This window comes from Equus caballus, chromosome 1 (genome assembly GCF_041296265.1).
Source record: "Equus caballus isolate H_3958 breed thoroughbred chromosome 1, TB-T2T, whole genome shotgun sequence".
Lineage (NCBI taxonomy): Eukaryota > Metazoa > Chordata > Mammalia > Perissodactyla > Equidae > Equus > Equus caballus.
In genome coordinates this window covers 167,875,861-167,947,949 of record NC_091684.1, presented here as the reverse complement: position 1 = coordinate 167,947,949, position 72,089 = coordinate 167,875,861, and the positions used below count along the sequence as shown (strand labels likewise).

Genomic DNA, 72,089 nt, shown 5'->3' with positions numbered 1-72,089 from the left:
ATATCCAGCATTAAGTCCCTAGATATGTGAAGGAGGCCATCTTAAAACCTCCAACCCCAGTCCAACTGCGAGATAACTGATGCCTCATGGGAAAGCCCAGGTGAGACTGCGGAAGGCCTCCCCAGCAGAGCTTAGCCCTAATTGCAGACTTATGAGCAAGTAAAATGTTATTGATTTAAGCTACTTTGTTATATAGCAATGGATAACTGATGTAGAGTACTCTTTATGATCATAGTTCATCAGTGGCCCTTTCACTGACTCTCTGCATAATTTGATGTAAAGATATAAAATATAAAGAGAGCACATTTTCTGTTGTGTTGATGCTTCTTTTTAAGAAGCTGACCTATAAGAGATTGAACTATTAGTGATTTACTTCATCCTAGCTCCACTAGCATTTTTAGTTGATCCTCTCTCTCTTGTTGCTGTTATAACATCCTCTTCATCTCTCCACATCACACACATAAAAAGAACTAACTAACTGTTGATAGACCATCTGTATATCCTATTACCTCTAATTTAGTTATCCTTTTTAATGGGACATGAATCACATTCTAGTGCCACAATGGAGGCCTGTTTTTCTTCCTCTTTCTCTCCCTCTCTTCCTTCCTATGGAGAAAATAAGCATTATTATCACTTGTTTGAAGGTATATACTTTTATTCTTATGGAGTTTCTTCCTTCACAAATAATGAAAACAAGCAGGTAATAACATAAAAATCTGTAATTTTCAAAAAAATCCATAGTCTCCCTTCCTCCTTCCTCTCTAGTGACCCATTAAGAGCATTTTCCTTTTCTTGTTGTGACCTGATTTCTGTGGTCCTAGGAAACAATTCCCTTGGCTAAACGCACTCAGGATGGCGATCTCAGGTCTCTACAGCAGCATTTAAGTAGCTTTTTAGTGCTGCTAATTAGCTTCTTTTCCTGCTATGGAGGTGTTATGTATGGCACTTTTTTCCCAGGCATTGATAACATTTCAATGACAGAGCTCTGTATTCTGTGGTTCTCTAACTCACGATCATTTGGGTGTTGGTCCAGGTAGGTTAAATGAATGGAAATGGTCTTTGATGCAGATCAGAACTTCAAGTGGAGACTTACACGGGGCTGGGGGGGGGGGGGTGCGGTGGGGGCGGTGTGGAATCTAATTAACCAGAAGAAATGACTCAATTCTGTTATCCAACAGGGAGATTGCAACAGATAAAATCACAACCAAAATACAGAAGACAGTAAGATGAGTGAAGTCAAATCATGACTTCATGTTCCATATTGGAGAAGTTATTCTGGTGACTTTTGCACAGACGGCTTAAGCATTGATCTCCAGGCAAAGAATAAAGTAGGAGCAGAAGATCTGAGTCCAATGGGAGTAAAACATAAGGAATTTTGGGCAGTGCTGAAGAAAGTAGCTTTGATATCTTAAGATTTCCTGGGCCACAGACCAGAGGCAAATGTTAGACCACCACAGTAACAAAAGTGTGGTGTAGTGGAAATAACCTAGATTTCCTGGAAGCCAAGGGTCAAATATATTAATTCTAAATTTGCTAGCAACCTGTTCCTTAGCTTCAGCAAAGTTGTTTATCCTCTCTGTACCTTGATCTCCTTAACTCCAAAAGAAGAGGATTTTACAGTCAGTAGCAAATTTTCGTTCAAGTCCTGGCAAAACAACCTTCTACAAGGCTTGCTTCATTGATAGCAGTAACCACCATTTTGGGCACAAGTAGCTCCAGTGCCCATTCTTGTACATCTTTTTGTAATTCTGAATAGTGTCATCGGCTCCTTCTACCCATCTCAAGAAGAGTCAACTAGTGGAGAAACCTCTAGGATGATCCGATTGAGATTTTTTGCCAACTTTATTATTTCCCAGTAATTCTAATTTAAACTAAACCTTGTTAGTAATTTGAGATTAAGGTTAGGAAAGAGAGGAGTACAAATCTTTATCTGAGTGACTCCAAATAATGATCTACTTTAAAAAATACTTCGGAGTTGTCAGCCTTGCTTGAATTGGTGGTAAGTCCATAGTATTTATACTTTGTTTCCTATTGTGTAGCCAGCACAAGGATCAACAGACCTGAGCAGGGAAGAGAGTCAACTGGTCACTAGATGATCTCTAAGGAACCTCTGATTTCTTCTATTTTAGTGGAGAGTGTGAGCGGAAGTGAGTGCTCTGTGTGAAAGAAAATCATGGGATTCAGGACACTACAAAGGCACACTGGGCTTCAGTTGCTGATCGCTATTGATAAGCTGCTTTCCTTTTGCAGAAGTGAGTTAAGCGGACAGCTTCACCCTGTCTTCACTGGGAAGATCAGATTTAAACTATTATTCTGCCCTTGTTTAAAAGGGAAGATATTTGGTAGAGACACATACAAAGTATGGCACCTAGAGACCTCAAGTTTTCAGTGTAGACAGAAGATGGAAGACTGCTAGGAAGCAGTGCCACCAATGAATGCATAACCCTCTTCTCCAACTTATTACCAATACTAGGAATTATCTAAATTTTAATCTTTGCTAATTTGATATTTAAAAATATGATCCATTTTTTGTAAGATAAATAAAGTCTTATGTAAAAATTAAAAAGTGTTTGGACATGATTGGGAATTGGAAGAATTGGTAGAATAACTTTCAGGTTTCAGGTGAGTAATTTAGAATTCAATTATTTGCTTGATGCATTGCATCATTGGGGAGGTTACTGATGATAATCCCTGTGAAAAGAACCAAACTGATTCCAAACTAAATTACTTTTATGAATATGAATATCATTTATATCATTATCAAGAAAATGTATAAGAAAGACATTTTAAAATCATATTTAAATGACTTTAAGTGATAGAAAATTAAAATAGTGGTCTTTGTTAGACCACTAATATAACACTATTATTATTAGTGTTTTGGGTTTTGTTACTACAATTTAGGAAAAATGTATCTTTACCTAACGCATGTAAAAGTAAAAGTATAAAGAGGATGTCATGGAGGGAGCTTTGCAGAGTGGGCTGTTGGAGAATGGGAAGAATCAGAGAAACGTAATGAAGGCAAGGGCATTGCAGGCCGAGTGAAGAATGTGGAGGGAAGCCAAACCGTGAGCTGGGATATTTGAGTGTGTGTCTGAGGGAGGGTAGCTACCGCTTGAGTATGCCTCCAGGGAAGAGGAAGTAGTTTAGCTTAGGCTGCGGGGTATGGGGAGGAGTGGAGTAACACGGTTAATTCTGAATATCTTAGGAGTAGCTTTGATCCTTGTTTTAATTTTGAAACACAACACATTATGATTCTATCTTTGGAAGCTTTAAATCTCTGAGGATAAAAATTGTGTAAATTTTCCACATTCACATACAATGACCTTCTTGTAAAAGTGAAATAAATATATGTTTACTGCAAAAATTTAAGATAGTAGGTAAGAGCACAAAGTGAAAAGTGAAAGATCCCTTCTCCTGCATCATTTTATCAAGTCCACTTCTTAGAGACAATTATTGTTAACAGGTTTTTGGTGTGTATCCACCTAGGCATTTTCTATCCAGTTATTGTTTCATTATGTCATTTTACATACGTAATTTATTTATATAATTTTTTAAAAGCCCGATGGGATAAGATGAATGCAAAGTGCTCCCTCCCCCTTCTTACTGTCTACCCTATGTATGTATATTTAGGTCTACCTTAGCATTTTAAATGGCTTCATAGTATTCCATGGGAAGGATCTAAGAGAAATTGTTTAACTAGTCTCCTATTTCTACACATTTAAGATTTCTTCATATTTTTGCTCTTAGAGGCAACAATGCTTCACTAAACATCTCTGTATCTTTTCTTTGTCTGCTTTGTTCCTATGCACACATACATATATCCAGAGATTTTTTTCTAGAAGTAGAATAGATGAATCAAAGTGTATGAGCAAATAAAATTGGAAGGTATTGCCAAGTTGGTAAATGTTTTACCAGCTTACTCTCCCACCACCAGTTAAGAGACTACCTGTTTCCATCTTTCCCCTCAAGCCCTGAATTTTGTCAAATGTGTACGTCTCTGCCAATCTCATAAGACAAAACTAGTGTCTTGCTATTTTAGTATGCATTTATTTAATCGTGAATGAGGCTAAGTATTTTTATATGTAAGTAAACAGAGCCATGTGTAAAGCCTCTGATATTTTCACTCTTACTCTTTCACTTCTGCTTGGGATTTGTGACTCATCGTTGTCATTCTGGTTCCACATTCTTTCCTCTCTGAACCCCTAGTCAGAATCTCCTCCACAGAGCACATAATTGGGTCACTTTCTCTCACTTATCCTCCCCTTCTGGGATGGTGAGTGCCTTATTCTGACATAGTCTATGCCTACCTTTCCCTCACTCTTCTAAATAACTCATCTTGTCTTCCTAATTTACAGGGAAGAGAAATTTACATCTCAGGTCTTAAAAAATGCTCAAAAGGATTTTGAAAGAATTTGCCAATGTGATCATAGCTATGGTATCAATATACTGAGAGATGTCCAAATTTGGAAATCTACTCAATTAATTATTTCACATAGTTACTTATAAAATCCTTTTACTTTATAGTCATATATGAGATATGACTATGAAACAATGACAGTTAAAAACACAACAGAACTACCCATTCGAACAAGTAAAAGGATCCTTATTCTATGTAACATATTTTGGTAATGAAATATACGACAGAGGAATATATGTATATTGCTTTGTGATTAAAATGGTCTCCAAAAGCGTACATCGGCCTTTGCCTAGTTTTCTGACAACTGTTGAACTTCCCAAGATTAAGATTGGTGCCATTTCTTTTACATCAGCTTCTCCTTACTCTGTTCTTTCAGGTGGCATGAGAGTCACTGCTGGCAGAGGTAATGGATGAAGCCAATCTCTCTGTTGTGTCTGAGTTTGTGTTCGTGGGACTCTCCAACTCCTGGGAGATCCAGCTCTTCCTCTTCCTCTTTTCCTCTGTGTTCTATGTGGCAAGCCTGATGGGAAACCTCCTCATTGTGCTAACTGTGACCTCCGACCCTCATTTACAGACCCCCATGTACTTCCTGCTGGCCAACCTTTCCATCATGGATTTGATATTTTGCTCTTCCACGCCTCCCAAGATGATTTATGATCTTTTAAGGAAGCACAAAACCATCTCTTTTTGGGGCTGTATAGTTCAGATATTCTTTACCCACACAAGTGGGGGCACTGAGATGGTGCTGCTCATCACCATGGCCTTTGACAGATACATTGCCATATGTAAGCCTCTTCACTACCTGACCATCATGAGCCCACGAAGGTGCATTATATTTTTAGTCACTTCCTGGGTTATTGGTCTTATTCATTCAGTGACTCAATTGGTTTTTGTTGTAGACTTGCCTTTCTGTGGCCCTAATGAACTAGACAGCTTTGTTTGTGACCTTCCTCGATTTGTGAAACTTGCTTGCACAGAAACATACACACTGGAATTCATGGTTACTGCCAATAGTGGCCTTATTTCTGTGGCCTCCTTTTTAATTCTGATCATCTCTTATATCTTTATTTTGGCTACTGTTCAGAAAAAATCTTCAGGTGGTATATCCAAAGCCCTCTCCACTCTGTCAGCTCATGTCACTGTGGTTGTTTTGTTCTTTGGGCCATTAATCTTTTTCTATGTGTGGCCATTTCCCACATCACATTTGGATAAATTCCTTGCCATCTTTAATTCAGTTATCACTCCTTTTCTAAATCCAGTCATCTACACTTTTAGGAATAAAGAGATGAAAGTGGCAATGAGAAAACTATGCACTCAGGTCATCAATTACAGTAAAATCTCTTAGATATACAGAGGATGTATAAAAAAGAAAAAGTATACCAGAATTTCAGATGGATATGTACTGAATAAGGTAGTTAAATTTAACCAGAATGTCACTATATACTAATATTTGTTGTATCCTATTTTTTTTCCCTCTTCTAATTGAATTGTGATATCAATCTCTGGACTCTGCTTATAGAAGAGACTTAAAGACTAAAGGTCGTGGCTTTCTTATCTCACCAGTGGTCTTACATCAATACAGTGCCAAATAGAACTGGTATAAATGTTAAACGACCCCTTTTGAATATCAATATGTGCCTTATTATCTATTTTCTATTTTTCCTATGTTGAATAAACTATCTTACTTTAAAAATAGTGTTAAATTTTATTTCATCTGATTTGTCTTACCATACAGCTGATTTGTTTTCTATCTTTTCAGCTCATTATCTGTTAGCTTCCCTCATTGTTTTATTCCTAATCTGGCTTTTTCAGGGGCCAGTAAGGAGACAGAAACCATACAGTTTTTCTGAACAGAGAAAATTTGATATAAAGAATTGTTAACTAAATATAAAGTTGTTAACTAGTTATTTAAAAAAAGAACAAACTCTAAGATGTCACAGACATAGCATTTTAGGAAGCAGCTTTCACCCTTAGAGATGGAAAATAAAGAAAGAAGTTAGACTTACTACAACTTTAAACAAAAAAATTTTTCAAAGCTTGAGGGAAGGACCTGTGGACTTGAATCTCAAATATTTGAGGAGGGGATGCTGCTTGGCTGGTGCTAGACTCTCTGAGCTTAGAGGAGGGCCTGTGGGGCGGGGACACAACCCCTGAGGAAGAGGTGCTGCTGGGTAACACAGGTGTCCCTGAGGAGAGTGTGATGAGACGAGTTCCTCCAGTGCTGGAAAAACGGTAACTGGATTCAGCTCCTGCTTTGAAAAGAAACCAAGGTTGCTGAAGTGAAGAGCGTGGCTGTGTAATGCTCACAGGCTCAGTGAGCAGAGAGAAAGCCCAATGAGCAAGTCCCCTTTTCCTCCTCCAGACTTGCAATCTCCCTCTAGTGCCCTCTAATGGTAGAGCTGGCAAAAAAGAAATGTAGTTGCAGAGCCCCAGTCCCTGCATCACACAGCGTCATAGACAGGTACTTTAGAGCTGAAAGACAATATAGCACATGTACTTGCAAAGCTTATACAGCATATGTGTTATACAGCTTATACAGCACATGTAGTTGCTTAGAAAATTATTAATATTTAATTAAGATCATCCAGTTTTTGAATGTTAAATTATAAATCATCTCACAGAGTTTCTCTATTTTAGAAACACTCAGCTACTGGAAAATTAACTACTTAGCTCAAGATCATAAAACAAATATATGGAAGATCCAAATCTAGGTTAACAGACTTAGTCATTTGCTGTCTTCTGTCATTTTAGATCTTATTCCCTCAGTTGCTGAGTGTCATGTCTCCTTTGGACTGTTAATTTTTCACTGACGTGCATCATTATATTACGCCCTTTGTACCTTGAATGTCCATTTGTCAAATAGAGTTTCAACAAATATTTGTAAGTGATTTTCACTTAATAAATCTATTCAATCCTAGTTTAAATTTGTTTTTATCATCTTATTTTTTTAATGAAGCTTTTATTTTGGAATAATTTTAGATTTGCAGAGAAGTTGCAAAGATAGTCCAGAGAGTTCCTATATACCCCTCACCCAGTTTTAGTTTCAGTTTCCTCTAATGTTATCATCTTATGTTTCCAAAACTGAGAAATCGACACTGGTATGTAATTATTAACTAAACGCTAGACTTTAATTAGATTTCACCAGTTTTTCCATTCTGTTCTTTTTCTGTTTCAGAGTGGATCCAGGATACCACATTACATTATTTATTATGTCTCCTTAGTCTCCTATGGTTTGTGAGTTTCCCCGTCTTACCTTGTTTGTCATGGCGGTGATGGCTATGAGGAGTATTGGTCAGGCATTTTCTAAAATGTCTCTCGATTTGGCTTTGTTGAGTTTTTCCTCATAATTAGACTGGCATTCTGGGTTTTTGTAATGAATACCACAGAGGTGAAGTGGCTATTTTTTTGTTCCACTTATCAGGAGTACATAATATTCACATGTCATTGTAAATGATGTTAAATTTGGTCAGTTGTTTTATTATCTGATCCTAACAAAAGAGACGGGACTTATTAGATGCTACTTCTGCCATTTGCATTCTTTCTTCCTACTTGAGTACTCGATCCCTTACCCCAAGTTATCTATGGGCTTGACGATGGTTTGTTATGATTTTTGCGTATGTAATATATATTTCTTGGGAGTCTAAGCAGGAGTTAATTTCAACCCCATCCCGCCTTGGCTGGACTATAAAGGCAAGCTGTGTACACAATTGCTTATGTCCTCTTCCCTTATTCCTTCTTTGATTCAGTTTCTTTTTGCTTCTATCCATACAGAATTCTTGATCGCTCTCTTTTTGAGTTTCCAGATATTATGCCTTTAGAATGGATATTTGTATCTCAAACCTCTGTCCATCATCTGTTTTCCTCAGAATTTCTCATTGGAATGTTTTTTGTAGTGTAATTGCCTTAGCCAGTTCCTGGTGCCCCAACATTTTATCCAAACTCTCTAGTCTAATTCTACTTGAGTGAGCATTTAAATATTTTGCCATGAATCTTTGACGCGTAACTGTGACCACAGCAACACAGGTGAATTAATGACCCTCAGCTGTACCCTCAGCTGGGGTTCAAGGCAGTGCAGAGGAAAATTGTCTTTTTCCTCCCGGATATTTTTCTAGGGCTGGAGCTTACTCCCTATTTAGATCATCCATTTGCTTTATTGGTATTATTTTTTCTATGCCATAAAGAGTGATTAATAAAATAGCGATTTCTAGTTCAAAAGTCACTGCTTCTTAAGGCATCAAGAGACATGATCATGGGCACGCCTCAACTTTAGGGAGACAAATATTACGGTGGTCGTTCTAGTGCTGATTTTAGCACAGGGAAAGATTCCAAATGTGAAATAACTATGGTTTAAGCACTGATCCATCAGAGCAGATGCTTACCACAGAGTTGGAGCAGGGTCCTGCAGACCCCCGCTTTCATAGGCATTAACTTTTACTAGCTGATTCATAAAGAATTCTGGAGAAAGAACTTGGGTGTCAAGTGGAACCTCAAGGGACTTGTGACAGTGGCTATATTCTAACCAGTGTGCACATAGTTTAGAATTTGAACAACCAGTTTTATCACATGCTGTGTGTGTTCCAGCTGAATATTCACATTATTGGGATAGGGAGTCGAAGTTGAAGAGTAATCCAATACTTGTACAGTCATATGCGGTGGCCCTGAAAAACTTGGAGAAAATCTGAATGTCAGCCCTTAAGTGATCAGACAGGAAAAAAGTAGTGCATACCCACTATGGATTACTATGAAGCACATGGAAATAATAGACTAGCTGTACAGGTAGCAACATGGGATAATTGAAAAAAAAAGAATAGAAATGATATGTTAATAATATTTTATGTGTATATGCACACAAAATAATATACATGTTTTATGTTAAAACATACAACACCAGGATACATTTTAAAAACACTAGAATGATTGTCTCTGAGGGAAAGAAACAGGAAATGGAGACTGGAGATTAAAGGAAATAAACCAGTAAATAAGAGAGAGGCCCTCTGTAAACCAATACAGATAATGTACCGTGGACTGAGGAATATGGTCACCTCGGGCTTCTGCACCTGAGGCTACAAATGACAGAGGCAAACAAATCCTGTTACTCCCTCTCAATGTTTTGAAGTGAACCTCCTTATTCATATTATTTCTACCTCCAAATGATAGGCACAGTAAGGGACAATGGAATTATTTCAATGGATTCTTTTGTTAAGTTCAACAAATAAATATTAGGCCCCCTTGATTGCAGGAAACTATCCAAGTTGTTTTGGAAGAAATAAATATAAGTCAAACAAAGTCTGTATCTTCAAAGTACTTAATACAATGTGGTAGATTTATTATTTATAAAAGTCACATTATAAGCTATTTTTTAAATTAATTTTTTGTAGCTTATTCTTTCACCTGCTTAGTTTATTTATGTGTAGTGAAAACTGATGTTTATAAAGCTCTTCCATAAAATTGATATGAATCTCTTAGAAAGTGAATATCAAATTATCCAGGATGGGGCCAGCCCCAGGGCCCAGTGGTTAAGTTCACTTGCTCCGCTTCAGCAGCCCAGGGTTTCACCGGTTCAGATCCTGGGCGGGGACCTAGCACCGTTCATGAAGCCATGATGAGGTGGCATCCCACATGGCAAAACTGAAAGGGTCCACAACCAGAATATACGACCATGTTCTGGGGGGTTTGGGGGAGAAGAAACATTACCCAGGCATGCTTTCATTCATCATGATACAGTTTAACTAGGCAAAGAAAATGACAAATAGGGTTGTTCTTAAAGATTCCAGTGTCATTCCTCCATCCTGTACTCATTATCAACATTTTCTCCTTGTTGCTTCGATCATAATGAATATATTTTTAGAAGACAATTTGCTTGACCAATTCACTTTAGTTTTACAGTCCTCCATCACTATAGCATTTATTTGGTCACTATCCTCCAGGGTAATTAATTAGTTACTTTTTCTCTTTATAGACATATATACCTCTGTGTGCTTAGCTGTGAATAGGTACAAGGGAAGGCTGGGGTAAGTTGACAACAGGAGGAAGATATTAAACTAGATAAACCTTAGCGACAAGGAGAACACACATAATGATTTGCTTTTTGTATATATCAATTAAGCTTCATCCTGGAGGCAGGAGGAAACAGGTTGTCGTGGTGAGATCATGAGCACACAGGAGAATAAACATGTGTGGTTGTGGATATGGAGAACAAGCATTAACCTTAATTTTTAACTAGAACGTGGAAATGACTTGGAGAGCCAAAGGTGCAACTGTAGATACTTTGCAGAGTCTGGAGTCCACACTGCGGTCAAGACTAGGAAGCAGATTGAGTTGTCAACTGTACCTAGGGATTTTTGGGGAAATTTATTAGCACTAAAAGTAAAGACAAATATATGTACTGTCCTCATAACAAGCTTGCTGTCAGCTTTACTTCCATGTTTAGAGAACTAAGATATAAAGAGGAGAAAGTACGTTAGGTACTAGTGATAAGTGAAGTTTTAAAAAATAAAACCCTTAATTACATAGAATAAAGATGGAGAAAGGATGATTGAAAACTTGCTTCAAAGAAAAATCTCTAGGGATCGAACTCACCATAAACGAAAATAAGATAATGTCAGTTAAAATTAGGTGATGGAAGAATGAAGAAAAAATGTAAGAAACTAAATACATAATGTTTGAAAACTAACAATCACCCCTCCTATTTTTGTTTATGTTTTTTTAAGCATTTATTATTTATTAGAATTTTTTTCTATGTCACAACAGTGAGATGTTTAGTGGTGAAATGGGGGTAGTTAGACAGAGTGACAAAGATAAAGGGATAGAAAATGGAGCTATGAGAAAAGGCTGAATTGACATGATTAAAACTAGAGAGTACAGATGAGTTATCATATTTGCTTTTACTAAATTGACGGATATTAAACATTCATCTGAAAGAGTTGCTGACAACTTCTTTATATTCACAGAGTAAGATTTATGTGGACATTGGCTTAAGAGAAAGGATGAGAAATTTTCTTTTTGTAAAGAAGAACCTTTGGAATATTATATTAATAAAAAGCAGGAAATCAAGGAGGAAAATGAATTTCAAACTTTGTAAACTGCAGAACTAAGGCCTAGCAGGGTACAAGGCACTTTATAGAGGCTGCATAAATATTTGTTGAATGAATGAGTGACTAAACCAAGAAATCCTCCAAGCATCATTTTTGAGCTGCTTTACAGTCATATATGAAGCCTTCCCCAAGTGTCAGATAATATATTTGAGAAGGAAAAAACCCATGCATATTTATTAGAAAACCACTGAAAAAAATTAGTGTGATAAAAATTATAGATGTAAAACTTCAGATAAAGGAAGAAGTCAGAATAGCGGGAAGAGACTTCCTGAAGGTGGAAACTCAGCTAGAAGCAAGCACAGTGTTTGACACTCCCCAGGGATTTGATGACTATAGCATTTTTTCAAGTATTCTTATCTTTTCTGGAGAAGGAAGATCTGTATGTAACAGACAAAAATTGCATTTTCCATTATCAATATCAACTCCATAAAGGCAGGAATTCTTGTGACTGCTGTACCTCAATGCCTGGAATGGTGCCTGGCATTCTGGGCACTCAACAATATTTGTTGTATTGATGAACAAAAAACATTCAGAGAACCACTCAGGAGTCAATTGTATACCTACTTGTCCAAGAACATATTGGGTGGCTGATTATCATAGGTTCCCTATCATCAGTGGACATTAGTTGTTCAGACCTGTTCTTCAATATAGCTGGAGTCAGAAGTCGTGTAGTTTCAGGGGACAAGTCAGGATGCACTATCTATCCTTCCTCCTTCAATACCTCTTCTGTCTTCCTAACAGGCTATCTGAAATGCCCTCTGTCAGATTCATTGCTTAGTTTTAAGATTTTCCTTTTTCTCCCAAAATATTTTTTCTCATGTAAGAAAGTTGTGGTACACAGAATAATGGCCCCCAAAGATGTCCATGTCTTAATCTCTAGACCTGTGAATATGTTACCTTACATGGCAAAAGGGACTTTGCAGATATGATTAAGAATTTTGAGATGAGAAAATTATCCTGGCTTATCTGGGTGAGCCCAATGTAATCACAGAGGTCCTTAAAAGAGGAAGGCAGGAAGGTCAGAGTCAGAGAGATGTGACGACGCAGGTAGAATTTGGACTGATGTACTTTGAAAAGGGACGAAGGAGTCGTGAACCAAAGAATCCAGACAACCTCGGAAAGGCAAGGAAACAGATTCTCTCCTAGATCCTCCAGTAGGAATGCAGCTCTGCTCATGCTTTGATTTTAGCTCAGAAGACACATTTCAGCTTTCTCTTCTCCAGAGCCGTGAGATAATATATTTGAGTTTTTTCAAGCCACTAAGTTTCTAATTTGTTACAGCTGAAAATAGGAAACTAATACAAAGTCTATTTAATGCAAAGAACTTTCAGTGAGAGCCAGAGGTTGGTTCTTGGTCCTAGTGTAAACTCTCCCACCAGTTACCTTTGTGATAAAGGGCAGGTCACTTCCTATATCTCTTTCTATATAAATTATGTCACTGGTAAAGCATGGATGTTGTGCTAAATCAGGAACCCCCCCATGAGACAGTGGACCCCTGGCTTATCTCTGGCAACTTTTTATCCCTGAGGAATTGCAGTTTTGTCTTTACTTCCCCATGCTGGGATCTCTCTACTGTCTTTTTGTTCTTTTTCTGGACTTTATAACTCAATCATCAGTCTTTCTCAGTTACAGACAAAGACACTGTCTGGCTCTTTTTACCCAGCATTTTATTTCTGTCACTCTTTTAACCATTCCAAATGTATTTTGAAAAAGAAAAGAAACTGCTTTTATGTGGCAGAGTTATTATCTTTGGAGATCCAATGAATGTGTGTGTGTATATTTATATATATATACACACACATATATATATGTACATATACGTACTAGAGGAGGACATTATTTGTCTCAGCTCATCACATATTTTATGTTAGGAATTGAAGTTTTGGGGGAAAAGTGAGCATCATTTATGAAATAAATTTTTTTTCATTTTGAAATATATCAAAGGCCTTTTATTGATTATTTTAATAATTGATACTCCACATTTTTTTAGGACAGAATTTTCCTGTGCAAATTGTACTTTGTGTAGTTAAACCACTGTGGGAATGAGTCTTGGGGTCCTCTGATAACTCCTAGTTGGCAACACAAAACGTACTATTAATTTGAACCTTACTGAGTTATGATGTACTGTCTTGACTCCAGGGTCATTCTTCGATCTCATTAATTTCATCCTTCATTCAACAAGTGTGAAGCACTCATTAAGTAACTGGTTGTGTTAGTCACTATTGCTGATTGTGATGGAGGGGAAGCTACTCATATGAACTGGACATGATTCTTAAACCGAAGAAGTTACATTTTAATTGAAAATATGTAAATTTATATAGTTATCAGATGCAGAGTAAAATAAATGCTAACAGTGCAGAGGGAGTATAGAGACTTGGGCAGGTTTGGAAGATTTCACAAATGAGGAAGTACCTGAGCTGAGATGTTTAGAATTGGGTTTTGTGAATTGAAGAATTGAATGAGAGAAATTCTGAAAGTTGAAAGAAAGAAAATTTGAAAATTTAATTGAGCAATACAAATAACAGAACATGGACTTTGAAAACTGTATGCTGTGTATGTGGAATTATTACATGGCTCAAATAATGGCTGAAATCATATCCATTCATAAGAAATCAAAGCCAAAAGTGTTTAAAGATGACCTTACATGTTATGAAGTTGAACACTCCAAGCAGGAAAAAATAGGAAATACGCATGTAATACTAGAAGAAAGCAGAAGGAAAATAGGTCCAGAGAAGTAATTAATTTAGTAACAGTAATTTTGTGAATGATAATGCCACTTGGGAATCAGCTGATTCCTCTAAGTAGAAGTCAGATATGCATGAGATGAAGATTATTTGGCTGTTTGAGATGTTAATATGATAATTGTTTTCATGGACTGGAGGCTTTCTTTCATGGACACTAATACTTGTCTAGGCAATTCCTATCCATTTTCATTGCCTTTTAGGTAAGATGAAAACTGATCCTGGTGTGTGGAGGATGGAAGGAATCACTCCATAGTGTCAGAGTTTGTGTTCCTGGGACTCACCAGTTCATGAGAGATGCAGTTTCTCCTTTTTGTTCTACTTTGCAAGAACAATGGGAAACCTTGTCATTGTGGTCACTGAAACCCTGGATGCTCATCTGCACTCCCCGTTGTATTTCCTCCCGGCCAAGCTGTCAGTCGTTGATATGTTATTTTGCTCAGTCACAGACCCTAAAATGATTTGCGATGTTTTCAAGAAGGAAAAAGCCATCTCCTTTTATGGCTATATTACCTGGATCTTCTTTGGTTGTGCTGTTGGGGGCACTGAGATGGTGCTGCTCATAGCCATGGCCTTTGACAGACATGTGGCCATATGTAAGCCTTTCCACTACCTGACCATCATGAGTCCAAGAATGTGTCTATGCTTTTTAGTCACTTCCTGGATCATTGGCCTTATCCATTCATTGGTTCAATTAGTTTTTGTGGTAGATTTGCCTTTTTGTGGCCCTAATGTGACGACTTTCCCCAGCTCCTCAGACTTGCTTGAACAAACAGCCAAGAACTAGAGTGCATGGTCACTGGCAATAGTGGGCTTATTTCTGTGGGCTCCTTTGTCTTTCTGGTCGTTTCCTACATCTTCATTCTGTTCACTGTTTGGAAACATTCTTCTGGTGGTTCATCCAAGGCCCTATCCACTTTGTCAGCTCATACCATGGTGGTGGTTTTGTTCTTTGGGACAGTCATGTTTTTCTACACATGTCATTCTCCAATAACACCTGGATAAATATCTTGCTATTTGTGATGTTTGGGATTTGGGGGGGAGTTTTTCTTTTTTTGCTTTTTTGATGACGAAGATTGGCCCTGAGCTAACATCTGTTGCCAATATTCCTCTTTTTTTTTCCTTCCCAGACCCCCAGTGCATAGTTGTATATCCCAGTTGTAAGTCCTTCTAGTTCTTCTAAGTGGGATGAGGCCACATCATGGCTTGATGAGCGGTGTGCAGGTCCACACACAGAATCGGAACCAGCAAACCCCATCCCCAAAGCAGAGTCCATGAACTTAACCACTGTGCCACTAGGTGGGCTCTATTTTTGATGTACTTATCACTCTTTTTCTGGATCCGGTCATCGATATATTCAGCAACAAACAGATGAAAGTGGCAATGGGCAGATTGTGTGGTCATCTTGCGCATTACAAGAAGATTTGGTAAACAGATCGCTGTGAAGACATGGAACTATAGATTCTCCCTTATGCTAGCTGCAGAAAAGACATGCATTTTCAGAGAAATACTCAAGATTAGGCAGTGTTATATGCCTAGGAATCTACTCTTTATTAATTTATCATGTCTATTTCACCATTAAATTAAAAGTGATGTTATCCTTTAATACTTTGTACATCAAAGTGTTTAAAACCAAATCAATATGTTCTTTGTGACCTGCACAGTCTAGGAGATGGCCATGTCATTGAACAACTCATAATATTTTATCTTTTTCCTATGTTAGATTATTCTATTGATAGACAAACTACGTACCTGTATTATCTTTCATCTACTTATTACCTAACTATCTTGATTTTAATTCTCTTTGTTCCAACTCTGTTTGCTTCTTATTTCCCCAGTTTCGACATGTTTTGCCTCCTTGGTAGGCTCTTCTATCTGGCAATCTGGGAAATTGTTAATCCTATGTTAGAATTTTAGCATTTAAAGCTAGGATGGATTATGTACACCACTTGTTCTAGTCACTCAGTTGCACATGCTAAAACCCAGGGATTGAGGGGTGACTGTAATTTGCCCAAGGGCACGCAACGAGAAATCACCAGAGAAAGCCAGGCATCAGAAACCATGCCTCTGATTTCCAGGTGAGTGCCCTTTCACTTTCAAATCAGGTTTGTATTTAGATTTCTGCTCATATTCTACTCTGTTAGATCTTCCCTGTAGGTTTGTTTCAAGAGAGAGCTTTGCACTTCTTATTCGTATTCCTTCTTCCTAGTAAATTGTCATTAGCATTTAGCACTTCTTTATCATTTCTAAATTCTTTCCTAATTTCTACTTCTACTACACATTTCTTTTTTATATTTTGATTTATTTTATTGGGGTTACTCTATAACATTATATAAGTTTCAGTTAAACATCATTATGTTTCAACATAAGTATAGACGACATCATGTTCACCACTAAAAATCTAGTTGCTGTCTGTTGTCATACACATGTACCCTTTTACCACTTTTGCACCCCTCCCTCCCCCTTCCACTCTGGTAACCACCAATCTGTTCTCCATACTGAAGTGTGTGTTTGTTTATATTTCACATATGAGTGAAATCACGTGGTGATCGTCTTTCTCCCTCTGACTTATTTCGCTTAGCATAATACCCTCAAGTTCCATCCATGTTGTCACAAATGACCGGATTTCATCATTTCTTATGGGTGAGTAGTATTCTTGTATATACACCACATCTTCTTTATCCATTCATCCATTGCTGGACACTTAGGTTGCTTCCAAGTCTTGGCTGCTATGAATATTGCTGCAATGAACATAGGGGTACACATATTTCTTTGAATTAGTGTTTTCACGTTCTTTGGTTAAATACCCAGAGGTGGAATAGCTGGATCAAATGGAATTTCTATTTTTAATTTTTTGAGAAATCTCCAAACTGTTTTCCATAGTGACTGTACCAGTTTACATTCCCACCAGCAGTGTTCAAGAGTTCTTCTTTCTCCACATCCTCTCCAACACTGTTTTTTCTTGTCTTTTTAATAACAGCCATTCTGATGGGTGTGAGGTGATATCTCATTGTAGTTTTGATTTGCATTTCCCTAATAATTAGTGATGTTGAACATTTTTTCATGTGCCTGTTGGCCACCTGTTCTTCTTTGGCAAAACATCTGTTCATATCCTCTGCTCTTTTTTTGATTGAGTTTTTTTGTTGTTGTTGAGTTGTGTGAGTTCTTTATATATTTGGTATATTAACCCCTTATCAGACATATGATCTGAAAACATTTTCTCCCAGTTGGTGGGTTGACTTTTTGTTCTGTTCGTAGTTTCCTTTGCTTTGCAGAAGACTTTTAGTTTGATGTAGTCCCATTTGTTTATTTTTACTTTTGTTTCCCTTGTCTGAGGAGACATGATATTCAAAGAGATCCTGCTAAGACCAATGTCAAAGAGCATACTGCCTATATTTTCTTCTAGAATTTTTATAGTTTCAGGCCTTACATCCAATTCTTTAATCCTCTTGAGTTAATCTTTGTGTATGGTGTTGGATAATGGTCTAGTTTCATTCTTTTGTACATGGTTTTCCAGTTTTCCCAATACCATTTATTGAAGTTTCCTTTCTTTATTGTATGTTCTTGATTCCTTTGCCAAAAATTAGCTGTCCATAGATAAGTGGTTTTATTTCTTGGGTCTCAGTTCTGTTCCATTGATCTGTGTGTCTGTTTTTCTGTCAGTGCCATGCTGTTTTACTACTATCGCTTTGTAGTATATTTTGAAATCGGAGAGTGTGGTACCTCCAGCTTTGTTCTATTTTCTCAGAAATGCTTTGGCTGTTTGGAGTCTTTTGTTGTTCCATATAAATTTTAGGATTTTTTTGCTCTATTTCCATGGAAAATGTCATTAGAATTCTCATTGAGATTGCAGTGAATCTGTAGATTACTTTAGATAACATGGACATTTGTCTATGTTAATTCTTCCAGTCAATGAGCATGGAATATCTTTCCATTTCTTTGTATCTTATTCAATTTCTTTCAACACCGTCTCAGAGCTTTCAATGTACAAGTCTTCCCCTCCACCCCTTGGTTAAATTTATTCTTAGGCATTTTATTCTTTTTATTGCTACTGTAAGTAGGATTATAGTCTTGATGTCTCTTTCTGCTAGTTCATTGTTAGTGTACAGAAATGCAACTGATTTTTGTATGTTGATTTTGTTTCTTGCAACTTTATTCATTACTTATTTCACAGGCGCCTCCACCACAACGTGACTTGTGCGGCCTGCAGGCGCTGCTGCTATGGGTATGAGGGCTGAAGTCGTGAGTGCCTCTGCTGCTGGGAGCACCTGGGTTGTGGGCTCTGCTGCTGCTGTTGCCATGCTCTCCATGCACTCGGGTGCTGCTGCCAGGTGCACCAGCTGGGCTACTGCTCCCAGGTTATTTGGAGTTGCTGGCAACACCACAGTGTGGGGCACTGGCTTCACAGGTTTCACTGCCTCTGCTGATCCCTGGTTCGTATGCAGCCCACGCTGCTGGCAGGGCCAGTGTGGGACTGCTGCCACTGGGAGCTGGGTAGCAGGCAACTCTACAGCTCCTGAAGCCCCAGTCACAGGTGCTACCTGCCACTGCTTGGGGGGGGGAGGGACTGAGCTGTGAGTGCTGCTCCTGCAGCCTCTAGTCTCAGGCATCAGTACACTTTTTGGAAACTCAGAGCATGAGCATCACCATTGCTGGGGGGTATCCACATCTACATTAGAAGTTGGAATTTGAGGAAAAGTGAGTTTAAAGGAGAAGGAGCTAAAATATGGAACCTAATAGAACAACACTGAGTGTTCTTCAGTTACCCTGGAATGAGTAATGGAAAAAAACAGTTAGAGGTCAAAAATAAATTTTCCCTAGATGTACTAAAAAGAAGCGAAGTACACAACCAAATATCAGAGAATATACAAACTCACAGTTTGATGCTTGGAACTCACACATCAGAGTTAAATCCACTTGAGGAATAGACAGGATCCAATTTTCCACCCTGAGCAATAGCCATAGGTAGGATTCTAGATGGAGACCTCAGGATATGATGCTTATTCACCTAGAAGTCATCAAATACCTGCAATCTGTCTCCTAGTTGATTAGGTTCTGAAACCACCTTCTCTTATAGATTAGTTCTACTCAAAAGAGAAAGTTTTTAAATTGTTTTTCTCAAACACATTAATTTTAACCATTTGTTTTAACTAATTAAATATCTTTGATGTAAATGAAAAAGCCTAGAGGCCAGCCCATGGTGTAATGGTTAGGTTTGCATGTTCCGCTTGGGTGCCCAGGGTTTGTGGATTTGGATCCAGGCTCAGACCTACACATTGTTCATCAAGCCATGCTGCAGTGGCATCCCACATACAAAAAAAATAGAGGAAGATTGGCACAGATGTTAGCTCAGGGACAATCTTCCTCACAAAAAAAGAAAGAAAGAAAAAGTCTAGCTCTTTGCCTTTTATTGTAATTAATCCTTTTTCTTAATCAATCTTCCAGAAACAGATTCTTAGACATTTAATGCTTTACAGATGAAGGAAATATTGGTAGTTGGGATTCCAAGTAGCAGAATTATCAAGCTGCAGGGGGACTACAGACAGCTCCTAGGGTTGAAAATCGAAACGTTTATATAAATTTCCTTTTCAATCTAAAAATATTGAGAGCTTAGAGCCTTCCTGGCTAAAATATCCTACATTTTATCTTGCAACTTTGTCATAAAATCCTTCTTCATACCTGAGTAAAAGTCTGCCTCCCCTAATTTAAGACCATTTCTTTACTTTTTATAATTGCATACAATATAAATAATTTTCAGTGTCCCTTTCAATTAACTTTATTTGTACATAAACTCAACAAACTAAGTCACTCCTTAGCTTTCTGCTTCTGAGACTCAAAAACTCAATCCCTTTTATACTTCCTCTTAGGATCTCTTTCTCATCTACCCCTCCCACCAAAAAATCACATTTGTCAATTTTCTCTAAACCTTCTGCATTTTACCTAAAGTTTAGAGATAAAATTATCTCAAGGTATTCTAAAATTTTAAAGCACATAAGAGAGCAGGAGAATTACTTTGATCTCCTAGTCATTTTCATTTTGTTTGTAAATTTTCCACATCCTATTTTAAGATGACATTTACATTGGAAATAATTTATTCAGCTTTGGGTCTTTGGGTGTCTCTCTATTCGCATATCTGTAAGACTATTTTCCATCTTGAAAATTTCACAAGTACCTAATAAATGCCTGCCTTTTCACAAAGGATAATCAGTTTACACTTCATCTCTTTTGACAAGCTAATGGAGAATTCAATAACCCTTGCTTTCTTTGTTTCATGTGTTATCAATTTTTCTTACCTGTTTATTAAATTGCAGAGGATGAGAGTTATTCATATAATCATCACCGGCAACAGAGTGCTGAATTCCAAACATTATAAAGCCATTGGACTTTTTCTAATGTCTTTCACTGTGTGATCCCAGTTAAAAGTCAAGGTCTGTTAACCTTCTCCAACATGTCAATACCCTTTCTACAATTGTTCTCCACTACTAGTTAACTTGTCTGACACTAACTACTCTCATTATTGTTAAGTTTATTGCCGTTCTTTCATTTTACCTATATAAAGAAAAGGGCATTTTCACAGAGTCTGGGATATTCCTGTGTTCTATAACACAAAATGCCATAACATCTTGCCATATATAGAAAGGAAGCTAATTAACAGTCTAGAGGACAGTGATCAAGTGATACTGCAAACACAGGCATGTAGAAGGAACTCTTACATCAAGGGACTTTACCCTTGGGGACTATTTAGTTTAACCAAAAAAACTACAGGTCCTAGAAACTCATAATAAGACACTAGAGAAGCAGAGGAAACAACATATATTTATCAACATGGAAGGATAAAACATACTGTACTCAACATTTTCTTACCTTGATTTCTAACTTTCAAATATTTCAGCATATGGCTTATGGGCTTCCATTTTTACTCTTGCGCTAGTCGCTACAAACATCACAGGGAAACACATTTTCATAAGTTGGTTCAGTGGCATAAGGAGCCCAAAGTGAGAAGCCAGTCTCAGCTGTGTTCACTTTAGAAACATTCTTCCTTGGGGCACTAGGACCTCTGAGCCTACTAAATCAAAGTTCATATGAAAATGAAACATCAATCTTTCTAGGAAGCGTAAATCTTCCTAGTAAATGATTTGGTCTTATTGTTAAGGCGCCCTTTTCCACCTTGGCTTTATACATTCTGAGTACAGGACAGAGGGCAATATATATTGACCACTGGTTTAAGATAGGTACTGCATCAAATAGACAACATCCTAAACTTGCAAGATGTTCACCTCCCAGTTGGGACAAAAGCCAAGCATTCAGTAAGTCATTCCAGCACTCTACCAGTGAGTTGTTTCTGGGTTATGGAACATAAGTAAGTCTAGTGAATTCTATGGGTGTAAGCCTGTTGTCACACTTCATTTTCTAAAAAGTTGTATCCAGAGCTGATGTTGAATGGAACACCGTAGGAATAGATAAGGCAGGAAAGGACTCTGTAAGTCCATGAATTGTAGTGGTAGTAGAAGAACCATGGGTGGAAAAGAAAAATCAGTACCCAAGATAAAGTCATATTGCTGTGAAGACAAATCTCTAGTACTTCCGGAAAAGGTTGGCATTGAGTCCTCTGAGAGTATGGTGAGGTATGCTACCATAGAAGGTGTTGAGGCTTTCCTTTTGAGATAACAGGTTGGGCACTCAATCATGATGGTAGCTTGATTGCCCTTAGTGAGGGGGAATTCGTGTTGTTGAGTCTATGCAGAGACTTCAAATATGCTGCCATGGCCACTGTTTAGTACCAATTAAGAATGAATTTGAGGAAGATGGGCATGGATGTTATCTCAGGGCCAGTCTTCCTCAGCAAAAAGAGGAGGACTGGAAGCAGTTAGTCCAGGGCTAATCTTCCTTAAAAAAAAAAAAAAGAATAAATTAGGTACTTAATTAACACATGGTACCAATGAAGCAGTACTAGAAGAGCTGGAAGAAGAGACTCATTTACATCACAGAGGCAGGTCATCTTGTTCCTTCTATAGGGAATAATCTCTAATAGGCTTTTCCACGGGGATTCTCTCTGCCCTGTCTGAAAAGTCCATGCATATACCTCTCTCTAGACTGCATTACAAGAAATTTGTACTTTTGTTCTTTCTTAGACCTTAAACAACAAACAAACAAACCATTAGGCCTGCCCACAACTCAGTAAGTTCTGTACCACAGGCCATCTTTCATTCCAAGGGAAGTGTCAACTAAAGATATTCCCTGAGGTTCTTCCCATTAGAAGTGTTTTCCTTCATCACGATCTTTGGGGCAATTTCTGAGTAGGATTTAATACAGCGGCCATCATTTCTAGGTAGTGCCAGTATAACATGTACATCCATCCATAAACAAAGCTCATGTTTTCTCTTCTATTGTTAATTGATTATAGAGAATACTCCATGTGGGAAGAGAGTGATATGGTGAAAAAACAGGAGACCATGGGAGTCTGATCATCCTGCTCATACAGGCTACTTTTTCCTTCCAGACTATCTACAGAGCCTTTTTTTGGCACTAGAACTACCTCAAACCTGGGAGTCTTATAAACTTCCCAATGAATAGGTTGGAGCGACACAGTCAAGTATGGCATATGTTACCTCCAAAACACAAAGAAATTCAGCAAGGATTGATCCCCTTTCCCTGGTGGGTATTGCAGTGTGCAGCAACTTAAGCAGAAATATCATGACATGTTCCAGAATACATGGATATGTTGCTGATGTGGAAGGTCGCTGAAATTTTGATTTTACTAAGACACACATGTGTCTTACTACTTCTAGTTCACAAGGTCTAATTAGCATGATGCCATTAGAGTAATGTGCAAATATATTATTCCATATGATACAAAAACCTTCAAGCACCCTCTCTGACAATAAAGTGAGAAGGATCTGGGAAATTGTGTCAAAAGTCGGGTTCCCAGAGAAGCAGAGTCTGAGATGAAGATCAGCACATGGGAAGTTTGTTTGGCAGCACTATCAGGATCAATTCTATTTGGATGTAGGAAATTAAGCCAGATGTGGCATAGGCAGAAGTTTGACAACAGTACAGCTACAACAAGGCCTCAGTCAATCTTTCAAGGAGCTCTGAACCTGGCATGACCTTTCAGAATTGTCCTAAGTGGACTGTTAGTCATTGGAGGCAAACTAACAACGAAAGGAGGCAGGCCTTCAGTATTTCGACTCTCTTTAGCCTGAGACATCCCAAAGAGAGAAGAATGATGAGATACGTCAGACAACAAAACTCCCAACAGCTGGAGAAATACATTTTTCTGCCCAGAAGAGATGATTTGAATGGCAGACCATAGCACACATGACATCCACCCCTAATACTTGCATATTCTTGATTTATTTGAGTTCTAGGAGCAGCTCCTTCAGGACTTTGGTGAACCTCTTATTCTGCTGGCATTTTATAAGAGGAAAGTTAATGGGATGAATTACACAACCTGCTCCTGAAGTGGGTAGTGAGACCACAACTTGTACTCATATCCCTCTTCTACTATATAGTCCAGATTCCTTAGTTGCAACTCTTCTGGCCTAGATGGCTCAGCTGATAAGGTGACCTAAGCCCTGATGCACAACCCAAGCACATGTTTATTATGCACTTCTTAAGCCATGGCTGCTTCATTTGTCCATTTACCATCAAAATTGTTTGAGAGTTTTAAAAGTCATCTATATGGATCAACTGGCGCCAAACTATATCCTTCCTACTCTCACTGTGTAACAGTAGACTTACTTCTTCTTAATGATCAATTATCCCTGCCAGGATAGTGAATCCTTTTCTTTTCTGTTTGTTCTTTCTGCAAGAAGCCTGAATTTGCTGGGCCATGGCCATAGACCAAAATATAATGCAACTTGTACTATGTCCCTGATGGAAATGTTTCCTTTTTTTATTGAAACCAGGACTTCTAAACCCATAGTGCCCAGAGTTCCAAGGATGAGAAGCTCAAATTTCCCAACCATATCCTGGTCCTGGGCCCATGTATGCCACTTAACAGGGACACAGCGCCAAATATATAGAACACTATACATACACACACACACACACACACGCACACACACACATACATATGTATAAAATAAGTCTATATATAATAAGTCCATATACAATAAGTCTAGAACATAAATATAGTGTTCTAGAGAATGCCACTGCATTCTCAAAATATAATCTCCAAGCTAGTGGTTCACCTGCAAATGCAGCAAGCCATTTCATTGCTCTTTTATGCTGGCAGATTCTGGGTGGTGCTCTATGATAGAGGCTGTAGGTCCAATGGTCACGTGCCAACTCCCACACCTTCTTTTCTTTAATGTAGATCCTGGATATTCTATGATGTTTATGGGATGCCATGTCTGTATGTGAATTGCTCTGTAATTCTAGGAAAATGGTTGCTCTAAAACTGTAGCAATCTGCATTGTGATTATCCCATTGATGCTTGCTATGAACTTTACATCTTATCTCTTCTCACCAACAATTTTTCTAATTCCGTTGTAGACCAGGTAGTATTGCCTGAGCAGTAGGGTCCTTTGCACAGAGCCTGGATCTGCTGTAGAAGAACCTTTTCCAGATCTGGGCTCCACTCAAAGCTAACAGACATTCATGTCATCTGGTATGTGGGTTGGGGAGGTATTCCTGGATATAAACTGTGTTTCCCCCAGAAAAGGAAGAAGCCATGCTGTTTTCCATAGTGGCTGCAGCATGTTAGATTTCCATCAACAGTGTGCAAGGATTCCAATTTCTCCACGTCTTCACTAACAATTATTATCTTTTGGGTATTTGCTAATAGCTTTCCCAAAAGGTATAGAGCGGTATTTCATCTTGGTTTTGACTTGCATTTCCCTGATAATTAGTGATATTGATCATCTTTTCATATACCTGTTGGCCATTTGTATGTCTTCTTTGGAGAAATTTCTATTCAAGTCCTTTGCCCATTTTTGCTTTTTTCTTCTGAGTTGTTTGAGTTCCTTATTTATTTTGGATATTAATCCCTTATTAGATATATGGTTTATAAATATTTGCTCCAATTCTATAGATTGGCTTTTGACTCTGTGATTGTTTGTTGCTGTGCAGAAGTTTGTTTAGTTTGATTTAGTCCCACTTTTCTAATTTTGCGTGTGTTGCCTGTGCTTTTGGTATCATATGAGAGAAATCAATGCCAAATCCAATAACATAAAGCCTTTCTCCTATATGTATTTTATGAGCTTTACTTCTCCAGCTCGTACTTTTAAGTCTTCAATCCACTTTAAGTTGATTTTTATCTGTGGTGTAAGATAAGGATCCAAATTCATTCTTTTGCTTGTGGATATCCAGTTTTCCCAGCACCATTTGTTGAAGAGACTATCCTTTCCCCATTATGTATTCTTGGCACCCTTGTCAAAGATTAGTTAACTGTGTATATGTGGGTTTATTACTGGCTCTATTGTCTGTTCCATCGGTCTAAATGTCTGTCTTTATGCCAGTACTACACTGTTTTAACTACCTCATATTTGTAAAATATTTTATCAGGAAATATGAAGCCTTCAGCTTTGTTCTTCTTTCTCAATATTACTTTGGTTATCAGGGTCATTTGCAGTTTCATACGAACTTTAGGATTTTTTTTGTAGTTCTCTAAAAAATGCCATTGAAATTTCGGTTGTGATTGCATTGACTCTGTGGATCACATTGGGTAATATGGACAATATAACAATACAAAGTCTTTCAATCCATTATAATGGTATGTCTTTCCATTTATTTGTGTCTGCATTAATTTCTTTCATCAGTAATTTGTAATTTTTAGTGTACAAGTCTTTTACCTCCTTGGTTAAACTTATCCCTAAGTATTTTATTCATTTTGATGCTATTATAACTGTGACTGTTTTCTTAATTTCCGTATCAAATAGTTCACAGCTAGTGTATAGAAACACATTAGAATTACCATATGATCCAGTAAACCCACTTCATAGTATATATTCAAAAGAATTGTAATCAGGATCTCGAAGAGATATATGCACACCCATGTTCTTTGCAGCATTATTCCCAATAGTCAAGATATGGGAATAACCTAAACATCCATCAACAGATGAATGGATGAAGAAAATATGGTGTGTATATATATATATACAGTGGAATATTATTCAGTCTTTAAAAAAAAGGAAATCGTATCATATGTGACAATATGGATGAACCTTGTGTACATTATGCTAAGTAAAATAAGCCAGTTACATAAAGATGAATACTGCATAATTCTTCTTATATGAGGATCTAAAATAGTCAAATTGGTAGAAACAAAGAGTAGAATGGTGGTTTCTGGAGGCTTGGGATTAGAAGAGAATGGGAACTTATTAGTCAAAGGGTACAAAGTCTTGGGTCTACAATATGATAAGTCCTAGAGATCAGAGCCTATAGTTAACAATACTATATCGTATACTTAAAAATTTGATAAGAAGGTAGATCTTTTGTTAAGTGTTCTTATCACAAAAAGTAATAATAATAAAAATAAAGAGGGAGGGAGGAGCCTTTTGGAAGTTATGGATACCTTTATAGCATAGATTGTGGTGACAGTTTCATAAGTGTACACCTAACTCCTAACTCATCAAGCTGTATATATTAAGAATGTTTAGCTTTTTATATGTCAATAAAGTGGTTTAACTATATATGATTTTTAAGTATACAAGTAAAATACAATTTTAAGTATACAAGTAAACCCTCTAGAAATGATGAGTTAAGGTATCCATGACTTTTGTCTTTAACTCTCTTATGGAAGTGGAGTCTACAGAATGATATTATGATTCAGTTTTAGTGGGTGAGGAGATAAGGAAACAGATCAATTTTGGGGGTCATTTAGATAAAAATTTGTTACCTTCTACTTCCTAAACCTAGTCTGGAGTTACTAACAAATGATGAGTTTAACTTGGAATTACTTGGAAATAATAAAATTTGCAGAGAAGTATTAGAATCTGACCATCCTAGAAGTTTCTCCACTAGTTTGTTCTTCCTGAGATGAGTAGAAAGAGCTCAGGACACTATTCAGAATAGCGGAAAGATGTAAGAATGGGCACTGGAAATGTATGCTCCCAAAATGATTATTTTTACTGCTATCGACACAGCGAGCCTTGTAGAAGACTGTTGTTGCTAGAACCTGAATGAAACTTTGCTAGTGACTGTAAAACATTTTCTTTTGGAGTTAAGGAAACCAAGGTACAGAGAGGATAAATAGATTCCCTGAAGCTAAGGAAGAAGTTGGTGGCAAATCCAGAAATAATATGCTTGACCTTTGGCTTCCAGGCAATCCAGGTTATTTCCACTACACCATGCTTCTTTTGCTGTGATGGTCCAGTCTTTGTGCAAGAAATCATAATATACCAAAGCTACTATCCTCAACATTATCCAAAATTCTTCAGATTTTGCTCCCACTAAACACAAATCTTCTGCTCCTGCTTAGTTCTTTGCCTGGAGACCAACACTCAAGCCATCTGTGCAAATGTCACTAGATAACTTCTCCAATGTGGAATGTGAAGTCGTGATTTGACTCCACTCATCCTACTGTCTTCTATATTTTAGTTGTCAGTTTATCTGATTCAATGTCCCTATTGAATAATAGAATTGATTCATTTATGGTTTGATTAGAATCTTCTCTCCCTGCTCTGTTTCTCCATCAAAGACAGTTTCAATCCATCTAACCTAACTGGACCAATATGCAAATCATGATGGAATCATATGACCACAGAATTCAGAGCTCTTACTTTTAGAATATTATTATCATCTGTCATAAAAAAAAAAAAGCACATAGAAAACCTGCATAGTGGAAAAGGCAGTGATCAGCAGTACTGAAATATTGTATGCACAGTTTCGCTTTTAGTATATACTGCTAAATAGTCCTGTATGGAAGTCTCATGATCAGACTGTTTATTTGAAAGAATGCATTCTGATATTTACTCATATGAGATACTTACTTATTAGAGCAAAGGGTAAATTACATTACTAAATGGACACAGCTCATTGATGCCTTCTTTCCTGCTAGACTCAGGACCATAAGGAGAGGTACTACCACAATATAGGAGCACTGTGTGTATCATTCTAGGACTCATAACCCTTATGAACCCAGAAACACCTCATCAACATCTTAGCCAATAAACCCACGCCCTAACTGCCACATCACTTGGACCTTTTTTCCAGGTTCCAAGAATGGATCTCTCACTATGCCAAAGAGTTGAGGAATTTTCCAACCCAAGTCTTTAAAACAACGCATTTTCCATTCAGCATATGGACTTTTCAGCCAAGAGACTGCTTTTAATTTGGATTTCCCTGATTAATAGTGAAGCTGAGCATTACTCATAGTGACTGCTTATTTTAATCTTAAACGTCTTCTATATTTTAAAAGTCTCAAAAATGTCTAATGAATATTTCCTCATTTAACTCTCAACTCTCTAGGCTCTTAGATCAGTGGGAGAGCATTTTTGGAAATAAGAGGTAATCTAATATTTTTCCCCCCGGATTTGACTCTTAAAATTCTAAGTGATCACTGTGCTTTAGCCCAATTATGGCACAGGTCAAAATAATGGAATTGGTGAAATAGCAGGTATGAAGAGTACTTACAGGGAGATTCATTCAGAATTAGAAACTGATTCCATCAAGACTTGATTGAAACAAGCTTATCTTCTCACTTATTCTCTCATTAATGAGTTAAATAAATACTTCATATGTGGTCACATATGAGTCATGTTTTTCACTTTTTAAAATTATTCTTTGACCATTTTGGAGACCCATCAAGATATCCAAGTGGACTCACCTTCAGGAGCCTATAAACCATATTTTCTAAGCAATACACTTCGTGATGCATTTACACTCAGGCATGTCTCTTCTTGGTTCCCATAGTGAATTCCAAGCAGCAGTAAAATTTTACTTTCACTGACACTCTGATCTCTGTTTTGCTTTGCACTTTGGTGGGTTTTTTTTATTTCTTGGTTTGTGTTTCTGGTTCTGGCGAGGTTTGGTTCCAATCCTGGTTTGCTGATAGGTGATACCTCATTGGTGGCAACAGAGATTGTGAATTTGGTTTCATGATCTGATCATTTGGTAATTTCTATTGAGATGGTGAGGATCTGTCTTGGGCTGAGTTGTATCCCCCCAAAATTCGTATGTTGAAGTGCTCACCCCCTGTACTTTAGAATGTGAACTTATTTGGAAGTAAGATCATTGCAGATGTCATGAGGTAAACTAAGATGAGGTCATTAGGGTGAGCCCTAATCCAATATGACTGGTGTCTAATTAAAAAGGAGGAAATTTGAGCAGGGAGACAGACACACATACAGGGAAGACAATGTGAAGAGACACAGAGAGAAGACAGCCTTCTACAAGTCAAAGAAAGACATCTGGAACTGACTTTTCCCTCACAGCCCTCAGAAGGAACCAATCCTGACAACACCTCAATTTTGAATTTCTAGGCTCCAGAACTGAGGTAATATTTCCTGTTGTTTAAGCCACTCAGAATTCGATACTTCATTACAGCAGCCCTAGAAAACTCGTACCAGATCTAGTGTCTATCAGATGAGGAATTATGGAGAATTTGGTTTGTTAGTTAGGTTTTTTTTTTAATCTCTTTTTCAGTTTTTGTAAGAATATGTCTGGTTTCCACTGGAAGTAGAAAAGTTCTTTGAGATCCAGTGTCCGTATGTGTCTCCACTTTTGATGTCTTGATAAACCTGACTCTACTTTTGACCTGTAGATGAGGTTGCAAAACCAAACCTCACAGCTTTATGTGTGGTTGTGTTTCTCTAATTGAGAAACCTTTTACTCTCATTGTGTGAATGTGAAATATTTTCCTTCAAAGAGATATTAATAACTTTCATTCAAAGCCTCTAAAAATAAAGAGGACCTGTAAGAATTGTTTTATAGAGATTAAGTGCTGACATGAATCTGATACACCCTAAACTCAAAAAAAAATTTGAAAACTGAGCTTCTACTATTTTAAAAGTGCTAGATTTTTCAGAAAAAAAATTTTCATAGAATTTTTATATGAGAATCCAAATTCACATAATCAAAATAAATTCTTGGATAATTCAGACCGATTTGATAACATTTGTTATAAAACAGCTGTAAGTTTTCTCCCTGACCTTACCAGAATAAAACAAGCATTTAAAATAAGAAAACATGTAAAATTATGTGTTCAATCAATTTGAGTTATACTTCTGACAGTTCTGTAGTGCATCTAGTTAAACATAATGTCTGATATTCTAAGCAATTTTAAGACCTTGGTTTAGGGGCCGGCTCCACGGCCGAGTGGTTAAGTTCGCGCGCTCCACTGCGGCAGCCCGTGGTTCAGATCCTGGGCGCAGACATGGCACCGCTCCTCAGACCACGTTGAGGCGGCGTCCCACATCCCACAACTAGAAGGACATGCAACTAAGATATACAACTGTGTACAGGGGGGGTTGGGTAAATAAAGCAGGAAGAAAAAAAAAAAGGTTGGCAGCAGTTGTTAGCCCAGGTGCCAATCCTTAAAAAAAAAAAAAAAAAAAAAAAGACCTTGGTTTAGTGTTAAGCACAGCAATTAGTAGATATTCTTTGGATGCTTTTAAAATAAGATTGAATATTGAAACACTGGGGACCGTGTGTGTGCACATGTCTGTGTCTGTGACTTTACTTATATCTATAATGTAACTGTATCTTTTGATCAAACTAGTGAATGCATTTATTTTTGCTACTTTAAGGGTAACATTCACCACCTGAAGAAGTCATAAGTAGTGGCTGTTGGGGTTATATTTAGGGTGCTCATGAGCTCTGCTGGTTTACTAAAATGATTGTATATGACAAACAATTCTCAATTACCTTCATGAACTCTCAGTGAAATAGGAATTAGTTATGTTGGACAAAAGTTATAATTAATATGGGTGACTGAGGCTATACTAGAAGTAACATGACCAAAAAAATATTTCTGACTATGCAAGTAATAGGATCTGATTTTGTTTATCAAAGAAAAAAGGGTACATGTATCTTAAAATAAAATGTTATTCCAGAATATGAAAGAGGATAGTAAAAAACAAAGCTGAATGGATATAGAAAGCTGTAGATGGTTTTCAGGAAGCGTATTCTATTTGCTTTGATGATATATATAACTTCAAATAATGAGTCTGAAAAGAAACAACAACATATGTTAAAATCTTGGCCAAGTTTGCACAGCTGAGTTTGATAGGCTTATTTAAATAAACTTAGAAATGCTTTACTATCAAATATGATATTAAATCAAGACTAGAATTTAGTTTTCTCTGTTAGAATGGCATAAATTTATCTTGGTGTGTTCATTCTGTTCTTAACTAGAAGCAGTACATGCAATTCTCTAGCTTCTGTGTAATTTTCTTGGTAAACAGAGATGCTGTAGCCCACAAATTGGATTGTAAACAGATATTCTTAATAGAAGAGAAGCGAAAAGGAAAGAAAAATATTTTCAAAAAAAATAATATTGTTACATGAAACTTTGATTCAGTCATTTATGGGGATGGCAGGGTAAATACAGCAAAGCATCTTGTATTCCTTTCTGTGGTCACTGTCAAAAAGTGTGAAAAACCACCTCTCTAAGTGACACTACCCTTGCCATTTAGCTATTCTCCTGTCACTCACACTCCACAGCTAAGCTCCTGTGTCCAAAACAAGTTCTTCAAGACATGAAACCTGTGGAGGAGGCAATTTATAATAATTATAATAGATCAATTTAAAAGGGACATTAGTAATGTATGGTGATGGATGTTAGTTAGACTTATTGTGGTGATCATTTTGCAATATATCCAAATATTGCATCATCATGTTGTACACCTGAACCTAACATAATGTTATATAACATATACAAAAAATAAAATTTTAAAAGAGAAAAAAAATAAATGATTAAAAGGGATGACAGTCAGGGAAGTTAGGAGACAGAACAGCAAGTGAAGGGAAGTGGGAAAGGAAGGAAGAATGATGGGACAGAAGAGGATAAGGATGGAAGTCTGAACAAGGGAGAAAGGAGGAGGACAGCTCCCTAGCCTAGAGAACATAAGCGGCTTAGGAAAGCAAAGAAGAAGAAAAAGGGGAAAGACAGTTTAATAGATTTGTGTAGCATAATGGTAATCAGGGAGAAAACTCTTGTAGTTTTCCCAGTTCTTTGTGTTCCAAGAAGAGTTCACATGGATTCTACCCAGGGATGTGCACCCATTGGGCTCCAGTATGTGTGTTCTCAAAGATTCTGTGTGTATGTTCTCAAAGATTCTGCCCTAGTTACATAGTCCTGGCAGAGACCCAAAGGAGCGGTAGAATGTGAGCAAGCCGCAACATGCAATCTGAACACTCAGTTCAATCCTCCCTTAGCAAATCCCCACTGAGTGTGGGAACCCATGTCTGTGAGACAGATGCCTGTTAAAAAGTGAAAGAGAGTTCTCCCTGTTCTGAAGGCCTTACAAAAGCCTGCCGTCTTTTGTATTTCTAATAATTACATCATATACATATTATTTCATAGGAATTGAGGCTCAAGATTATTAAAATCTTTGATTAGAAATACAGCATATGTAACTCCATCTCTCTTTTCAGAAGCGAATGTCCCTCCTTCCTGAGAGAAAGACAAAATAGACTCAATATTAGTGTGTAAATCAAATCAAGGTGGGACAAAGAAGTTTCTAAATGAGTTTGACTATCAATAATGAACATCAATAACCAATAAGGACTCTTCACAATATAGGCATCACTTAAGATATCTTCCTGTAAATCACTAACTGTCTGCATACTCTCCTCATTGCCACCTTCATTTCTTGATTCCTGAATGTGTAAATGAGAGGATTCAGGAAAGGAGTGAGGACTGCATAAAAGATGGCCAGAAACTTATCCAGATGTACAGAGGGAGATGGCCAGGTATAGACAAGTATCAAAGGACCAAAGAACAGCACTACCACAGTGATGTGAGCTGACAGTGTGGACAGAGCCTTGGAAGAACCAGCTGAATAGCGTTTCTGAACAGTGAGAATGATAATGATGTAGGAAATTATCAGTATGAAGAAGGAGCCAACAGAGATGAACCCACTGTTGGCTGTGACCATGAACTCCAGTCGGGCAGTGTCTATGCAAGCAAGTTTGATGAATTGAGGAAGATCACAGAAAAAGCTGTCCAACACATTAGGACCACAGAAGGGTAAGTTTACCACAAAAGCCAATTGAACCATGGAGTGGATAAAGCCAGTCATCCAGGCAGCCACTAAAAAGATGATGCACATTCTTGGGCTCATGATGGTCAAATAGTGGAGAGGCTTACATATGGCAACATATCTGTCAAAGGCCATGGATATGAGCAGCACCATCTCCACACCACCAACAAAATGGATGAAGAACATTTGAGTAATGCAGCCGCTAAAGGAAATGACTTTACGCTTTCTGAAAAGGTCATACATCATCTTGGGACAACTGACAGAAGAAACTCCCAGGTCAATGAAGGAGAGGTTGGCCAAGAGAAAGTACATAGGGGAGTGTAAGTGAGGGTCAGAGGTCACAGTGAGCATAATGAGGGAGTTTCCTGTCATGCTTGCCACATAAAAGGTGGAGGAGAACACAAGGAGGAGAAGTTGGATCTCCCAGGAATTGGTGAGTCCCAGGAACACAAACTCTGACACTACAGAGCGATTCACTCCATCCATTGGCTTTGTTGGCGTTGCTACCTGAAAGAGGATAATAGGAGAAAATGTAAATTAAGATAATTATGTTAATAAATTAGAATAAGAAAGGTCAAAGTTATGAGAGCCCATTTCTACTTTAACATTAAAACTGACAATATATTCATGGCCTCTGAAATGGAATCAAAAAGAAATTGGTGGCTGTCACGTGGAGCTGTTCTCTCCCACCAAGTGGTCCCTACATTTAATACTCTCTTCTTCCTCCCAGAGTTGGTGGTCTGATACTACTCATGAGAAACACGGTAGTCAACATGAGTAACAGAATTTAACCCCAAACCTTTTCATTTTTGATTCAAAGCTAATAGAATCTGGCCCCAGCCTCATAGAATTAATCACTATTAAATCCCTTCCAAGCCTATAAACCTTCATCATAGAGACAGACGCTTGTTCTCTTCCTTCCCAGGCCCATCTCTAGTAACATATTCATCTTAAATATTTCTTAAATGTTTACCACATCTATGAAGTCTTAGTTTATTAACACTCTCATTTATTACTACCAGTATAACCCTCAAACTTTCTCTGCATTTAATATCCTTTTGCTTCCTCCTAGGGTAGATGCTATGATGCTCTTCAGGAGATACAAGACTGGTCAAGATGAGTAATAGGAATTCAACCCCAAATTCTTTTGATTTTTGGTTCAATATTAATATAGCCTGGATCCAGTCACACAAAATTCTTCACCACTCCTTGACTATTCCATCCACTTCCAAGACCAGAAGCTTTATTCTGGCAAATAGGCCCTTCCTCCTGACTCTCCACCTCTGGAGATTTATCATCAAGTTTTATCAAATTTTAACCGTATCTGTGAGGTCTTGATTTACATTACTAGCATTTATTTTAAAATCTCTTGTATTTTAGTAAACAGTACATTTCTAACTCACCAAGTAGACTGTAAGCTTCTTGAAGGCAGAGATTATGACCTTCATATCTGGACTCCCTGAAGCAATAAAAAAGTGGTCCACACAGAGCTTCAGGTCCATGAATTGCCTGTTACCACTTTGCATCACATTAAGTGCAGAAATGGAGAGTGTTTAGAAACTTCTCTAGTAATTTTACATCACCACAAAACCCAAGTGTATGAGTTTGTATTTACTAAATTATCAGTCCATGAAGGATTGGGGAAAAAATGGTTCTTGACCAAAGAAAATTTGAGAAGCACTATGCTAGAGTACTTAACACATGCTCTGAAGAGCATAATACTATGAAAGACATCACGGTGTAGTGAAAAGTATTTTCTTCAAATCTCTGTGTAAAGACTCATCACATTATCTTGTAATTTTAGTTTTATTTGGATACAGTTCAGCTACTGACAACTTGATATTGATCAAGTTACTTAAATTAGTGAACTTCAGTTTATCTATGAAATTGTAATTAATAATACTAACTTCTCAGAGTTAGTCCAAGGGATAAAATAATTAAAGTTTTGTAATTGTGTATTCATTGTATAAGTATTAATATTAAATATTCAATAAATATTAATTTTACTTCCCTTCTTTTCACTTGTCCATAATAGTGGTCAATACATGAGATAAATGAATGAATGAGAATATAAAATGGTAGCAACCAGCAGATAGCATTAAATTTATGTCTAAAAGATATTTCAATAATATGATTATCTCCTTGTACATAATAATAGACAATTATAATATTCATACCCTCTTAGTGATCAAAATAAAAACAATTTTGTCTAGACTGAATATATTTACTCTCAAAAAACACTGTATTTCTTTGTAGTGTTTACTGCAAAGGTAATTCATTGATTTTGTTTGTTTGTTCTCCTTCCTGATGAGACTGGAACTCTCATAAAGTTAAGAGCTATGTCTGTCTTGTTATCCAGTGCATCCCAAAGCTTAGAATTACACCAAGTACATAATAGGGATATACAAATATTTCAAGAAATAGTATTTGCTGAAAGATAGAAGAGGATGTATTTGAATGATTAAAAATACATGGAAGTGTGCCTAATTATATAATTAAAGAATATGGGTAAAAAGACTGTGCACAGTTCCTAAGCTACAGAGAAAAATAGAAAATAAGGGATCATAAAAGTGAAGAAGAATTAGACAAAAAGAAGAGATGAATGAGATTAAAAGAAAAATCTAAGAAAGACAATGAAATCATGAAAATATGTAAATGATGACCAAAAAAAGAGGAAAGCTTACTTTAAGTAAGGGTAGTTTACAAGGTATGATTTGCACAACTTTCTGGACCAACTCTTCAGGAATTTTATAATTATAAACAAATTATAGTATTATATTTCCAGGTGTCCTTTAGTGCTAAGGCTCTTGAGAGAGTTTCTTAATAAGCCTTTATCAGCTATGCACATAAACTGTGAATTTATTTAGCCTTTTGGCTCTCCAATCCCCATCAACTAGGTGAGAATTGGGAATTTTAGGAAAAGCAAGTTTAAAACAGAACTAGGTATAAATATGGAACCTAGATGTACTAAAAAGATGAGAACATATCCATTCATGCATCGGGGAAAACAGAAACTTGAAAAGTTTGGGTCATCACAGTTTTAAAGTCACTTGAGACAGAGTCAGCATTCAAATCAATCCAGAGCAAAAGTCATAGAGAGGTTTCTAAATGGGCGCACAAGGATATGATGTTTATTCACCTAAAAGTCATCAAAGACCCATAGGGAAAACTCCTGAGTGATGGTGTTCTGAAATCATCTTCTCTTACAGGTTGGCTGTGGGTTTTTTTGGGTTTTTTTTTTTCTAAAGATTTTATTTTTCTTTTTTCTCCTCAAAGCTCCCTAGTACATAGCTGTGTATTTTTTTTTTTCAGTTGTGGGTCCTTCCAGTTGTGGCATGCAGGATGCCGCCTCAGCACAGCCTGATGAGCGGTGCCACTTCTGAGCCCAGGATCTGAACCGGCAAAACCATGGGCCAGCGAAGCAGATTGCGCAAACTTAACCACTCAGCCACGGGGCTGGACCCCAGATTGGCTGTTTTAAAATAACTTTTCTTAAACATATTAATTATACTCAATTTTTTAACTAATTAAATATCCATGATGAGGAACGAGGCCTAACTCTTAGCCTTCTGTGGTGATTCATCTTTTTTCTTGATCCATATAGAACTGATTAATCCTTCAAACAGATTCCCACACATTTATTCCTTTAAAGATGAAGGAAATATTGGTAACTGAGGCTCCAGATAATAGAGTCAACAATTTGAAAGAGGTCTACAGAGAGTTGTAAGGTTTGGAAAAGGTACTAATTAAACTCACCGTCCATGCAAATGTCCTCCTCAATTTAAAAATATTGAGAGTTTAACATCTCTCTCAGCTCAAACCTTCTGCATTTTTATCTTTCAAATGGTCACAAAACCTTCTTTATACCCAAGTAAAATCCTGCCTCCTCTAACTTAAGACTTCTACTTTTACTTTGTACAACTGTAGGAAATATTAAAAATCGTGTCCTTTTCAAATAACATTTTATGTACATAAATGCAACAAATTAAGTCACCTCTTAGCTTTCTGTTTGCAGCATTCAACAGACTCCATACCTTTTATATTTCCTCTTAGGATCTCTTTCTCATTTACTCCCTTCCATCCAAAAAAATTCTCATTTGTCAGCCTTCTCTGAGCTTTTTTTTTCTTCATGCTACTCACAGCTTAAAGATAAAATTAATACAAAACACTAATTCTAAATGATATAAGAGATCAGGAAAACTAGTTCAATCTCATGGTTGTTTTATCTATTTTTTTTATTTTTCCACATCATACTTTAAAACGACATTACATTGGAAATTATTTATTCAGTTTTGGATTTTTTGGTCTCCATGTCTTTGGTTTCTATCAGGATATCCATAAAGTCCTTTTCCATCTTGTAAATTGACAAGTACCTAATAAATTTGCTTCCCTTTTCGCAGAACATAATCAGTTTATACTCATCTCTTTTGAAAAGCTAATGGAGAGAAAAATATAATTCTCTTTTTTATATATATTTTCGTGTGTCATCAATTTTTCTTGCCCGTCTATCAAGTGGCAGAGGGTGAGAATCATTCACTTAATCAGCATTAGGAACAGAGTGATTAATTGCAATCTATGCTGAATCCAAAATATTACAAAGCCATTTGACTTTTTCTAATGTCTTTTACATTACCCTAGGAACAATGTAATTCTAGCTGAAAGTCAAGTCAACCTTTTCCAATTTGTCAATAAACTTTTTCACAATTATTCTTCTGTACTATTCAATTCCTTATCCTGGGTGTTATCTACTTCCCTTTAGGATAACACTCACGCACTTGAGGATATGACTCATAATCGTAGAAATTCCAACAACAAAATCATATCTGAAACTAAACTCATTCTTTCAGTTGTTAAATTTGTTTTCACCTTTCCATTTTACCTGTATAAAGAGAACAACTTCTTCAGGAAGCCTGAGGTTTTCCTGTGTTCTCCAACACAAAGTGCCGTATAAAATCCTGCCCTAGGAAGAAATGAAGCTAATTAAAGCTCAAGAGGACAGTGACCAAGTGATTCTGCAAAAACATGATAGTTGAGGAGGAGCTCATGGATCAGGGGACTTTGCCCCTAGAGAACTATTTGGTTTGACCAGAGCAAACAAAGGACCTAAAAACTCATAATAAGACACTAGAGAGGAAGAGGAACACAAGAGTGGAAATTTTTAATATTTTTGTGCTATTTTGTTGGAAATTTTATAAATATTGGTAATTACACAAAATTTGTTTCTTAAAATAGGTAAATATTAACTCAAAAAATTAACTATAATCAACTTGGTCATCTCAAAAAAAGCCAATGTGCTTAATTTTTTAGTATAGTTTAAATAGTACAAGAACGTACTCAAGTCTTCATTTTTATACAATCATATATTGAGTAACTGTGCATGTGTACAGAGATTTAGTTATATAGAAATTTATTCCAGCAAATGGAGCTTAAAAATGAAGGAAACAACTGAAACATATATCAATTGATGATAAATTAAAGAAATTATAATACATCCATACACTCGAATTTCTCTGAAGCCATTGAAAATCAAGTTCAAACTCTATATAAAGACAATCATAACATACTGTTAAATGAAATTCTGAGCAGCAGAAGGACGTGCATAGTCTGTCACTGTGCATTCAGTAGTCCCCCCTCATCTGTAGGGGATAGTGCCAAGACCCCCGGTGGATTCCTGAAACAGCAGATAGTACTGAACCCTATATATGTATGTATATATATGTATACTAGGTTTTTCCATACATACACACCCATGATAAAGTTTAATTTATAAATTAGATGCAGTAAGAGTTTAACCATAACTAACAATAAAATAGCACAATTATAACAATATGATGTAATAAAAGTTAGACCTTAGCAACCTCAGCATATGATTTTCTCTCTTATTAAGTCAAGAACTTTCACCTTTTCACTTAAATGAAGCACTTTAAGGCTTCTCTTTGGCATATCCAAATTGCCAGCAGCAGTACTCTTGCATTTTGGGGCCGTTGTTAAGTAAAATAAGCTTTACTTGAACACAAGCACTGAGATACCATTACAGTCAATAGACATCTATTAAGTGACTAAACGGGCAGGTGGCCTTTACAACGTGGACAAGCTGGACTAAAGGATGATTCACCTCCCAGGCAAGATGGAGCAGGATGGCTGAGATTTCATCATGCTCTTCAGAATGGTGCATAATTTAAAACTTATGAATTGTTTATTTCTGGAATTTTCCATTTAATATTTTCAGACCACAGTTGACCACTGGCAACTGAAACCATGGAAAACGAAACTACAGATAAGGAGGGACTACTGTATAAATATACATGCATATTTGAGCAAATAGACAATAACATTTTTTCAATAAGTGCTTCAGGACAGTGGGATAGTTGGGTGAGAAAACAGGGATTTTGACTTTTAATTTTGTAAACTTGTATCAGTCAAGACCCCGCGGTGACAAAAAAATGGCACACTCAAATTAAGCAACAGGAAAAGAGCTTAATAAGGCATAAAGTCAGCTGGAAAAGGGTTGAGTGAAACTGGAGTGACAAATGGAAGCCATCCTTTTACTCTGCATCCATGTTTGTCCTTTATCCAAGGAACAAAGAGGGCAAGAAAGGTACTATCAGGACAGGAGAAATTGAGCATCACAGAAGAATAATTAGCTATTATTTTATTGCAAAGTGATCTAAACCCAAAGTGTTAGCCTCTACCAGTGTACTTCATATGAATTGTGTAAGGAAAAAAGGGGAAAAATAAGATAATTAATATAAAGCATAGCTATCAAAAGCCCAGTTTGTATAGCTGGATATGAGGCCTATTTTGATAACAATTTCTCTCATTTCATCTCATCTTCCATTGGTATCTAGGCTTGACAGGGTACTCTACCAGGTTGTGTTTTCTCCTCCATTCTTAATTGGTCATAGAGATTTTCCAATGCCCTAAGAGAGAGATGTAGTGCAAGAATAGGAGACTATGGGAGTCTCAACCTCCTGCTCACATAGGTTACTTTGCCTTCCAGACTGTCTACAGAGCCTTTTCTTGCCCCAGCCACAATTAAAACTGGCAGCCTTATAAATTACTCAATAAATTGATTGAAGCAACACACTGAAGTCTAGTATGTTGTCTCTAAAATGCAAAGGATTGGACTTCTTTCTCTGGTGAATATTGCAAGGTGCATAAACTTTAGAAGAGATGCCCTGGAATGCTCCAACCACTTGAAGATGCCACTGATGTGGAAGATCCATAAATTTTCATGGATTCTTCTCATCACCCTGCACACATGTATCTTACTACTTCTAGCTGAAAAAGTGTAATTAGCATGATGTCATTAGAGTAATAGACAAACATAATATTCCATATGATACCAAAACTTTCAAGTACCCTCTCTGACAGTAATATGAGAAGGATCATAAAAATTGTGTCAAAGTTTGAGTTCCCAGAGAATCAGATTCTGAGATGAAGATCAGCACACAGGAAACTTGTTAGGGAGCACTATCAGAATCAATTCTGATGTGAAGTTCGAAAATTGTCCCAAGTGGATTGATAACCAATCATTGGATGCAAATTGACATAGAAAGTGAGTATGGCTTTGAGTATGTCAGCTTTCTTTAGACAAGGGCATTCCAAAAAGAGCAGATTGATGAGAAATGTCAAACAGCAACACTCCCAACAGCTGGGGGTTAAATCTTGCTGTTCTGAATAAAACTTTCCTTCCTGAACGGGGGTGTATGGGTGGTAGACATAGCGTACTTGACATCCACCCCTAAGCTACTCATATCTCCTTGATTCATATGAGTTCTAGAAACAGCTTCTTGAGGGCTTTGGTTAACCTCTTATCCTATGGGCATCTTACAAGAGGAAAGTTAATGGAGTGAATTACAGCACCTGCTATTGAAGTGGATAGTGAGACCACACTGGTGCTCATATCCCTGCTCTACTGTATAGTCTAGATTCCTTAGTTGCCGACTCTGCTGGCCTAGTTGCCTCCCCTGATCAGGTGACCTAGAGTCTCATCATGAGGACTCCAATTCCCTGTTTACCATGTTCTTCTCAAGCCATGGCTGTTGCATTTGTCCATTTACCATCAAAATTGGTTAAGGGGGTTCTCAAAGTCACCTATGTGGATCAACTGTTGCCAAACTGTGTCCTCCCTTCTCTCATTGTGTAACAGCAGCCTTTCTTATTGCTAATGATCAATTACCCCTGACAGGATGGTGATTCCTCCTCTTCTCTATTTGTTTCTGGTGCAAGAAGCCCTAATTCCCTGGACAATAGCAATAGACCAAAATTTAATGGAACTCTTCTGTGTCTCTGGGGGGAATAGTTCCTCTTGTTATTGAAACCAGGACTTCTAAACCCATAGTGCTCAGAGTTTCAGGGAGGGGAGGCTCAAATTCCCCAACTGTACCTTGAATCCTGGACCCATATATGCTACCTAATGGGGACACAGCATCAAGTGATATGTATTTTACATATATAACTCAAAATATTATCTCCAAGCTGGTGCTTCTGCTGCACCTGAGGTAAGCCATTCCATTGCTCTATTAGATCAGCAGATTCTCACTGGTACAGAATGTGATAGGGCCAGTAGATGCAATGGTCATGTGCCAACTCGCACATCTCCTTTTCTTTAATATGGATCCATGGTATGATGTGATGTTTTGTGGCATCCCATGTCTGTATGTTAATCGCTCTGTAACCCTTAGGAAATTGTTGATCCAGAACCCAAGGTTTGTGTTGTGATTATCCAACTGGTGGTGCTTGTTATAAGTTTCACATCTTTTCTCTTCTCACTACCAATTTTTCTAATACCACAAGGTATGCTACATCCCCAAAAGACTGAATTCAAAAATTTTTCCAACTCTTGGGCTAGCCCAGTGGCACAGCGGTTAAGTTCTCACATTCCACTTCTCGGCAGCCTGGGGTTTGCCAGTTCGGATCCTGGGTGCAGACAGGGCACTGAACTGCTTGGCAAAAGCCATGCTGTGGTAGGCATCCCACGTATAAAGTAGAGGAAGATGGGCATGGATGTTAGCTCAGGGCCGGTCTTCCTCAGCAAAAAGAGGAGGATTGGCAATAGTTAGCTCAGGGCTAATCTTCCTCAAAAAAAAACATTCCAACTTTATTGAGGAATAATTGACAAAGATAATTGTATAATATATATGTATACATAATATATATAGGAATGATTACCAAGATCAAGAAAATTAACACATCCATCACATCACATAGCTAATTGTATGTGTGTGTGTGTGCGCGCGCGCACTGAGACTGCTTAAGAGTTACTCTCAGCATCTTTCAAGTGTACAATAGCATATTATTAACTGTATTGACCACACTGTATATTAGATCATCTGAACTTCTTCTTACAACTGAAAGTTTTTACCTTTTGACCTATATTTCCTCATTTCCTGCTCCCCCACCCCAGCCCCTGGCAACCACTATTCTATTCTCTGTTTCTATAAAATAAGCTTTTTTTCCCTTAGATTCCACATATAAGTGATACCATACAGTATTTGTCTTTCTCTGTCTGTCTTATTTCACTTAGCATAATGCCCTCCAGACTCATCCATGTTGTTGCAAATGGCAGGATTTCCATTTTTATGGTTGAATAATATTCCATTGTGTGTATATATACACATTATATAGGTGTGTTTTTGTGTGTGTGTGTGTGTGTGTGTATCTCACATTTTCTTTATTCATTCAACTGGTTAAGGACATTTACATTGTTTCCATATCTTAGCTACTATGAATAATGCTACAAGGGAGATGGGTGTGCAGATCACTCTTCAAGGTACTGATTTCATTTCCTTCAAATTTATACCCAGAAGTGGGATTGCTGGATCACACGGTAGGTCTAGTTTTAATTTTGGAGGGAAACTCCATACTGTTTTCCATAGTGGCTCTATCAGTTTGAATTCCTACCAACAGTGCACAAGGGTTCTCTTTTCTCCATATCCTTGCCAGAATTTTTTATCTCTTGTGTTTTTAATTATAGCAATTCTAACAGGTGTGAGATGATATCTCATTGTGGCTTTGATTTGAATTTCCCAGATGACTAGTGATGTTGAGCACCTTTTCATATATCTATTGGCCATTTGTATGTCTTCTTTGGAAAAATGTCTATTTAGTTTCTTTGCCCACTTTTTAATTGGATTAATTGGTTTTTTGCTATTTAATTGTACGATTTCCTTCTATAACTTGGATATAACCCTTTATCAGCTATATGGTGTACAAAACAACTCCTCCCTTTCTATAGTTTGCCTTTGCAATTTATTGATTGCTTCCTTTGCTGTACAGAAGCTCTTTAGTTTGATGTAGTCCCACTTGTTTATTTTAGCTTTTGTTACCTGTGCTTTGGGTGTCTTATTCAAGAAATCATTGCAAAAGACCAATGTCAAGGAGCTTTTTCTGTTTTCTTCTAGGAGTTTTATAGTTTCAGGTCTTAGATTTAAGCCTTTGATCCATTTTGTGAACCTGTAAAATTTTAATGATGTGGCAATTTCCTCATTCTTCATAGAATTTATTCCCCCCCTTGAGAGCACATGTATATTACCAAAACATCCAATATGCTTACCATTTTTCCCTATCTTGTTTGATAGTATGATGTCTTTAATATAATGGACAATTATGATGATCTGTAAAATACACAGAAGCTCCAGATCACTTCAGACTATATTATTTAAAAAGATAAAACTGTAAATGTATACTGTTGTCCATTCCATTTAAATACTCTCCCTATTTCTCCTCTGAAAGAGATGGAAAAGAAAATTTATGAGATCAGTGTTAACATACAATATACCCAAGGCTATGTTAATCTACTCTGGCAAAGATACCGCCTTTGGTACAGCATTATCCAATTAATGTTAATACTCAGTTATTTACAATAATCCATTGTCATTCTCCAGAATCTATCCGGCTTTGGTAGGGGCCACAGTGGTGAATTAAATGGAGATGTGACGCAGATGACTTTTCCTGTATCCTTTGGGTATCTTTTTGCCACAACTACTCCTGCAGAATGCAATATAATTTGAAATGCTGTCTTGGCCTGGGGATAGGACTGTTTCAGTACCTTCCCTTCTGCAATAACTGTAACCCACAGAGCAAGGAAACAATGTGGGAGTTGTACCAAATACCAGTATATACATTCAAATTATACATTCAGGAAATGGTGTAATGATGACTGGGGAGTTGTCATCCAGTGAACCTGCTATGCACCAGATCTAGACCAGGACTCCATGTATGCCTAATACCAACACACCTCCATTCAAACAGAAGGACCACAATAACCGTTAAGGATATGGGTGTATATACCAGCTCAGGTCTGTGTCCACCAATCCTCAAAAATGCGGTGACATTCCTTTTTTTCTTGATGTATGATTATACAAATAAATGGTCACTGTTACTTTTGGAAAAAGTACTGGGAGAATCATTACCACACATCTTTATGGAGCTGTTGCACAGTCCTTTCTCCTGGCATTTTTATTAAAGCAGGCTTCATGATGCCCTGTCCCTCAGCCCCTCCCAGAAGAATAGAGTTAGGGGTTATATATGTAGGGTACACATATTAGATCCACTTAAATATCTTCCTAAGCCTTTAGACTCCTTCATCTACAGTGCATCAGGCAAATTCTGGCATTTCCATTTCCTTGATAGTAGTGAGTGCCTAGAACAAAATGCCTAGTTGGTCTTACATATACAATCAATCTTTGTAAATTCATTATCTCCATAAATGCTGGGTTGTAGAGGTGAGGGGGTAACCAGAGGAGGGCCCACAAGTAGGAACTGTTTTTTAGGTAAAGGGGTTATTCTGATATCTTTTATTACCAGAGATGCATTATAATACAGGAGTGGTTTCAAACTGCCAGACTTTGTGTCCAGGCTTATTACTTAATAGATCTTGAGGACATTTAACATCTTTGTGCCTCAGACCCCTCCTCTGTAAAACAGGGATAATGAGACTATCTGCTTCATAAGGTTCACCGTAAAGTGCTTAGAACAATACCTAGACTGCAAAAATCACTATTTGAACTACTTCCATTATTACTGCCCCTAGGACAGAAATGATGAGAGACAATCATAACTCCACTGCTTCAGGAAGAAAACTTCAATTAATAGGTTCCTTTCTGTTCCTTAGTAACCATGTTAAATAACAGGCTGCAAAATTGCTGGGGAAAGAGAAACTTCACGCATATTTTATCAGTATTTCATTTTCTATTTGCTGAAATATTTTAAGTTTTTCTTTCCAGGAGAGGTGAATTACTTAAGTAGAGTACACAATTCACCAATCACATTTGCTTCCCAGAGAAGAAAGAACATCATTAATTGTAAGTATTTGGGAGGATTTCAGCCCTACAGAATATAATTTAATCAAAAATCTCTCTGAAGACAACAATAGATAAAGGAACACTGTTTAATAATGAATTTTAAACATTTTTTTCATGATTAAAGCAATGGTTTAAAGTTTTGTTTTGGTAAGATCTGAACAAGGAAACGTATGGTAACGGTGAAAATTAGTAAAGGATTTAGAAATTATTAAAAAAAATTTGTTCAATGTTAACGGCAATTTACTAAGAAGAAGGAAAAAAATGAGGTGCAAATCTCCCTCTCCAAATTGTTCTACATGAAAAATCTGCAAGAGAGGAATATGAGCAGAAATTCAATTGCAAAATTGATTTGAAAGCGGAAGAGCACTAACCTGGGAAACAGAGGCATGGTTTCCAGAGACTGGCTCTCTCTGGTGATTTCTGGCTGTGTGCCCTCAGGGAAATTACAGTCACACCTCAATTCCCATGTTTTAGCATGTGCAATGAAGGTAATTAGAACAAATGGTGTTGGTGATCCATCTTAGCTTTAAATTCTAAAATTCTAACATAGGATTAATAATTTCGCAGACTGCCACATACAGGAGCCTAATAAAGAGGCAAAACATGTAGAAACTGGGGAAATAAGAAGCAAATCACATAGGAACAAAGAGAATTAAAATCAAGATAGATAGTAAGTAGGTGAAAGATAATGCAAATGCATAATTTGTCTATCAATAGAATAATCTGTCCAATATAGGAAAGAAAATATTATTATTTGCTCAATTACATGGCCCTCTCCTAGACTGTGTAGGTTGTGATGTACAGAGTGTCAAAGAATAACACCATTTCTAATTTAATGATGAAATAGACACCATAATTTAATAGAAGGTAAGTTTATACGCATTACAACATGGCTTAAATCTTGCATATTTCTCCGAAATTGTATAATGTCTTTTCTGCAACCAGCATGAGAATCTATAGTTCCATATTTTCACTTATGAAATATTCCTGTAACGCACAAAGTGACCACACAATCTCCTCAGGGCCACTTTCCTCTCTTTGTTCCTGAATGTATAGATGACTGGATTCAGAAAAGGAGTGATAAATGCATCAAAAATAGCAAGGTATTTATCCAGGTGTGATTGGGAGAAGGCCATGTGTAGAAAAACATCAGTGGCCTGAAGAAGAAAACCACCACTGTGATATGAGCTGACAAAGCGGAGAGGACCTTGGATGAACCACCAGAAGAATGTTTCCAAACAGTGAACAGAAGGAAGATGTAGGAAATGACCAGCAAGACAAAGGAGCCCACAAAAATGAGCCCACTATTGACAGTGACCATGCACTTCAGTACTGAGTGTTTGTACAGGCAAGTCTGAGGAACTGGGGAAGGTCAGAGTATAAACTCTGCAATACATTAGGGCTACAAAAAGGCAAATCTACCACAAAAACTAGTTGAACCAATGAAGGGATAAGGCCAATGATTCAGGAAGTGACTAAAAAGTATAGACACATTCTTGGACTCTTGATGGTCAGGTAGTGGAGAGGCTTACATATGGCCATGTATCTGTCAAAGGCCATGGCAGTGAGCAGCACCATCTCACCGCCTCCAACAGCATGATCAAAGAAGGTCTGGGTAATACAGCCACAAAAGGAGATGGTTTTGTGCTCCTTGAAAATATCATGAATCGTTTTAAAGGCTGTGATTGAACAAAATAACATATCAATGACTGAGAGGTTGGCCAGGAGGAAATACATGGGAGAGTGCAGATGAGCATCTAGGGTTATAGTGAACACAGTGACAAGGTTTCCCATCATGCTTGCAAAGTAGAACAAAAAGGAGAAACTGCATCTCTCATGAACTGGTGAGTCCCAGGAACACAAACTCTGACACTATGGAATGATTCCTTCCTCCATTGCCTCCCACACCAGGATCAGTTTTCATATTAGCTGAAGGACAAAGAAAATAGATAAGAATTGCTTAGACCACTATTAGTGTCCAAGAAAGAAAGCCTCCAGTCCATGAAAACAATTATCATATTAACATCTCACACAGCCAAATAATCATCTCATTCATATCTGGCTTCTACTTAGAGCAATCAATGGGTTCCCAAATGGCATTATGGTTTACAAAACTACTATTACTAAATAAATTTCATCTCTGGACCTATTTCCCTTCTGCTTTCTTCTAGTATTACATGGATATTTCCTACTTCCTCTTACCCAGTGTGTTCAAGTTCAATAACATATAAAGTCATCTTTAAACACTTTAGACTATGATTCCCTATGAGTGAATATGATTTCAGGCATTCATATGAGCCAACAATTTCTTATGCACATGATACAGCTTTCAAAGTCTATGTTCTGTTATTCATATTGCTCAATTAGACCTTAAACATTTTCTTTCTTTCAATTTCCAAAACTTCTCTCATTCTATTCTCCAATTCACAAAATCCAATTCTCAACATCCCAGCTCAAATGTTCCCTCATTTGTGAATCTTCCAAATCTGCCCAAGTCTCTATACTCCCTCTGCACTGTTAGCATTTATTTCACTCTGACTCTCACGATGACATAAATTTACATCTCTTCAATTAAAATGTAGCTTCTTGGGTACAGGAATCATATTCAGTTCATATGAATAACACCCCCTCCATCACAATCAACTGTAGTGACTAATGCAATCAGTTATTTAATGAGTACTTCACACTTGTTGATGAGGGAAGAAATTAATGAGACTGAAGAATGACCCTGGAGTCAAGAGGTATATCATAATTTGTAAGGTTCATATTAACAGTATGATTTGTGTAGCCAATCAGGAGTTATTAGGAGATCCCAAGCCTCATTCCTGCAGTTGTTTAACTACACAAAGTAAGATTTGCACAGAAAATTCTGTCATCAAAAGAAATATGCAAAATTAATTATTAATCTAAAATAATAAAAGGCCTTTGAAGTATTTCAAAACGGAAAAAACATTTTATTTTATAAATTATGCTCACTTTCCCCCCAATAATCTCAATTTCTAAATAAAATATGTGATGAGCTGAGGCTAATAATGTCCTAGTATATATATGTACACATATACACACACACACACATTCAACAGATCCCCAAAGATAACAACTCTGCCACATAAAGGCAGTCTCTTTTATTTTTCAAAATACATTTGGAATGGTTCAAAAAACGACATAAATTACTGGGTGAAAATAACCAAGCAGTGTCTGTGTCTGTAAGTGAAAAATGGTGAGGGTTGAGTTATAAATTCCAGAAAAAGAACAAAAGGACAGTAGAGAGATCCCAGCATGGAGAGGTAAAGACAATTCCTCAAAGGCAAAAAGTTGCCAGAGATAAATCGTCAGAGGTGTGCTGTTCCATGTGGGGTTCCTGATTCAGTACAACATCCATGCTTTACCAGTGAAATAACTTATATAGAAAGAGACATAGGAAGTGACATGCTCATTATCACAAAACTAACTGGTGAGATCAAGAACCCCTGGCTCCCACTGAAAGTTCTTTGTGTTAAACAGTCTTTCTAATACTTTCATGTTTCTACTGTTAAAAATTACAAGAAATTGAGTGGCTTAAAAAAGTACAAGTATATTATCTCACAGTTCTGGAGATCAGACGGCCGAAATGTGTTTTCCAAGCTAGTATCAAAGCATCAGCAGAGCTGCATTCCTACTGGAGGATCTGGGAGAGAATCTGTTTCCCTACCTTTCCAAGGTTCCCTGGATTCTTTGGCTCATGACCCCTTCCTCCCTCCTCAGAGTACATCAGTCCAAATTCTGCCTCTGTCTTCATATCTCTGTGACTCTGATCTTCCTGCCCTCCTTTTTTAACGATCCTTGTGATTACACTGGGCTTACCCAGATAATCCAGGATAATTTTCCCATCTCAAAATTCTTTTTGTTTGTTTCTTTTTTTTTTTTTTTTTTTGGTAAGGAAGATCAGCATTGAGCTAACATCTGTTGCCAATATTCCTCTTTTTGCTTGAGGAAGATGGTCTCTGAGCTAACATCTGTGCCAATCTTCCTCCATTTTGTATACGGGATGCCACCACAGCATAGCTTGATGAGCAGTGCATAGGACTGCACCCAGGATCCAAACCTGCTAACCCCAGGCCACAGAAGCAGAGCGCACAAACTTAACCACTATGCCACTGGGCCAGCCCCACATCTCAAAATTCTTAATCACATCTACAAAGTCGCTCTTGCCATGTACGGTAATATATTCACAGGTCCAGAGATTTAAGACATGGACATCTTTGGGGACCATTTTTCTGTGTACCACAACTTTCTTTTATATTCAGGAGAAAAAGGAAAATCTTAAAACTAAGCAATGAATCTAACAGAGGGCATTTCAGATAGCCTGTTAGGAAGATGGAAGAGACATTGAAGGATGAAAGATAGACAGTGCATCCTGAATTTTCTCTGAAACTACGTGTAAGTGATCTATCAGTAAAACTACATTGAGGACCAAGTCTAAACAACTAATGCCCACTGATGATAGGGAACCTATGACAATCAACCACCCACTATGTTCTTGGAGAAGTAGTTAATAATTAACTCCTGAGTGGTTCTCTGAATGGTTTTTGTTCATTAATTCAATGAATATTGTTGAGTGCCCAGAATGCCAGGCACCATTCCAGGCATTGGGGTACAGCATTGACAAGATTTCCTGCTTTGTGGAGTCCATATTCATAACAGAAAATGCAATTTTGGTCTGTTACATGCAGATCTTCCTTCTCCAGAAAAAATAAGAACACTTGAAGAAATGCTACAGTCATCAAATCCCTGAGGAGTGTCAAACGCTCTGCTTGCTTCTAGTTCAGTTTCCACCTTCAGGAAGTCTCTTTTCAGTATTCTGACTTCCTCCTTTATCTGAACTTCTACATCCACAATTTCTGTCACACTAATTTTTCCGTGACTTTCTAATAAATATATGGAATTTTTTCCTCAAACACATTGTGACACTTGGGGCAGGTTCCATGTATCATAATTCTTTATGCTGATTGAAAATCTTCTCAGAAATGATGCTTGGAGTGGGGCCGGTGCAGTGGCACAGTGGTTAAGTTCGCACGTTCTGCTTCAGTGGCCCAGGGTTTGCTGGTCCAGATCCCAGGTGCATACATGGCACTGCTTGGCAAGCCATGCTGTGGTAGGAGTCCCACACGTAAAGTAGAGGAAGACAAGCATGGATGTTTAGCTCAGGGCCAGTCTTCCTCAGCAAAAAGAGGAGGATTGGCAGCAGATGTTAACTCAGGGCTAATTTTCCTCAAAAAAAAAAAAAAAAAGGATGCTTGGAGTATTTCTTGGCTTATTCATTTATTCATTCAACCAATATTTATGCAGCATCTAGAAAGTGCCTAGTACTCTGCTAAGCCTTAGAGATAATACATATATGAAAAAATAATAGGTATAAACTATGTAGGAATAAAGTAATGAAATACAAGTTGAACATATATAAAATAGGTCTCTAAGGTTATCAGGGTAATCTCAAGTAAGAATTGTATAAATCATTTTATGACTGGTAACCAAATTCACAGGTCATAAAGTACAAACTAACTAATCAAAAGGAAGGTTCACTTCAAAATACTAAGAGGAAGTAACAGGACTTGTTTCCTTCTGTCTTTTTTAGCCTCAGTTGCAGAAGATTGAGGTAATCTTATTCCACAGTCCATGGTACTTATCAGCATTGGTTTACAGAGAGCTCCCCTCTTATTTACTGGTTTATTCCCTTTAATCTTCAGTCTCCATTTCCAGTCCCTTACACTCAGAGGAAACCTTTCTAGTGTTTTAAAATGTGTCCTACATAGTGATGTAGCATTATGGTGGAGTGAGTTGTTCCCTTTGTCTCTCTGCTGTAAGTTACAACTAAATGGACATTCATTAACCAGCAGAGGATTCCCTACACAGCACAACAGGATGCCTGAGAGATCTGCACAGTCATACATCTGAAGGTGTAGACTGGTTCCCCAGGAAGCAGTGGAACCAAGTGAGGATATTTCTCCCCCTCCTTGGTAGCACTGAGCCAGGTATAGATCCTCACACAGTAGCCAGCCTAGCATGACTGTGAGTGGAGACAGGGGCAGACCAGCCCACGTGCAAATGCTTTTGGGGTGGTGGCCAGGCCATAGGAGTGCCCACCATACTGCAACAGCTGTATCTATGGGAATTCTCCCACTGGAGGATGGCAACACAGCCTCTGCCTAGGCTCCCCTCCCACCTAGTGCTGCTACTCAGTCGAGGCACCTGCAAGTGTGACTCCCACCCGTGCAAGGAAAGTAGCCACTCTCGACCAGCACAGCAGCTCAGCCAGTCCCCTGTGGGAAAGCACTGGCCCTGCCCACACAGGAGTGATCTGCTGCAGATCACAGAGGCCCTCCCTGCAGAACACAACCTGCCTGCAGAGCACAGAGGCCCCACCCATGAAATCACATCCAGCCAAGTAGGTGCAGGAAGCCAGCACAAAATACAGAGAAGCCCTACCAACACAACTACAAGGAGACAGAGTGGGATCAGAAAACATAGCTTCTGCCTTCCACCCAGTGGTGGCAGGTGGAATCTGCAATCTGATACTACTACAAGTGTGCTGGCAAATGATAAATTCATCAAACACCATGAAGAACTACAGTAACACTTCAGAGGAGAAAGAAAATAACAAGTCCCAGAAACCAATCCTGATGTCACAGAAATTTGGAATTTTTTTTAAAAATTGACTCCTGAGCTAACAACTGCTGCCAATCTTCTTTTTTCTTCTTCTTGTTCTTCTCCTCAAAGCCTCCTGTACATAGTTGTATATTCTAGTTGTAGGTCCCTCTGGTTGAGCTATGTGGGGCATGACCTCAGCATGGACTGACAAGCAGTGCCATGTCCACACCCAGGATCCAAACCAGCAAAACCCCAGGCTGCTGAAGGAAAGCACACAAATTTAACCACTCAGCCACAGGGTGGGCCCCAAAATTGGCAATTTAAATGACAGAGAATTCAAAATAGTCATCATAAAGAAACTCAATGAGTTACAAGAGAACTCAGAAAAACAGTTCAATGAGCTCAGGAACAAAATTAATGAGCATAAGTAATACTTCATCGAAGACTGAAGTCCTTAAAAAAAAGCTATATAGAAACTCTGGATTTGAAGAACTCCATTAATAAGAGAAGAAATAATCTAGAAACCATAAATAGAGCTGACATTATGGAAAGAGAATAAGTCACCTAGAAAATAGAAATCTAGAAATGCTTCAGGTGGAGGAGGAGAGAGAACTAAGATCTTTAAAAAATGAAGAAATTCTTCAAGAAATATCTGACTCAATTAGGAAAAGCAACATAAGTATTATAGGTGTTCCAGAGGGATAAGGGAAGGAGAAAGGAGCAGAGAGCTTGTTCAAAGAAATAATCACTAAGAAATTCCCAAACCTATGGAAGAAACTGGAATTACAAGTACATGAAGCCAATAGAACTCCTAATTACAACGATGCTAAAAGACATCCTCCAAGGCATATAATAGCAAAACTGGCAAAAGTGTGACAAAGGAAAAATATTAACAGCAGCAAGACAGAAGAAAATAACCTACAAAGGAGCCCCTATCAGTCTTTTAGCAGTTTTCTTGGCAGAAAATTTACAGAACAGGAGAGAACTGAATGATATTTTCAAAACACTGAAGACAAAAACATTCAGTCAAAAATACTCTATCCAGTGAAACTATCCTTCAGATATGATGGAGAAATAAAAGCTTTCCAAGATAAACAAAAAATGAGGGAATCTATCCCCACTAGGTCTGCCTTACAAGAAATGATGAAGGAAGCCCTCCTACCTGAAACAAAAATGCAAAAGTTTACAAAACTTTGAACAAGGATATAAACAGACAGACAAAATAACAAAAATTGCAGCTCTCTAGCAGAACAGATTAACAAACATGTAATTATAAAAGATAAAGATAAAGAAAGCATCAAAAATTACTATAAACATTCCAATTTAGTCACAAACCCACAACACAAACAGAATAATTTGTGACAACAATAATTCAGAAGGGGAAAAGGAAATGAATGGAATATGCATAGGCTAATAGAGATAAGAGGCTATCAGAAAATGAACTATCTCATCTATGAGATCTTTTATACAAACCTCATGGAAACCAAAAAACAAAAAATAAGAACAGAGCTACATCATAATTAATGAGAAAGCCACAAAACTGAAATGGCAGTCAGAAATACAAGGGAAAAGAAACAAGGGAAATGTAGAACAATCTAAAAACAAGAGATACAATGGAAGTATTAAACCCTCATATATCAATAATCACTCTAAATGAAAATGGATCGAATTCTGTAATCAAAAGATACAGAGTGATGGGATGGATTAAAAAACAAGATGCAACTATGTGCTTCCTCCAGAAAACACATCTCAGCTCTAAAGATAAACATAGGCTCAGAGTGAAGGGATGGAAGATGATACTACAGACAAATGGCAAGCAAAAGAAAGCAAATGTAGTCATACTTATATCAGAGAAAGCAAACTTTAAGATAAAAAAGATAAGAGACAATGATGGACGTTATGTAAGGATAAAAGAGACATTCCACTAAAAAGACATAACATTTATTTCTATATATGCACCTAACAGGAGCACCAAAGTATATAAAGCAACTATTAACGAGACTAAATGGAGAAATTGACAGAAACACAATAGTAGTTGGGGACGTCAACACCCCACTTAATCAATGGATAGATCACGCAGACAGAAAGTCAACAAGGAAACAGTGGCCTTAAATGAAACACTATACCAGTAAGACTTGATAAATACATCAAACCCGTTAAGATAGAACATTCCATCCAAAAAGAGCAGAATAAACATTTTTCTCAAGTGCACATGGATCGTTCTCAAGGATAGACCATATGTTGGGAAACTAAGCAAGCCTCAATAAAAAGAAGATTGAAATCATATCAAGCATCTTTTACAACCACAATTGTATGAAACTAGAAATGAACTATAAGAAACAAGCTGAGAAAGTCACAAACATGCAGAGACTAAACAACATGCTACTGAACAAGAACTGGATCAATGAGGAAATCAAAGGAGAAACCAAAAAATACCTGGAGACAAATGAAATTGAAAACACAACATACCAACTATTATGGGAGACAGCAAAAGTGGTACTAAGAGGGAAATTTGTAGCAATACATGTCAACCTCCACAAACAAGAAAACTCTCAAATAAATAATCTTACACTGCAACTAACAGAACTAGGAAAAGAAGGACAAACAAAGCCTAAAGACAGCCAAAGGAGGGAAATAATAAAAATTAGAGCAAAAATAAATGAAATAGAAACTTAAAAAAATAGACAGGATCAATGAAACTAAGAGCCAGTTGTTTGAAAAGATAAACGAAATTCACAAACCCTTAGCCAGACTCACTAAAAAAAAAGAGAGGCTCAAATAAATAAAATTAAAAATGAAAGAGGAGACATTACAATAGATACCACAGAATTACAAAAGATTATAAGAGAATACTGTAAAAAACTATATGCCCACAAATTGAACTACCTAGAAGAAATGGATAAATTCTTAGACTCATACAAATTTCCAAATTGAATCAAGAAGAAATAGAGGAGAAAGTGTCAAGATGGTGACATAGGCAGACTCTGAACTCACCTCCTCCCACAGACACAACAAATTTACAATTACTTTTTGAACAACTACCCCTGAGAGAGAACTGAAAACTGAATTAAAAGAACCCCTACAACAAGGGACAGTGCTGACAGAGGTGGAAGAAGAAGAAATTCTTTCCTGGAGAGAAAAATGCCACCTCCGAGACATGGCACTTCACGTCCAGCCAGGAGCAATGTTAAGGTATGGGGATCTGAGCGGGGAAGCATTACCATAATAAGCAGCTTTTGGACTCAGCAAAACCAAGACTAGTGTCATAATATCTATCTTTGCTGTCTATTAACAACAAAGCATTCCCTCCAGAAAAGTTATTAGACATAAGGGGTGAAAAAAGCCTGATCTTAAAGGGCCCACACACAAATTTACCCATTTGGGAAAGCAACTTAAAATCACCAGAAAGAAACGTGCATAGCCCTTTGATGAAAAGGAACTCACTTGATATGCTCTCAGTGCATCTCAGTGAGAGATGAGACCTCTCCAGGGACTGAGACATTGGCAGCAGCCATTATTGTGACTTAGTACAGGTGTGCTGACACAGACACTGGAGGACCCCATTTGAGTTCTTCCCCTGGTCTATTAGCATACGCGTCTGCCCCAGCCACTAGGACACAAATTTAACCCAGCTCAATCAGGGCAGGCAGCCCACCCTAGGGACTGGCTCCAACCAACAACAAGCCATGGGGCAACTTGTGGGTATGCAGAGGTGGGGTACCTGGAACCTCTGCAACCTGGCAAGAGGATCAGCTTCTGGAGGGCAGGGATGCACAAAGAGCAGGCCTGTCTTGACGGAGTGTGTGGGGCCTCTGCAGTGGGACCACTGGGTTCACTTCAGTGGGTTGGGGAGCACACATGGGGCAGGACTGAGTTGACTGAGTGTGTGGTTCTGCAGGAAGTGGGGCTTGTCAGCTGCAGCAGACTTGTGCTTCAAACAGCAACACAGGGGATCAGCCCCACCTCCCAAAGCCTGAAACAATTGGGTTCATCCATGCCTGGGGCCAGCCCAACTCAGCTACAATCCTGAGGAGCTGACAAGAGCCTTACAGGCTAGAGGCCTACAGGAATTGTAAGCTCCTAAGCCTAAAAACCAGCTATGCTGGGGGCCTATTCACTTAACAGAAAAACCACAACAGGAATGTTCTATGTGACCTGGCAGCCAATTGCGATGGGGCTCTCCAGGCCCAATAAAGTGACTGAATGGACTGTAGCAGCCACACACAACTGAGCATTACAGCCAGTCAACCAAGGGGACAGCCTAGCCTCCCCAGGCACCTGCAGCAACAGCAACCCTGCCACAACAGAAGGACACACATAGCCTACACAGGGGACACTCCTGGAACATTTGGAATGGGTGATGAGAGGGAAGCACACCGCTGGGCCTCATAAGGCATTTCTTACATAAGCCCACCTCTCCAAGATCAGGAGACGTAACTGACATACCTAATACACAGATAAAGCACAGAGAAAAAGGCAAAATGAGGAGACAAAGATATACATTCCAAGTCAGGGAAAAAGACAAAACACGAAATAAAACTAAATGAAAGAGAGGTAAACAATCTACTTGATCAAGAGTACAAACTAATAGTCATAAGGATGCTCACTGATCTTTGGAGAAGAATGAATGAATTCAATGATAACTTCAACAAAAAACTGGAAGGTATAAAAAAGAACCAATCAGGAATGAAGAATACAATATCGTAAAGGAAATTTTCACTAGAGGGACTCAATAGCAGAGTAGATGATATAGAAGAACAGATCAGTGAACTGGATGAAAGACTAGAGGAACAGATAAAAGAAAAAAATTTAAAAAGAATGTGGACAGTCTAAGGGACCTCTGGTACAACATCAAGCACACTAACATCCATATTATAGGTGTCACAGAAGGAGAAGAGAGAGACAAAGGGGCAGATAACCTATTTGAAGAAATAATAGCTGAAAACTTTCTTAACCTAAGGAAGGAAACAGACTTCCAAGTTCAGGAAGCACATAGATCACCAAACAAGATAAGCCCAAAGGGGCCCACACCAAGACACATTATAATTAAAATGTCAAGAATTAAAGATAAAGAGAGAATCCTAAAAGCTTCAAGAGAAAGGCAACAAGTTACATACAAAGGAAACCCCATAAGGCTATCAGCTGACTTCTCAGCAGAAACCTTATAGGCTAGAGGGGAGTGGCACAATATGTTTAAAGTGCTGAATGGAAAAAAACCTATGGCCAAGAGTACTCCAGCAAGGTTATCATTCAGAATGGAAGGAGAGATAAAGAGTTTCCCAGACAAGCAAAAAGTAAACGAGTTTATCACCAAGAAACCAACCTTACAAGAGATGCTAAAGAGACTTATATAAGGTGAAAAAAGAAGACCACAAATAGGAATAAGAAAATAATCCAAGGGCCAGCCCAGTGGTGCAGCAGTTAAGTTTTCACATTCTGCTTCAGCGGCATGGGGTTTGCCAGTTTGGATCCTGGGTGCAGACCTATGCACCACTTATCAAGCCATGCTGTGGCAGGCATCTCACATATAAAATAGAGGAAGATGGGCATGGATGTTAGCTCAGGGCCTATCTTCCTCAGTAAAAAGAGGAGGATTGGTAGCAGATGTTAGCTAAGGGCTAATCTTCCTCAAAACTTAAAAGAAAGAAAATAATCCCCAAAAAGCAATAAAATCACTGGTAAAGCCCAATATACAGTAAAGGTAGCAGATTAACCAACTATGAAGCTGATATAAAGGTCAAAAGACAAAAGTACAAAAATTATCTATTTCCATGATAAGAGGGTAATGGATACACACACACAAACAAGAGGTTAGATATGATATCAAAAACATAAAATGTGGGAGGAAGGGAGTAAAAGAGTAGAGGTTTTAGCAAGAGGTCAAACTAAAGAAACATCAACTTAATATAGATTGCTATATACATACATTATTATATATGAACCTCATAGTAATCACAAACCAGAAACCTATAATAAGTACACAAAAAATTAAGAGAAAGGAGCCCAAACATAATATTAAAGAAAGCCATCAAACCACTAGAGAAGAGAGCATGAGAAGAAGAAAGGAAAAGAGAAGAACTACTAAAACATCCTGAAAAAAAGTAACAAAAGGTCAATAAGTACCTTCATATCAATAGCTGCTTTAAATGTCAATGAACTCAATGCTTCAATCAAAAGACATAGGGTGATCAGTTGGATAAAAAGACAACAGGCGTACATATGCTCTTGTAGAATTTTATATAAATATCATCATAGTTGTAGTCTTTTGTGTCTGGTTTCTTTCATTTAGCATAATGTTTGAGATTCACCCATGTTGTTGTGAATATCTATAGTTTATCCATTTTTGTCACTGGCATACAAGAGACACACTTCAGACCTAAAGACACAAACTGAAAGTGAAAGGATGAAAAAATATACCCCATGCAAATGGCAAAGAAAAGAAAGCCAGGGTAGGAACAGTTAGACAGAATAGACTTTAAAACAAAAACTGTACCAAGAGACAAAGGAGGGCGCTATATAATGATAAAGGGAAAAATCCAACAGTAGGCTATAACATTTGTAAATATCTATGCACCCAACATAGGAGCAACCAAATATATAAAGCAATTATTGACATAAGTTAAACGAGAAATAGACAATATCATAATAACCGCAGGGGATTTTAATACTCCACTTACACCAACAGATAGATAATCCAAAGAGAAGATCAATAAGGAAACATTGACCTTAATGGCACATTAGACTAGATTGACTTAGTAGATATACCCAGAACATTCCATCCAAAAACCTCAGAACACACATTCTTTCCAAATGTGTGTGGAACAGTCTCCAAGATTTATCACATATTAGGCCACAAAACAAGTATCACAATAAGTTTAAAAAGATTGAAATAATACCAACCATCTTTTCTGACCACAATGGTATGAAACTACAAATCAATGACAGGAAGAACTCAGAACAGCCACAAATAAGTGGAGATTAAACAAAATACTACTGAACAATGATTGGGCCAATGAAGAAATCAAAAAACACCTGGACACAATTGCAAATGAAAATACAACACACCACAATTTATAGGATACAGCAAAAGCGGTTCTGAGAGGGAAGTTTGTAGCAATACAGGCCTACGTCAACAAACAAGAAAAATCTCTGTTCCTATGTGTTTGTTTGTCATTGTTTTTATCTTCTACTTATGAGTGAGATCATATAGTATTTGACTTTCTCCCTCTGACATTTCACCTAGCATAATACCCTCAAGGTCCATCCATGTTGTCACAAATGGCAGGATTACTACACAGAATTCAAAATATATTATGATGTACATATGAAATAAATTAAATTAAAGAAATTTTTTTAAAAAAAGAAAAATCTCAAACAAACAATCTAACAGTGTGCCTAAAGGAACCGGAAAAAGAAGAACAAACAAAGCCCAAAATCAACAGAAGGAAGGAAATGATAAAAATCAGAGCAGAAATAAATGAAATACAGATTCTAAAAAACAAGAGAAAAAATCAATGAAACCAACAGCTGGTTCTTTGAAAAGATAAACGAAATTGACAAATCTTTGGCTAGATTCACCAAGAAAAGAAGAGTGAGGGCTCAAATGGATAAAATCAGAAACGAAAGAGGAGAAATTACAACAGACACCTCAGAAATACAAAAGATTATAAGAGAATACTATGAAAAGCTATGTGCCAACAAAATGGGTAATCTAGAAGAAATGGATAAATTCTTAGAATCCTGCAACCCTTCAAAACTGAATGAAGAAGAAATACAGAATTTGAACAGACCAATCACCAGTAAGGAGATCGAAACAGTAATCAAAAACCTCCCCAAAAAGAAAAGTCCAAGACCAGACCACTTCCCTGGTGAGTTCTACCAAACATTCAAAGAAGACTTAATCCCTATCCTTCTCAAACTCTTCCAAAAAATTGAAGAGGAGAGGCTTCATTCTATGAAGCCATAATTACCCTGATACCAAACCCATATAAGGAAAACACTAAAAAAGAAAATTACTGGCCAAGATCACTGATGAAAGTTGATGCAAAAATCCCCAGCAAAATACTAGCAAATTGAATACAACAATACATTCGAAAGATGATACAACAAGATCAAGTGGGATTTATTCCAGGGATTCCGGGATGTTTCAACATCTGCAAATCAATCATCATGATACACCACAATAACAAAGTGAAGAATAAAAATCACATGAACATCTCAATGGACACAGAGGAAGCATTTGACAAGACACAGCATGCATTTATGATAAAAACTCTAAATAAAATGGGTATAGAAGGAAAATACCTCAACATAATAAAGGCCATATATGACAAACCCACAGCTAATATTATTCTCAATGGAGAAAAACTGAAAGTTATCCCTCTAAGAACAGGAACCAGACAAGGATGCCCACTGTCTCCACTCTTATTTAACATAGTATTAGAAGTCCTTGTCAGGGAAATCAGGCAAGAAAAAGAAATAAAAGGGATCCAAATTGGAAAAGAAGTAAAACTGTCACTATTTGCAGACGACATGACTTTATACATAGAAAACCCTATAGAATCCACTAAAAAACTTCTAGAAATAATAAATGAATACAGTCAAGTTACAGGATACAAAATCAACATACAAAAATCAGCTGCATTTCCATACACTAACAACAAACTAGCAGAAAGAGAAATTAAGAATACAATCCCATTTACAATTGCAACAAAAAGAATAAAATACCGGGTCTGGCCGGGTGGCCAAGTGATTGGGTTTGCATGCTCTGCTGCGGCAGCCCGGGGTTTGGCTGGTTCAGATCCTAGGCATGGACATGACACCTCTCATCAAGCCATTCTGAGGCAGCATCCCACATAAGACAACCAGAAGGACCTACAGCTAGAATACACAACTATGTACCATGGGGTTGTGGGAGAAAAAGGAAAAATTAAATCTTTTTTTTAAAAAAAGGATAAAATACCTAGAAATAAACTTAACCAAAGAGGTGAAAGATCTGTACACTGAAAACTATATAACATTGTTGAAAGAAATTGAAGAAGATACAAAGAAATGGCAAGATATTCCATGCTCTTGGATTGGAACAATTAGCATAGTTAAAATGTCCATACTTCCTAAAGCAATCTATAGTTCTTGCAATGCAATCCTGATGAAAGTTCCAACAACATTTTTCACAGAAAAAGAACAAAGAATCCTAAATTTATATGGAAAACAAAAGACACTGAATAGCCAATGCAATCCTGAGGAAAAAGAACAAAGCTGGAGGTGTCACACTCCCTGATTTCAAAATATGCTACAAAGCTATAGTAACCGAAACAGCATGGTCCTGGCACAAAAACAGACACACAGATCAAGGGTACAGAATTGAGAACCCAGAAATAAACCCACATGTATATGGACAGCTAATTTTCGACAAGGCAGCCAAGAGCATACAATAGAGAAAGGAGAGTCTCTTCAACAAATGGTGTTGGGAAAACTGGACAGCCACATGCAAAAGAATGAAATCAGACCATTAGCTTACACCATGCACACAAATCAACTCGAGATGGATTAAAGACTTGAATATAAGGCCTGAAACCATGAAACTTCTAGAAGAAAACATAGGCAGTACACTCTTCAACATTGGTCTTAACAGCATATTTTCAAGTCCCATGTCTGACCGGGCTGACCGGGCAAGGGAAACAAAAGAAAAAATGAACAAATGGGACTACATCAAACTAAAGAGCTTCTACACAGCAAAGGAAACCATCAACAAAACGAAAAGACAACCTAACAATTGGGAGAAGATATTTGCAAACCATATATCAGATAAGGGGTTAATATACAAAACATACAAAGAACTCATACACCTCAACAACAAAAAAACCAACAACCCAACTAAAAAATGGGCAAAGGATCTGAACAGAGATTTCTCCAAAGAAGATACACAGATGGCCAACAGGCATATGAAAAGATGTTCAACATCATTAGCTATCAGGGAAATGCAAATCAAAACTACAATGAGATATCACCTCACTCCAGTCTGAATGGCTATAAATAAAAGAAAGGAAACAACAAGTGTTGGCGAGGGTGTGGAGAGAAGGGAACCCTCATACACTGCTGGTGGGGGTGCAAACTGGTGCTGCCACTATGGAAAGCAGTATGGAGTATCCTCAGAAAATTAAGAATAGATCTACCATATGATCCAGCTATGCCACTGCTGGGTATTTACCCAAAGAACTTGAAAATGCAAAGGCATAAAGATACATGCATTTTCATTGCAGCATTATACACAATAGCCAAGACTTGAAAGCAACCTAGATGCCCATCAAGGGACAAATGGATAAAGAATATGTTGTATATATACATAATGGAATACTACTCAGCCATAAGCAATAATGAAATCCTGCCATTTGTGACAACATGGATGGACCTTGAGGGTATTATGCTAAGTGAAATAAGTCAGAAGGAGAAAGTCAAATACCATATGATCTCACTCATAAGTAGAAGATAAAAACAATGACAAACAAACACATAGCAATGGAGATTGGATTGGTGGTTACCATAGGGAAAGGGGGAGGCGGGGAGGGCAAAACGTGTGATTAGGCTCACATGTGTGGTGATGGACTATAATTAGTTTTTGGGTGGTGAACATGATGTAATCTACACAGAATTCAAAATATATTACAATGTACATCTGAAAGCTATATAATGTTATAATGTCTTGTTACTGCAATTAAAAAAAAAGAAACAATGAAATCCACCCATTTGTCACAAAATGGATGGACCTTGAGGGTATTCTGCTAAATAAAATAAGTCAGAGGGAGAAAGTCAAATACCGTATGATCTCACTCATAAATAGAAGATAAAAACCACGACAAACAAACACATAGCAACAGAGATTGGATTGGCGGTTACTAGAGAGGAAGGGGGACAAGAGAGGGGGAAAGGGATAATTAGGCACATGTGTGTGGTGATGGATTGTAAGTAGTCTTTGGGTGGTGAACATGATGAAACTACACAGAAATCAAATATAATTATCTACACCTGAAATTCATATAATGTTATAAACGAATACTACTACAATAAAAAAAAGAAAACAATTACTACTAGGCCAAAAAAATTCCACTGACTTTCTAATAATATGGGTTTTTGTCAATAAATATATGCTTTAGTTAATAAAAATAAAATATTCTACAAAATACTTTTCCTTATAAAGTGAATAAACTAATAAGATATTCAATGGTACTAAGTAATTACTTAAATTATTAAATGTTACTTGAAAATATGTAACATATTAAAAATAACAATTGAATGTAAAAAAGTAAATAAATATGTAAAATATACTATAAATATATATGTTTATAATACATATGTTATATATGATATATAGAATATATTTATACAATATAAGTTATCCATCTCTATATCTATTTATTTATTTTAGGTACTGTTTGTCTTTCCCTCCCACAGTGCCACTGCAGGCGCTACCATTTATTAATTCATAGAATACCTTTAATGTTTCATCTATTGCTATGGTGTCACATGCAACATTGCATCTGTACATTTTTTTTTCCTAAAGATTGGCACCTGAGCTAACAACTGTTGTCAATCTTCTTTTTTTTTTCCTGCTTTTTTTTTTCTCCCCAAATCCACCCAGTAGATAGTTGTATATTTTTAGTTGTGGGTCCTTCTAGTTGTGGAATGTGGGACGCCGCCTCAGCATGGCCTAATGAGCGGTGCCATGTCCGGGCCCAGGATCCGAACCCTGAGCTGCCGAAGCGGAGCACGCACTTAACCACTCAGCCACGGGGCCGGTCCCTGCACGTATTTTTATAGAAAGTGAAATGTGACCATGGGCTTACACCCAGAGCATTCACAGGACTTAATTGATGCTCCAACACCCAGAAAAAACGGGTTTGATGGACTAGTGGAATGGCCTAGAGAATGCTCAGCTTTTGTACCAACTGGGAGGTGAACATCTTGCAAAGTTAGGATGCTGTCTATTCGATGCAGTACATATCTTAAACCAGTGGCCAATATATAAATTGCTATCTGTCTCAAACTTGGAATGTGTAAACCCAAGGTGGAAAAAGTCACTCTAACAGTGAGACTAAATACTTTACTGAGGAAATTTGTGCTTTCTATTCTTTTGAACCTTGGTTTAGTAGGTTTGGAGGTCCTAGTGCCCCAGGGAAGAACGTTTCCAAAGGGAACACAGCCCAGATTAGCCTTTGACCCCTTTGGGCTCCTCATATCACTGAACCAGCAGACAGAAAAGGACCTGCCTCTGACATTTTGGTGACTGAAGCAAGAGTAAAACTGGAAGTCCCTAAATCAAGGTAACAAACTGTTGAGTACAGTATGTTCTATCCAACCATGTTGATAAATATATATATGATAACTATGTATACACATCTATATTAAATCTTGGAAAGCCAGGTTTGTGGACTGGGGGAAGTTTGAAAAGAAATTCCTGGGGTTTGGAGACCAGAACCTGATCTAGAAGGATGGGCATAGGTTCCAGGTAAACGTATCTCTTTGGTTCCTTGAAATCTTCACACCATGGTGAAGGGTGTGACTGGGAAGGGGCCAATTTAGGGTCTTCTGTAGGATGGGGACCAGGGTAGGGGATTCTCTTATTTGGGTCCAAGAATAGTACTGCTTGTTAGTTTGGCAGACTCCAATTACTAGGGGGAAATTTGGTTCCTATTCCACAATGGAAACAAGGAGTATTAAGTCCAGAACTCAGGGGCTTTATGGGAGTGCTTCTTAGTACTTCTTTGCCCAGTAGTTCCCATCAATGGAAAATAACGGCATCCCGTTAAACAAAGGATCGTATCAAGACTGATAACCTATAGGAATAAAGTTTTTTCATCCCACCAGGTAGAGTACACTGGCCAGCCTACATACTGATGGAAGACAAGGTGAAATGAGGGAAATTCTGTTATAAAAATTGACCTCATGACCAGCCATACAAATGGGGTTTTGATATGTATGTTTTATATTAATTCTTTTTCTTCCCTCGTTTTACCTTACATAGTTCATATGAATTATATTAGTAGAAGCTAACATTTTGGGTTTAGATGACTCTGCAATGGTATAATAACTAATTATTCTTCTATGATGCTCAGTTTCTTCTACCTTGATATCGTCTTTCCTGCTCTGTTTGTCCCCTGGAAAAAGAGTGGATGCAGAGAGAAAAAGAATAGCTTCCATTTGCCCCTCCAGTTCCACTCAACCCTTCTCCAGCTGACTTTGAGCCTTGATTAAGTTCTTTGCCAGTTACCTAATTTGAGTGTGCCATTTTTTTGTCCTCGCAGGATCTTGACTGATACAAGTATACAAAATTGAAAATCAAAATCCTTGTTTTCTCACCTAACTATTCCACTTCCTGAAGTACTTATCAAAAAAAGTTTATTGTTTCTCTGCTCAGATAAGTATAGATATTTATATACTAGGACCCCTTTATCCACTGTTTCACTTTCCATGGTTTCAGTTACCTGCTGTCAACCATGATCTGGCAATATCAAATGGAAAATTCCAGAAATAAACAATTCATAAGATTTAAATTGCATGCCGTTCTGAGTAGCCTGGTGAAATCTCACACCATCTCACTTCGCCCAACTCGGGATGTGAATGATCCATTTGTCCTTTCATATCCATGCTGTATAAGCTACTCGCCCATTAGTTACTTAGTAGCTGACTTGTTTATCAGATCGACTGTCACGGTAACACAGTGCTGGTTTTCAAGTATCTTTATTTTATTTCATAATGGCCCCAAAACACAAGAGTAGTGATGTTGGGAATTCGGATATGCCAAAGAGAAGCCCTAAAGTACTTCCTTTAAGTGAAAGTTCTCACTTATTAAGGATAGAAAAAAAATTGTAACCTGAGGTTCCTAAGATCTAAGGTAACTTTTATTACAGTACATTATTATTATTGTTCTATTTTATTATTATTGTTTTTAATCTATTACTGTGCCTAATTTATAAATTAAACTTTATCATAGATATGTACACAAGGAAAAAGCATAGTGTATATAGGATTCAGTACTATCTGTGGTTTCAGGCACCCACCGGGGATCTTGGAATATACCCCCCGCAGACAAGGGGGGGACGACTGTGTGCCAAAGAAACTGTACATGCTATTTTGCTACCCAGAGTTTCATTCGACCGCGTGTTGTTATAATCTCTAACTGTATAGAGTTCGAACTTCATTTTCAATGACTTAGAGAATTTGACTGCATGGAAGTATCATAATGTCTTTAATTTATCATCAATTGATACATGTTTCAGTTGTTTCCTTCACTTTTAAGGTCTATTCACTGGAATGAACTTCCGCATAGCTAAATCTTTGTATTCATGCACTATTGCTCAATATAGGATTGTATGAAAATGAAGTCTAGTGTACATTCTTCTACTATTTAAACTGGCCTAAAGAATTAAGCACATTGGCTCTTTTGGAGATCACCAAGACGATTATAGTAAGTTTTTTGAGTTAATATTTACCTATTTTTAGAAATTAATTCTAAAGTGTAATTACCAATATTTATAAAATTTCCAACAAAATAGCACAAAGATATTAAATAAAAATATTCCACTATTGTTTCCCTCTTCCTCTGTAGTGTCTTATTATGAGTTTTTAGGTCCTTTGTTTGCTCTGGTCAAACCAAATAGTTCTCTAGGGGCAAAATCCCCTGATTCATGAGCTCCTTCTCAACTATCATGTTTTTGCAGAATCACTTGGTCACTGTCCTCCTGAGTTTTAATTAACTTTATTTCTTCCTAGGGCAGGATTTTATATGGCACTTTGTGCTGGAGAACATAAGAAAATCTGACTCTCTGAACATGGTCTTCTCTTTATACAGGTAAAATGGAAAGATCAAAATAAACTTAACATTGCAAAGAGTGACTTTAGTTTCAGACAAGACTTTGCTGTTGGAATTGCTATGAATATGAGTCATATTTATAAGTGCATGAGTGTTATCCTAAAGCAAAGTAGATAACATCCAGGATAAGGAATTGAATAGTACAGAAGAATAATTGTGAAAAAGTTTACTGACATATTGGAAAAGGTTAACTTGACTTTTAGCTAGAATTACATTGTTCCTAGGATAATGTAAAAGACATTAGAAAAAGTCAAATGGCTTTGTAATATTTTGAATTCAGCCTAGGTTTCATTTAATCCCTCTGTTCCCAATGCTGATTAAGTGAATGATTCTCACCCTCTGTCACTTGATAAACAGGCAAGAAAAATTGATGACATAGGAAAATACGTAAAAAAAAGGGTAATTGTATTTTTCTCTCCATTAGCTTTTCAAAAGAGATGAGTACAAAATAACCATCTTCTGCCAAAAGGGAAGCAAATTTATTAGCAACTTGTTAAGTTTACAAGATGGAAAAGGATTTTATAGACTTGCCAATAGAAATAAAAGGTATGGAGACCAAAAAATCCAAAGCTGAATAAATAATTTCCAGTGTATAATTTTATTTTAAAATATGATGTGAAAAATAAAAAAGTACATAAAACTACCATGAGATTGAACTAGTTTTCCTGGCCTCTATGTGTTTTAGAATTAGAGTGTTTTGTATTAATTTTATCTCTAAGCTGTAAGTAAAATGAAGAAAAGTTTAGAGAAGGCTGATAAATGAGACTTTTATTGGATGGAAGGGAGTAAGTAAGAAAGAGATTCTAACAGGAAATATAAAAACTGTGGAGCTTGTTGAATGCTGCAAACAGAAAGCTAAGGGGTGACTTAATCTGTTGCATTTATGTACATCAAAGATTCCTTGAAAAGGGCACAGAATTTCCTATATTTCTTTCAGTTACAAAAAGTAAATGTAGAAGTGATCTTTAATTAGAGGACTTTTGGGGGGCATAAAGGTAGTTTTGTGACAATTTAAAAGATGAAAATGCAGAAAGTTTGAGCTGAGGGAGATGTTAAACTCACAATATTTTTAAACTGAGGAGGACATTGTATGGATGGTGAGTTTGATTAGTACCTTGTTCAAACCTCACAACTGTCTGTAGATCCCTTTCAACTTGGTGACTCTATTATCTGGAACCTCAGTTAACAATATTTTCTTTATCTATAAAGAGGAAAATGTCAGGGAATCTATTTGGAGGATTAATCACTTCTACATGGATCAAGAAAAAGGATTAATCACAATAGAAGGCAAAGAGTTGGCCTTGTTTTTTACATCGTAGGTACTTAATTAGTTAAAAAATTATGGGTACAATTAATATGCTTAGGAATTGTATTTCAAAGCACAGCCAATTTATAGAGAAGATGATTTCAGAACACCATAATTCAGGAGTTTCCCCTATGGGTATTTGACGACTTTTAGGCAAATAAACGTCATATCCTTGTGCATCCATTTTGAAACCTCTCTATGACTTTTGCTCTGGATGAAGATTTGAATGCTGACTCTGTCCCGAGTGACTTTAAAATTGTGATGACCCAAACTTTTCAGCTTTCTATATTCCCTGATACATGAATGGATACGTGCTCATGGTTTTGGTACATCTAGGTTCCATATTTATATCTTGTTCTGCTTTAAACTTGCTTTTCCTAAAATTCCCAGTTCTTATCTAGTTGATGGGGATTGGAGAGCCAAAAGGCAAATAAATTCAGTTTATGTGCATAGCTGATAAAGGCTTATTGGGAAACTCTCCCAAGAGCCTTAGCACTTAAAAGACACCTGGAGATATAATATAGAATTATAGAATTTCTGAAGAGAAGGTCCAGAAAGTCGTACACATCATACCTCATAAACTACCTTTAGTAGTTTAAAGTAGGCTTTCTTCTTCTTTTTCTGTCATTATACACATACTTTCCTAATTTCACTTTTCTTTTTAGATTTCCCTTTTATCTTATTTATTTCTTCTTTTTGTCTAATTCTTCTTCGCTTTTATATCCCTTATTTTTTATCTCTCTTTGTTGCTTAGGCACTATGCACAGTCTCTTTATCCACCTTCCTTAATTATATAATTATGTGTATTTTTTAATCATACAAATACACCCTCTTCTATCTTCCAGAAAATATTTTTTCCTGAAATATTTACATATTCTTATTATGTACCTGGTGTGATTCTAAGTTGTAGGATACTTTGCAGAACAAGACAGATGTTGTCCTTAACTTTATGGGAGCGACAGTCTCATCGGGAAGCAGAACAAAGAATCAATGACTTACAATTGTAGTAAGTAACAAAGAAATAGAGTGTTTTTTGAGAGTAAATGTATTCAATCTACACTAAATGGTTTTTATTTTAACCACTACAAGAATATGAATATTATAATCTACTATTATTATGTACAAGGAGATAATCATAATACATTATTGGAATATCTTTCAGACACCGAATTTTGATGCTCTCTACTAGCCAATACCATCTTCTATCGTTATTCATTCACTTGTCTCATGTATGACCACTATTATGGACAAGTGAGATAAAGGGAAGTAAAATTAACATAAATGCAGAGAAAACATGGTGGTTACACTAGTAATAATAAATGCTAGTGTTAATAAAGGAGACTTCACAGACTTGATAAACATTTCAGAAATATTTAAGATGAATATGTTCCCATAAGTGGGGACTGGTAATGAAGAGAAAAAGGATCTGTCTGCCAGATGAAGTTTTATTGGCTTGGAAGGGTTTGTAATAGTGATTAGTTCTATGTGACTAGGGCCAGGTCATACTACTTTTGATGAAAAATCAAAAGATTTGGGGTTGAATTCCTGTTACTCATGTTAACTATCTTGTATCACACAAGCGGAATCATGGGATAAACTCTGGAAGGAAGCAGAGGGTATTAAATGTAGAGACCACTTGGTGGTAGAGAACAGCTCCACGTGACAGCCACCAGTTTCTCCGTGATCCTATTTCAGAGACCATGAGCATATTCAGAAAGTTTTAATACTAAAGTATAAATAGGCTTTCATAACTTTATGTTCTCTTCTCATTTGTTAACATAACTATCATAATTTACATTTTCTCCTATTATCCTCCTTCAGGTAGCAACGCCAACAAAGCCCATGGATAGAGCAAATCGCTCTGTGGTGTCAGAGTTTGTGTTCCTGGGACTCACCAATTCCTGGGAGATCCAACTTCTCCTCTTTGTGTTCTCCTCCACCTTTTATGTGGCAAGCATGACGGGAAACTCCCTCATTATGCTCACTGTGACCTCTGACCCTCACTTACACTCCCCTATGTACTTTCTCTTGGCCAACCTCTCCTTCATTGATCTGGGAGTTTCTTCTGTCACTTCTCCCAAGATGATTTATGACCTTTTCAGAAAGCGTAAAGTCATCTCCTTTAGAGGCTGCATCACTCAAATCTTCTTCATCCATGTCATTGGTAGTGTGGAGATGGTGCTGCTCATAGCCATGGCCTTTGACAGATATGTTGCCATATGTAAACCCCTCCACTATCTGACCATCTTGAGCCCAAGAATGTGCATCTTCTTTTTAGTGGCTGCCTGGATGACTGGCCTTATCCACTCCACAGTTCAATTGGCTTTTGTGGTAAACTTACCCTTCTGTGGTCCTAACGTATTGGACAGCTTTTACTGTGATCTTCCTCGGTTCCTCAAACTTGCCTGCACAGACACTGACGGACTAGAGTCCATGGTCACAGCCAACAGTGGGTTCATCTCTATTGGCTCCTTCATCATACTGATCATTTCCTATATCGTCATCATTCTTACTGTTCAGAAACATTCTTCATCTGGTTCATCCAAGGCTCTGTCCACACTGTCAGCTCACATCACTGTGGTAGTGCTGTTCTTTGGTCCTTTGATATTTGTCTCTACATGGCCATCTCCCTCCATACACCTGGATAAGTTTCTGGCCATCTTTGATACAGTTCTCACTCCTTTCCTGAATTCCATCATTTATACATTCAGGAATAAAGAAATGAAACTGGCAATAAGGAGAGTATGCAGACAGCTAGTGAATTACAGGAAGATCTCCTAAGTGATTCTTGTGTTGTGAAGAGTCCTTGTTCATTATCGATGGTCAAACTCAGAGAGAAGCCTTTCTTTGGCCCACCTTGATTTGATTATACGCACTGATATTGAGTCCATTTTGTCTTTCACTTAGGAGCAAGGGACATTCACTTCTGAGAAGAGAGATGGAGTTACATGTGAAATATTTATAATCAAAACTTATAATAATCTTGAGTCTCAATTCCTAAGGAATAATATGTATATGATGTAATTATTAGAAATACGAAAGAGGGCAGGCTTTTTTAAGGCCTTCAGCACAGGGAGAACTCTCTCTCTCTTTTTAACAGGTGTCTGTCTCACAGACAGGAATTCAGCCCTCAGTGAGGATTTGCTAAGGGAGGATTGAACTGAGTATTCATATTGTATGTTGCAGCTTGCTCAACTTCTACCCCTCCTTTGGGTCTCTGCCAGGACTATGCAAGTAGGGCAGACTCTTTGAGAGCACACACAGAATCTTTGAGAACACACATACTGAAGACCAAAGGGTGCATGTCTTTGGGTAGAAGCCATGTGATCTGTTCTTGGAACACAAAGAACTGGGAAAACAGCAGGATTTTTCTCCCTGATTACCATTATTCTATTCACACCCACTAAATATCTATTCTCCTTTTCTCCTTTTTCTTCCTATTTCTTCCTCCTCATTTTTCCTCAGCCACTTATGGTCTCTGGGATTTCCTTCTTCCCCTCTCCTTTCTCAGGCTTCCATCTGTCTCCTTCTTTCATTCCATTATTCCTCCTTCTTTTTGCACTTCCCTTCACTTGCTGC

At 37.4% G+C, this 72,089-nt stretch overlaps 3 protein-coding genes and 2 pseudogenes across 6 annotated transcripts; 3 read left to right on the top strand and 2 right to left on the bottom strand.

Moving 5' to 3' along the window:
• The first annotated feature begins 924 nt into the window (after positions 1-924).
• OR4F6 (olfactory receptor family 4 subfamily F member 6) lies at positions 925-5,762 on the top strand. 2 transcript variants are annotated; one of them, XM_070274001.1, is made up of 2 exons: positions 925-937; positions 4,834-5,762. In XM_070274001.1, the coding sequence occupies exons 1-2, from the start codon at positions 925-927 to the stop codon at positions 5,760-5,762; spliced, it is 942 nt and encodes a 313-aa protein (XP_070130102.1).
• On the top strand, positions 14,490-15,236 carry OR4F93P (olfactory receptor family 4 subfamily F member 93, pseudogene; annotated as a pseudogene).
• Positions 31,181-38,443, bottom strand: OR4F14N (olfactory receptor family 4 subfamily F member 14N). 3 transcript variants are annotated; one of them, XR_011440858.1, is made up of 3 exons: positions 38,280-38,443; positions 31,851-33,907; positions 31,181-31,363 (listed from the first exon to the last, which is right to left on the bottom strand). XR_011440858.1 is itself a non-coding variant. In XM_070273879.1 (2 exons), exon 2 carries the CDS (start codon positions 33,884-33,886, stop codon positions 32,948-32,950), a length of 939 nt encoding a protein of 312 aa, XP_070129980.1. In that variant the 5' UTR covers positions 33,887-33,907; positions 38,280-38,382; the 3' UTR covers positions 31,181-32,947. The 3 variants fall into 3 exon arrangements, 2 of the variants coding, with proteins under 2 accessions (XP_070129980.1, NP_001378439.1); XM_070273879.1 differs by having other exon boundaries at positions 31,181-33,907; positions 38,280-38,382; NM_001391510.1 differs by lacking the exons at positions 31,181-31,363; positions 38,280-38,443 and having other exon boundaries at positions 32,948-33,886.
• On the bottom strand, positions 46,716-47,599 carry OR4F91P (olfactory receptor family 4 subfamily F member 91, pseudogene; annotated as a pseudogene).
• On the top strand, positions 70,353-71,291 carry OR4F14S (olfactory receptor family 4 subfamily F member 14S). Its single transcript, NM_001391508.1, is given in 1 exon segment — positions 70,353-71,291. A coding segment is annotated over 1 exon segment (939 nt).
• Positions 71,292-72,089: the final 798 nt, after the last annotated feature.

What these genes read in the sequence shown, in the direction of transcription:
- OR4F14N (XM_070273879.1), bottom strand. Translation starts at nt 33,886, where the DNA reads ATGGATGGAGTGAATCGCTCTGTAGTGTCAGAGTTTGTGTTCCTGGGA.